The 54,246-nt window shown below is 43.9% G+C and overlaps 1 protein-coding gene across 2 annotated transcripts; it reads right to left on the bottom strand.

Moving 5' to 3' along the window:
- Window positions 1-11,095: 11,095 nt before the first annotated feature.
- CAPG (capping actin protein, gelsolin like) lies at window positions 11,096-35,753 on the bottom strand. 2 transcript variants are annotated; one of them, XM_040436255.1, is made up of 10 exons: window positions 35,511-35,753; window positions 35,237-35,266; window positions 29,380-29,549; window positions 28,646-28,800; window positions 22,499-22,663; window positions 15,103-15,252; window positions 13,642-13,737; window positions 13,436-13,565; window positions 12,590-12,676; window positions 11,096-12,094 (listed from the first exon to the last, which is right to left on the bottom strand). In XM_040436255.1, exons 2-9 carry the CDS (start codon window positions 35,257-35,259, stop codon window positions 12,627-12,629), a joined length of 939 nt encoding a protein of 312 aa, XP_040292189.1. In that variant the 5' UTR covers window positions 35,260-35,266; window positions 35,511-35,753; the 3' UTR covers window positions 11,096-12,094; window positions 12,590-12,626. The 2 variants fall into 2 exon arrangements, with proteins under 2 accessions (XP_040292189.1, XP_040292188.1); XM_040436254.1 differs by having other exon boundaries at window positions 12,590-12,678; window positions 13,439-13,565; window positions 35,511-35,752.
- Window positions 35,754-54,246: the final 18,493 nt, after the last annotated feature.

Below are 54,246 nucleotides of genomic sequence, written 5' to 3'. Positions count from 1 at the left end.
TGTCCGCATGATTTTTACGGATGCACTGATAGATGGATCGGATCCGCAAAACGCATCCGGACGTCTGAATGAAGCCTTACAGGGGCGTGATCAATGACTGTGGTTATCACCCCATATAGACTCCCTGATCACCCCCCTGTCATTGATCACCACCCCTGTCATTGATCACCACCCCTGTCATTGATCACCCCCCCTTGTCATTGATCACCCCTCTGTAAGGCTCCATTCAGACATTTTTTTGGCCCAAGTTAGCGGAATTATTTTTTTTTTTTCTTACAAAGTCTCATATTCCACTAACTTGTGTCAAAAAATAAAATCTCACATGAACTCACCATACCCCTCACGGAATCCAAATGCGTAAAATTTTTTAGACATTTATATTCCAGACTTCTTCTCATGCTTTAGGGCCCCTAGAATGCCAGGGCAGTATAAATACCCCACATGTGACCCCATTTCGGAAATAAGACACCCCCAGGTATTCCGTGAGGGGCATATTGAGTCCATGAAAGATTGAAATTTTTGTCCCAAGTTAGCGGAACGGGAGACTTTGTGAGAAAAAAATTAAAAATATCAATTTCCGCTAACTTGTGCCAAAAAAAAAAAATTCTATGAACTTGCCATGCCCCTCATTGAATACCTTGGGGTGTCTTCTTTCCAAAATGGGGTCACATGTGGGGTATTTATACTGCCCTGGCATTCTAGGGGCCCCAAAGCGTGAGAAGAAGTCTGGTATCCAAATGTCTAAAAATGCCCTCCTAAAAGGAATTTGGGCACCTTTGCGCATCTAGGCTGCAAAAAAGTGTCACACATCTGGTATCGCCGTACTCAGGAGAAGTTGGGGAATGTGTTTTGGGGTGTCATTTTACATTAACCCATGCTGGGTGAGAGAAATATCTTGGTCAAATGCCAACTTTGTATAAAAAAATGGGAAAAGTTGTCTTTTGTCAAGATATTTCTCTCACCCAGCAAGGGTATATGTAAAATGACACCCCAAAACACATTCCCCAACTTCTCCTGAATACGGCGATACCACATGTGTGACACTTTTTTGCAGCCTAGGTGGGCAAAGGGGCCCATATTCCAAAGAGCACCTTTAGGATTTCACAGGTCATTTACCTACTTACCACACATTAGGGCCCCTGGAAAATGCCAGGGCAGTATAACTACCCCACAAGTGACCCCATTTTGGAAAGAAGACACCCCAAGGTATTCCGTGAGGGGCATGGCGAGTTCCTAGAATTTTTTATTTTTTGTCACAAGTTAGTGGAAAATGCTGCTTTTTTTTTTTTTTTTTTTTTTTTTTTATTTTTTTTTTTCATACAAAGTCTCATATTCCACTAACTTGTGACAAAAAATAAAAACTTCCATAAACTCACTATGCCCATCAGCGAATACCTTGGGGTCTCTTCTTTCCAAAATGGGGTCACTTGTGGGGTAGTTATACTGCCCTGGCATTCTAGGGGCCCAAATGTGTGGTAAGGAGTTTGAAATCAAATTCTGTAAAAAATGACCTGTGAAATCCGAAAGGTGCTCTTTGGAATATGGGCCCCTTTGCCCACCTAGGCTGCAAAAAAGTGTCACACATCTGGTATCTCCGTACTCAGGAGAAGTTGGGGAATGTCTTTTGGGGTGTCATTTTACATATACCCATGCTGGGTGAGAGAAATATCTTGGCAAAAGACAACTTTTCCCATTTTTTTATACAAAGTTGGCATTTGACCAAGATATTTATCTCACCCACCATGGGTATATGTAAAAAGACACCCCAAAACACATTCCTCAACTTCTACTGAGTACGGAGATACCAGATGTGTGACACTTTTTTGCAGCCTAGGTGGGCAAAGGGGCCCATATTCCAAAGAGCACCTTTCGGATTTCACAGGTCATTTTTTAGAGAATTTGATTTCAAACTCCTTACCACACATTTGGGCCCCTAGAATGCCAGGGCAGTATAACTACCCCACAAGTGACCCCATTTTGGAAAGAAGAGACCCCAAGGTATTCGCTGATGGGCATAGTGAGTTCATGGAAGTTTTTATTTTTTGTCACAAGTTAGTGGAATATGAGACTTTGTATGAAAAAAATAAAAATAAAAAAAATCATCATTTTCCACTAACTTGTGACAAAAAATAGAAAATTCTAGGAACTTGCCATGCCCCTCACGGAATACCTTGGGGTGTCTTCTTTCCAAAATGGAGTCACTTGTGGGGTAGTTATACTGCCCTGGCATTCTAGGGGCCCAAATGTGTGGTAAGGAGTTTGAAATCAAATTCTGTAAAAAATGACCTGTGAAATCCGAAAGGTGCTCTTTGGAATATGGGCCCCTTTGCCCACCTAGGCTGCAAAAAAGTGTCACACATCTGGTATCTCCGTACTCAGGAGAAGTTGGGGAATGTGTTTTGGGGTGTCATTTTACATATACCCATGCTGGGTGAGAGAAATATCTTGGCAAAAGACAACTTTTCCCATTTTTTTATACAAAGTTGGCATTTGACCAAGATATTTCTCTCACCCAGCATGGGTATATATAAAATGACACCCCAAAACACATTCCCCACCTTCTCCTGAGTACGGAGATACCAGATGTGTGACACTTTTTTGCAGCCTAGGTGGGCAAAGGGGCCCATATTCCAAAGAGCACCTTTCGGATTTCACAGGTCATTTTTTACAGAATTTGATTTCAAACTCCTTACCACACATTTGGGCCCCTAGAATGCCAGGGCAGTATAACCACCCCACAAGTGACCCCATTTTGGAAAGAAGAGACCCCAAGGTATTTCGTGATGGGCATAGTGAGTTCATAGAAGTTTTTATTTTTTGTCACAAGTTAGTGGAATATGAGACTTTGTAAGAAAAGAAAAAAAAAAGAAAAAATCATCATTTTCCACTAACTTGTGACAAAAAATAAAAAGTTCTATGAACTCACTATGCCCATCAGCGAATACCTTAGGGTGTGTACTTTCCGAAATGGGGTCATTTGTGGGGTGTTTGTACTGTCAGGCCATTGTAGAACCTCAGGAAACATGACAGGTGCTCAGAAAGTCAGATCTGCTTCAAAAAGCGGAAATTCACATTTTTGTACCATAGTTTGTAAACGCTATAACTTTTACCCAAACCATTTTTTTTTTTTACCCAAACATTTTTTTTTTATCAAAGACATGTAGAACAATAAATTTAGAGCAAAATTTATATATGGATCTCGTTTTTTTTGCAAAATTTTACAACTGAAAGTGAAAAATGTCATTTTTTTGCAAAAAAATTGTTAAATTTCGATTAATAACAAAAAAAGTAAAAATGTCAGCAGCAATGAAATACCACCAAATGAAAGCTCTATTAGTGAGAAGAAAAGGAGGTAAAATTCATTTGGGTGGTAAGTTGCATGACCGAGCAATAAACGGTGAAAGTAGTGTAGGTCAGAAGTGTAAAAAGTGGCCTGGTCTTTCAGGGTGTTTAAGCACTGGGGGCTGAGGTGGTTAATTAAAGCCATACTAAGGCTAGGGCTACACGGCGACATGTCGTACAACTACATGGCAACGTGTCACACAACATTTTTTGTAATGATAGTCAATGGTGTTGCACTGCAACAATCGCACAAAAATGCAACTTGGATGGATTATTTTTGAGACTGTCACAATCGCAGCATGTTGCACTGCGACACCATTGGCTATCATTATAAAAAATGTTGCGCGACTGTTGTGACAAGAAGTTGCACTAAAAATGTCATTATGTACCCCTAGTGTAACAGCAGAGAATTGGAAGTGGCTCTGAACTAAAGATGTGGTTAATTGACAACCTCTATGAAGAAGCCTTTTGGACAAAATGGTGAATATTTCTTCTAAAAGTACGGCCACACGTGGTGTATACTCTGCAGATCTTCACATGGAAAAATCTAAGGGGGTCATTTATGACCAGATATACGCCACTTTTGTGGTATATATCTGGCGCAAATTCTGTTGCACGCCATGGTGGGACAGAATCTGCGACTTCTACCACGCTCATGCCAGGTGTAAAAAAAAAAAGTAGGCGAGACGGCAGGCCCGTCTCATTCATAATTTTCTATGCCTGGTTTAGGTATACAAAATGGTCTACTGTAAATGTAAGACAGCAAGGAAGCTGTCTTACATTTAGAATCAGCGCTGGATGCGCGCGAAGTTATGTAGAGGCCAGCGCCTTTACATAACTTCGTCAGATCTGCCGCCAGCTATAAGGCTTATTAAGACTGGCGTCTAAAACGCTGGTCTTAAAAAAATGTGCCCTCCTAGTGTCTACAGTAGCAGCAAAGTGGATGAGCTTTTTAGACCAGTGTTCCATAACGCCAGTCCTCAGGGCCCACCTACCTGTCATGTTTTCAGGATTTCCGTAGTATTGAGCAGGTGATATAATTAGTGTCAGTGCATCAGGACTTACCACGGGTGTTCATTCTGTGGGATATTCTCAAATCGTGAGTGGTAGGTGGGCCCTGAGGACTGGAGTTCGGGAACACTGTTCTAGACGCTGTGGAATTTTTCTGCAGAAACCTCTGTAAAAAAAAAAACTTGATATCCACAGCATGTCAATTGTGGTTGTGGATTTTTCCGTGGTTTTCACCCTTTGTAATGCAGAGGGTAAAATTCAGTGTTCTCCAACCCCTAGATCTTCACAGATCTACACCTCCTAGTAAGCTGGGATTTATAGTTTTTGCATCGGGTTGGAGACCACTGGTTTAATGTTTCCTAATATGCTCATAGATCTGCCAGCGAGTCAGCTTTCACTCTAGAATTTGCAGACATTGCTCTTGGGCAACCTGCACATGTTGCAGAATACAAGGAGGTAAACTGTAGCATAAGGCCTCTTTCACACTACAGTATGTCGATTTCAGTGTTTTGCGTTCCGTTTTTCACGGATCCGTTTTTTTGTTTCCTTTCCGTTACATTTTTCCGTATGGCATATACAGTATACAGTAATTACATAGAAAAAATTGGGCTGGGCATAACATTTTCAATAGATGGTTCAGAAAAAACGGAACGGATACGGAAGACATACGGATGCATTTCCGTATGTGTTCCGTTTTTTTTTGCGGACCCATTGACTTGAATGGAGACACGGAACGTGATTTGCGGCCAAATATAGGACATGTTCTATCTTTGAACGGAAAAATGGAAATACGAAAACGGAATGCACACATTCCGTTTTTTTTTGCGGAACCATTGAAATGAATGGTTCCGTATACGGAACGCAAAAAATGGCCCGCAAAACGGAAAAAAAAACGGTAGTGTGTGTAGAATGTGCTCTGTTTTACGGGTGCCTTAAATTACTGAAGAACAACTGTATCTTAAGTCAGTATTGGATTTATTTACAAATAGGGATATACCTACATTCTAAATATAATTAAGGGAATGGGGGAGGGGGTTGGAGGGGGTCAGCATCCTTGAGCTAGCTACACCATTCTCTCTCTCTCAGTCACACATGCCATGGGCTTTTCTCTGTACTCAGAACACTCCTCTCCAGCAGGTCTCAGCGAATCACATTCTTCATTGTAGAGTTCAGGAAGACTTGTCTTGTCCCAGAGGTCACCATTGTTCCTATTTGTAAGCTAGGTTATTGCAGGTAATTACACAGGAAGAAAGTTATATCATATACCCCTGCCATATCCCAGCATGTATGTCCTTGCTGACACAGGTGTGGGCAGTAAATACCAGCAGGGGGTCGGGCTTTCCCCAGGATGCGACAGTCCTGGCAGATCTTCCTTTCATCAGTGTCCTGCCCCAAGAACCCTTTGATGGTCCTCATTTGCATATCAAGCAGACCAGGGCGGATTCAGTTCCAGATATCAAGGAACATCTTTGCATCAACGCTGTATCATAGATGTCAATTTTATCGGTTCCAACATTCCCTGGTCTTGTGCCTATTGGCACACACAATCAAAAAATAAACCACAGAAACTTGATATCTGCATTACTCCAGTCCTGCGAACTTTCCGGCATTGCGGCCTTTCTTCGGAAACAGTTTCTTCGTCAACATGGGCAGGCATAGACAGAACAGGAACCCATTCATTTAACAGTCACACACTATTCATTATGGATATTAATAAATAAATAACAAGTCACCAATATCCCTCATGATAATCACAGGAAAATCTACATATCCTACATTGATATCACATACAGTATATAACATTACACCATGCTAATTGACTCGATCCGTTAATCAGATTGTCATTTAACTACCAACTAGTCTTGCTTGTCAGCTGCCTTATATAACTGGAATATGGGCAAGCCCACTTTAGCAATATGTGACAGTCTGTGCATTGCAAAGGTCCAATCCAGCTGAATTCTACTTCTCACAAGATCTCATACAATAACAATTAAAAATCAAAAGATACATGATAGATGTATATATGTCTAATACAGGTGATTCTAATGTACGTTGTGCTCTATGTTGGTTATTACGCATAAAGTGAAACCTTGGACTTTTACCCATAATGCCGTACTCTGCATGATTTTAAACTAGACATGTGAAAATTCAGGGCTCATTCATGATAATCGAGTACACCATTTGAGTAAATTAATCACCAACCACATGCTACAAATGTCTGTCATACACATTAACAATTTCCAGAAGGCTGGAATAATTTTTCTTGTTGGTCATTCTGCCTTCTTACCCCTGTATAATAGGTGCTGCAAGAGACCTATTATCTGGCTATTCAAGAAGATTGAATAGACATGGCCATATCAGACTACGGACAATCAGTTTTTAGAACTTCAGTATGGCTTATATATTGATAGGAACTTCTGCTTCCTTCATTTTCCACTCACTGATTTAATGGTGCAAGTAAGAGGAAACAAGAAAACAAAAAGATCTCAGCAATATGTTGAATTTATGCAAAACAACCACATGTGTTCTTCTATTGTCCATGGCAGGCCTTCCCCCATGCAGACTTCTAGCTGATGTCTGTGCGCATTAAAATGGGGCACTGTCATCTTGATTAAAATAATGCCACACCTCGCAAAAAATACCAGTCACTCTTTTTTTGTTAAGCAGTGTCTAAGATCTATCAATAACTATGTACAAGATGAACGCTACGAATGTAGTCCAATTGCCACCACAATATTGGGCTGCTGCTATTCCTCCAGGGTCCCAAATTTGGATATGTAATTTCGCCTCATTATGGATCCTGGAAATAAAAATCAAGAGCAGTATCATTATTCTTAGCAGTCAATACCTTTCTACACCTACATGTAACCTCATTAATATGCCTAGGGGCGGTAATCTAACTCCATCCTAGCTGGGGGGCATTTGTAAACCACACAAAAACAAAATAAAAACAAACAAAAAAAACATGGCTTCTTAGTGTAACTATAATTCTTTCAAACACATTCCCCCATTTGGTACCATACTACACTGGTACCATACTAACTAGAACATGACCAATCTGGTGAACAACTTTGAAGTTTAGTGCCTACCCAAGAAGTAGGTCTGTATATAAAAAAAAAAAATACAACAACTTGTTAATTTAAAAATATTAACAAGGAAAACAAATGCAAAGGTAGAAAAGAAAAAAAAAAAATCACATAAAAACAAGAAAAAAAATATTCTGCTGGCCTTTAACACATCACTCACAGACAGACACATACTAACACCATCTCCCAACTCAACTTTTGTTCTGGTGTGTGAAAAAAGACATCTTCCTGTGAGGTCCATTGAAAGAGCAAATGCTATTTACACCTAAAACACAAAAAGTCATGGGGGGGTGGGGAGACAAAAAATACATTCACATCACAAAGGTACAGTATACATGACTGTTTTAACCAACAAATGCCTGACTGTTATTTAATTGTTTGCAAACAATTACTAATTATTGAGCTCATGATACCACGTGGTGACTATGAAGACCTTTTTAAATTGATCTAATTCTAGACTAAATGTAGCCAGTACCACTCCACCTAAACCCTGTGAACAAAACAAAAAAACATTAGTGTTTAGCCAGCTTGACTAAGCTGCCTTTAGTGGCTCCTGAAAAAGAAACACAAAGACAATTATTACACACAATTATTATTACAGTCAAATCCTTATTCTCTAAGCCTTGTCCTGTTATCTGTATGGCTAGAATATAAGTCCCATATTCTTCCTAAACTAAGCAGGCATTGCTCACAAAGTTTGCCATATTTTTATGAAAAATGGTAATGCTATTTGGGACCAACTGCATACCAGCCAAAATGGAAGATTAGCCCAGGGTGCAAACATTGGTATGCTCGTCCCCCATGGCTGTTGGCTATTCGGATGGTGGGGGCCATTGTTATCTGTAATCTCCTCCTTTTGCCCCTCAGCATTTCCTGACTCCCCAAGGCTGTTATCCATTACATCAGGCTCCTGTGGTATGCTTTCCTTGCCCTGGGTGGATATACTTTTATCATCCGGTATCAGGCTGAAAATATCGGGGGTTCTACAAAATCTCTGAATGTGCCCTGGTCTGTGACATTTGTAACACCTGATTAATTTCTTCCTTCTTGTACCTCTGTTCACTACTGATATATCTGCATCTGATCTATAACCATCACTGGATTCTTCACACCAGTCTCTAAGTATATTGATAAAGCTCTGGTATGAATTGGCATTTCTGAGGGCAATCCTATTAGGATAGTTCACATAACATATATTGGCCATTGAGTATATGAAGCCTGAATCATCAGCAGACATATCAGGACAGTTATACACACTTCTGTACAGTGAAAGATATTGGTTACAGAACAATATAGGGTCATCTCCTCTTCTAAATCTCATTCTTTGTAACGCATTTATCCCTCTATCATCACGACTCTTTAACACACGCTGCAGTTCTTTCATCCTTCCCTCTGCATCTAAGTTATCATTCTCATATGCAGATACCTGGGCTGCTAGAGGTGCTGGTACCCAAGCCCTTAGAAGAGAGCATGCATCTTTATCAGTCAAAGTGTATTTCTGTACAATAGCCTCAAATTTATTAGACAGGCACACGGGTGACTCCAGTGTATTAAACTCACCCAGAATCTGGCACAATGTAAGTTTTTCATTAATTGTGAGTACACTAGTGCCCTCCCCTAAATATCCAGGAGCATTTGCTAATGCCACCTCATTGGATGTATTCACATCAGTGACAATACAGATATTGGCTGATGGACACTTTTTCTTCCGTTCATTGAGGGATAATATCCATTGCTCCTTTCTAAGTAGCTGGGAGTTTGCATCTTCCAATTTCCTCTCCAAAGACATTACCAATTCCTCCATATGAGATAATTTTAGTTGCAATGAACCAACAAGCCTACTCTTCATATCAAAGTTTGCATTGCATTGTTCCAATTGTTCTTGCAACTCACAATTTCTTTCGGATAAATTGCACACAGTAGCCCTCAAGTCATCCATTTCAACACTGGAGGCAGTTGCAATGCTACTAAGATTATCTCCAATTTTCTCTATCTGCTCTCCAAGATGACTCCTTTCTGCTCTCCATTGCTCCCCCATTTGCTCAGAAATTTCTGTGATTCTGAGCAATACCGCAATTTCGTTAGCCAATTTCTGTTTGTTACCTTTCTTTGTAAGTGGTCTACTCTGCAGCTTGTCATTATGTTGCTGACACTGAGACAACAACGCATTAACTTGACTCTTAAGAGGTTCATCTGCACATGAATGATATTTGGCAGAGGCATATTTCTTAACATAACTATAGGCCAGTTCCATTTCACCAATGTACACTCAACCCAAGATACAACTATTAAAATAAAAGCTATTGTACTGCCAATACACACTCACAAGTGAAGACAAAGAACCAAACTTTTCAGTGTTCCCACAATGTCTTTACATACATGCACACACTTAGTCTGAACTCAAGTCAAGATTCCAAACAAGCACAAATTGTTCCTCTACAGGGAATCCACACTTTCCTCTGCTTTAACGTTCATTAACATACAGCATTCAATACTTTATCCACTATTACAACTCCACATACACTCAAGGACAACAAACAATTAGAACTTTTGCATATCCAATGAATAACTCACCACACTTTCAATCCTTCTACGAAGTCCAAGATCCAGCTGACTTCACCACGGAATCTGTGCAAAAGGTCTGGTCTGTTCTTTCAGCAATTCCGTCTTATAGGTTCTATGTGGATTTAGGAATTTCCACACTCTTTCTGGGGTGCCAAATGTAGAATGTGCTCTGTTTTACGGGTGCCTTAAATTACTGAAGAACAACTGTATCTTAAGTCAGTATTGGATTTATTTACAAATAGGGATATACCTACATTCTAAATATAATTAAGGGAATGGGGGAGGGGGTTGGAGGGGGTCAGCATCCTTGAGCTAGCTACACCATTCTCTCTCTCTCAGTCACACATGCCATGGGCTTTTCTCTGTACTCAGAACACTCCTCTCCAGCAGGTCTCAGCGAATCACATTCTTCATTGTAGAGTTCAGGAAGACTTGTCTTGTCCCAGAGGTCACCATTGTTCCTATTTGTAAGCTAGGTTATTGCAGGTAATTACACAGGAAGAAAGTTATATCATATACCCCTGCCATATCCCAGCATGTATGTCCTTGCTGACACAGGTGTGGGCAGTAAATACCAGCAGGGGGTCGGGCTTTCCCCAGGATGCGACAGTCCTGGCAGATCTTCCTTTCATCAGTGTCCTGCCCCAAGAACCCTTTGATGGTCCTCATTTGCATATCAAGCAGACCAGGGCGGATTCAGTTCCAGATATCAAGGAACATCTTTGCATCAACGCTGTATCATAGATGTCAATTTTATCGGTTCCAACAGTGTGAAAGAGGCCTAATACAGTGCAAGCAATGTGTACATGAGATTTGTCAGGTCTCCTTCACTTTGCTTGTACTGTGTTGCACTACAGTTTAACCGCGTGTATTTGTCAACCCGCATCTGTGTGCAGGTACCTTTTAAAGGTGCACGCCAGGTGAAACTGATACTGTTTACCTAGTGTAGAGAATGAGGGAGCGGAGCATGACTAATTTCTTTGGAGTTCTTTGAATCTACAGGCCCTGTGTTTGACATAAGCTACAGTGTTCCTTGAATTTGGTCTTCCCATGTGTATTTGACCTTTAAATATTGGTCCGACAAAGATTTTCCAGTAAATGTGGTATAGTTTTTAATTTCTTGAAATAAAGGTTCTTTATAAAATGATTGTCTATTATGAGAATCTAATATGTAGCATCCTCTAATGAGGAAGTCACAGGCTGGGCAGTGAAGCATGCATGTAATTGCTGAGGAGGCCATGTGTGAAGTGTCAGATGCAGGTGCCAGCTTTCATGCACTGTGAACAAGGAATGTAACTACAGCTGGTAGGTGTGCCACACATTTGGGTTAAAGTGAATAACCATGAACTATACACGCAGATGGCAATCAATATTTAATGTATGGAATAAGTAGTCTCCTTTTCCAGGGCACTGAAGCCTCTGGGGCACATTTACTAAATTTGTTTTTGTTTTTTTCCAAAAAAAAAAAAACATAGCGTATTGGCAAATTCTCTCTTCAATTTGCACCTCATTTATTATCCCTTAAACAAAAAAAAACAAAAAAAAAGATTTATTAAAGTCTGACATCTAGTGGTCGTTTTCCTGTAAGACAGATTCATGTTCACTAAAACTAGTCTAATTAGGTGCAAGTGAGCTGAATTTTGGCGCATATCTCCATGAAAGTAGGCAAATTGTGTTGTACCAGAAAATTATGCCAGCCCTGGAGTGGTGTGTTTGTTTGTATGACTAAATCTGGCGCACCTATGTAAAGAGGATGGAAATTAGGCTCAAAGTTGGAAAACCTCAGAATTTGTAATAGAACTCAAAATAGACACTAAATCAGTTGGTAAATGAGACTTAAAAAAATAAGACAGTTGGATACAGGCTTTTTACTCGTGGAAACCATTAGTAAATGTGCCCCACTGTGTTTTTCCATCACCACTAATACATTGATAACAAGTTATGTACCAAGGCTACTGCAGGGCCAAAGTACATTATACTGTCCGAGTAGGAATTGGCATGGACACTTCCAGGTGACATGGAGATCACACCCAGTGGCTGAAGAATTGCTTGAACAATGGTGACTCGTTGCCTTCAGACACTACTTGGACCTGTGGATAGAAGGTTGAGGTTTTGAAGGGGATAGGAGAAGAAATCTACACAACATTGTTTTACATATAAGTAGTCCCATTATGTTTCCTATGCAGGAAAGTGGAGTCCTGCAAGTTCTTACGAGCCCATAACAAAAGGGATAGGACCAGCCAGAGCTGTCCCCATAGTAGCAGTAACATGTTCTGCCTTTTTGGTATGTACATAGCTGCTACACGTTTCCATTCTTATATTACAATTACAACGGAGGATGGGAGCACAAATAATTAATGGTGTGGGTGCTACATTACAAGCTATCCACAGCCTTTCCAAATGTATTGCTTGTTTCATATAATTATCCCAGTAATGCTGCACTAATAGATCCACCATACTTTCATGTGCATACAAGGCCCATGCTACAGTTTGTGCTTGGACCAAACGATGATATGAAGCCATAACCAAACCGTTGTAACACAGAAGCTGACTGGACCTTAGTGGAGGTGGATAAGAGGACTCACCTGAGTTCTTGGGGAATATTTCATCAGTGACAGGAACTCATTGGCTATCTCGAGTGATTGCTCCCGCTCTTCTTTGTTTGCTTTTTTACCTGCAAAAATCATACTGCGGTTAGTGTTTGTCAGGTTCCTTTGATCCCCAGTTTTGTTTGACACCCACATTTACAGATCACTGTGATTAGTGTATTGGCTGTATGAGGATGTCCGGCCATCGGGCATAATCATCTCTGTAGAGGCTGGAAATACGTAAAAGGTCAGTAGAGATGAGCGAATGGATTCTAAAGAATCAGAATTTAATGAGATTTGATTTGGGAGAATTTTTAGAGAGAGAACCATAATGCCATCCACAACTTTACACAGCAATTGAAGCATTTTCAATTATGGTCTAGTCAATTCGGGTCCAAATTGTAAATTTGCTCATCTCTAGATGTCAGAGCTGAGAGTTGTCAAAAAAAAGTAAAAGTCGGAAAAGGTGTGGCTGCTGCGATGACGTGTGTACACTGCAAGTGACTACTGCAGCCAATAACCGACCTTGGTGGTATACAGCACAAAACCATTAAGGCCTGTGATTGGCTGCGGGGTCATGTCCAGTGTAGAGGCACTGCGGTTATGAAATCAAATCCCGGTGCAGGGAATCGGAGCTGCAGCGCTAGAACTGAGGGGGCTAGGCACAGTGAGTATACTTTTTTATAATTATTATAGCTTTCTTGCCTTTTTAGATTTTTTTTCAAACTATGATGCCCCCTTTCAGAATCACTGACTAAACTGCACAGCTAGACGTACTTTCAGTAGAGCAACTTCTCTACTTTGAGTATTCATGGTTGGTTGTTGCTTCTAATAAGTCATGAATACCTTTCCAAACGTAGAGTTTTCCAGCAGTGTCCAGGATGAAGCAGTCGTCAGATATTAGCTGCTCTTTACGGACGGTGGCTCCATCTGCCACTCGAGACACCTGCATCTTGCCACTGGCATTTGAGACCTGTATCATTTGACAATGGGTGTAAGAAATGGTGCTGCCATCTTATGGTACGTGTATTATGATCAGCAATATGTACCTGATAAAGCACAGCTCCTCTTGTATGTATTTCATCTGCTTCCTTGTCATCCTCTGCACATCCTTCCTTTAGAGATTCAGGTCTTTTTCCCAAAATCTAGAAATTTTATATAACATCTCCTTGAAAAGAGCCATACAGATAATTCTTTTCCTGCACTAAATCGGCTATATATTTTACCACCCTTGGTCATGAGGGAGCTTAGTTAAATTTTTGGGAGGAAATATCCTCTGAACTAGTTAATCTTTAAGGCCACCTTCACACTAGTTATTTGGTCAGTGTTTGATCAGTGAGGACACACAGATAAGATATAATGGAAAGATGAGCTCCTGTTCTGCTTTTGCCCCACTCCAGGTTTTTACTCACACTGATTGAAATCACTGATCAAACACTAAGGCCTCATGCACACGGCCGTGCCGTTTTTTGCAGTCCGCAAACCGCGGATCCGCAGAAAAACGGAAGCTGCCCATGTTGCTTTCCACAATGTACGGAACGGGCGCCGGCAATATAAATGCCAATTCTTGTCCGCAAAGCGCTTATGTTATATATTTTTAGCGGGACCGCGGAACGGAGCCACGGATACGGACCCAAACAACGGTCGTGTGCATGAGGCCTAACTATGTGAATGCGGCCTTTCAAAATTAAGTGCATACGGTGTCCATTGCAGATTTTCTACTGCTGTCTATGTGAAGACTGAAATCACATAGGAAGGTGGTGTTTTTAAATAATGTACACGAGTAGAGGACTCATGGCAGTAGGAATGCTGTTGGGCTACTCCTCTTTCTGCTGCTGTGACTGTAGGAGCGGCTCTGCTCTTCATGTTTCAGGAGGTTCCCATCTCACTAGCGTTAAAGTTTTCCGGTATTGAGTTCCGTCACAGGGGCTCAATACCAGAAAAAAAGCTTCAGTTTTATCCTAATGCATTCTGAATGGAAAGCATTCCGTTCAGGATGCATCAGTTCAGTCCATATTACGGTATTTGGCCGGAGAAAATACGGCAGCATGCTGCTGTATTTTCTCCGGCCAAAATTCCGGAACACTGGCATTCATTTCCATTGAAATGTATTTATGCCGGATCCGGTGCCAAGTTTTCCGGAAAACTGGATCCAGTTTCCCGATCTGCGCATGTGCAGACCTTTTAAATCTGTGAAAAAAATAAATACCGGGTCCGTTTTTCCGGATGACACCGGAGAGACAGATCTGGTATTTCAATGCATTTGTCAGACGGATCCGGATCTGGAAACAAATGCTATCCGTTTGCATACGGATTGCCGGATCAGGCAGGCCGTTCCGGCGACGGAACTGTCTGCCAGAATCCTCTAACGCAAGTACCCCAAGTAATGAAGCTCATTCACATCAACTGAATTTGCCTCATCAAAACTAAACTTTCAGTTTGTTGGAACTTCCACTTGTGAAAAAACCATCTGGCTTCTGCCATTGTTGTCACGCAGCAGCAGGTGATACCTGAATCATTTCTTCCGGCTCTTCCCCCTCTTGTATAATTTCAACCTTTGCAGCTCCACGGCGTTCAATATCTCTTATCTGATTGGCCAGATCCCGTGCACGGTTTCTCTCCAGCATGTTTGACTGAGACCCGGACCAGACATAAATAAACTGGAATGGACAGTGAAGAAATGACAGTCTCAGTATTGGTAGGTCAATAATTAATGAGAAGAGCACTAACTTAGCTGATTGATATAGGCAACATGCAGAGGCACTCTGTTATTGGCTCTCCATTCTTGCTATGGGGGACCCAGCCAATATACTTTATATGGACAAGATTGTTTTCTCCAGATTTTAGCTGATTATTTGTAACCTCAGAACTGGGGACCTCCACGATCACCTGTAAATATATTGTCCTATGGCATTTGTATGTGACTCATGTACTGTCATTGTACATTGTTTTTAAAATTTCAAGTCGTTATAAAACCAACTTCACTTCAAGGTAGCCTATGGAGATTATGGTTATGACAAGTATACTGCGTGTCTTTGAGCAGTGGCATACATAGAGAAATAAGGGCCCCATAGCAAGGATCAAACGAGAACCCCCCACACAGAACAGAAGGGTTTCCACCTAAACCCCTTTCAATGACCCTTGGGCCATTTCTTCCACTGCCTTATTTGCTAAAAGTTGTTCCTTTAGAGCAGGGTCCTCAGAACCCACCTGACGGTCAGGTTTTCAGGATTTCCTTAGTATTGAGCAGGTGATATAATTAGTGTCCATGGATCAGGACTTGCCACAGGTATTCATTCTGTGGGATATTCTCAAATCATGACCTCTAGGTGGGTCCCGAGGAGCGGCGTTGAGAAACGCTGCTTTAGAGGGTAGAGTCCTGACCAAGTTCTCACCCCCAGTAGAAGAGGGTATGATCCCAACTGGGCCCCCTCTTGCCCTGGGCCCCATAGCAGTCGCATGGTCTGCCACTATGGTAGTTATGCCCCTGTCTTTGAGCTTAATTTCTTGGTTAAAGTTGGCTGAATTGTATTACTGTGAACCAAATTTCCTAAACTGTCATAGGTTTCTGTAAATTAAATGCAATTATTCAATATTTGGAGCATGCTCATGACAACCTAAAATGTTTTTGCATCTCTACACCTGTATGACCAGGAGAAGGCTATTAAACAGTAGAATTGTCAGACAACCCGCTGTTGGAAATGAGGGAATGCTGCAAATCCGAGTTCTGGAGCAATGCTCACTACAATCTAGAATGTTTTTGCTTCTGTGTACCTGTATGATCTGCGTAAACTGTCATAGAACAGTAACAGATTCCTTATAAATTTCTAGTTTTTCTAAAAGTTTTTATAAACTTTTCCCAAGTTTATAATCTTTCACACTACACGTAGAACCTCTATTTTCTTTTTCCTGGATATGATTTTAACAAAATATAAAGCCAGTCCTACAGAGTTTTTTCTTCTTTCAGCTCCCATATCCCTTCTCACACAACCAGAATTTCGAGTGTGCCAGAAACCAAAGAGCTTATAGCAATACTCTAGACAATTACTTGTCAAATCCTCTGTCAGATAGAGTCCAAGTACAGTACAGACCAAAAGTTTGGACACACCTTCTCATTCAAAAAGTTTTCTTTATTTTCATGACTATGAAGGCATCAAAACTATGAATTAACACATGTGGAATTATATACATAACAAACAAGTGTGAAACAACTGAAAATATGTCATATTCTAGGTTCTTCAAAGTAGCCACCTTTTGCTTTGATTACTGCTTTGCACACTCTTGGCATTCTCTTGATGAGCTTCAAGAGGTAGTCCCCTGAAAATGTTTTCACTTCACAGGTGTGCCCTGTCAGGTTTAATAAGTGGGATTTCTTGCCTTATAAATGGGGTTTGGACCATCAGTTGAGTTGAGGAGAAGTCAGGTGGATACACAGCTGATAGTCCTACTGAATAGACTGTTAGAATTTGTATTATGGCAAGAAAAAAGCAGCTAAGTAAAGAAAAACGAGTGGCCATCATTACTTTAGGAAATGAAGGTCAGTCAGTCAGCCGAAAAATTGGGAAAACTTTGAAAGTAAGGGCTATTTGACCATGAAGGAGAGTGATGGGGTGCTGCACAGGCACCGGACTGAACCCAATCGAGATGGTTTGGGGTGAGCTGGACCGCAGAGTGAAGGCAAAAGGGCCAACAAGTGCTAAGCATCTCTGGGAACTCCTTCAAGACTGTTGGGAGACCATTTCAGGGGACTACCTCTTGAAGCTCATCAAGAGAATGCCAAGAGTGTGGAAAGCAGTAATCAAAGCAAAAGGTGGCTACTTTGAAGAACCTAGAATATGACATATTTTCAGTTGTTTCACACTTGTTTGTTATGTATATAATTCCACATGTGTTAATTCATAGTTTTGATGCCTTCATAGTCATGAAAATAAAGAAAACTCTTTGAATGAGAAGGTGTGTCCAAACTTTTGGTCTGTACTGTAGTTATGATTAAAGAGAATTGCTTACTTTCATCTCTTAATCTATTTTCTTTTATGATTATAGTGCAGTCAGCTAACAAGAAAAGCTATTCCGGAAAGGACTTGCCAAATTCTGTATGACAATGTTGGGAGCATGCATTAGTCACTGTGCGGGGAGAAGTCTGATGTAAAGGTACCTTTAAAACAAGACTATTATTGTGCAAATTATGGTTAAACCGAGCGAAACTGCATGGTTATCGAGTGTAAAAGCAATGAACGATAGAGCGACAATCAGTAGATTTCTCGTTGGTTTGATGGTTTGTGTGGGCACAAAAATCATCATTGGACGTTAACAATTTCATACGTGTAAACAGGAATCGCTCACTGCACGCCACTCAGATTTTACTTTGTATAAATGCAACAGTCGGCTTTACAAACTATGGAATGTGCGATCGAAATTGCGATTTTGTGAACGATAATTGGCGAGTCTAAAGGGTTATTGTTGAAACCAACAAGAAACAACTCGTTTGTCGCTCAATTGTACCGGTCGTCACATCGTGTAAAGGTACCTTGAGGTTTCATCTCGATGCTCTTATCTGCAGATATCCTTCAATAAGTTGCCTTTTCCTTTAATATGAATTTTTGAGAGGCTGATCAGATATATTTATTTGTACCATCCATGTATATACTAGTGAATCTCAAATTAGAATACCATCAAAAAGTTAATTTATTTTAGTCATTCAATACAAAAAGTGACTCATATTCTATAGATTCATTACACACAGAGGGATTTATGTCAAGCGTTTATCTTTTAGTGTTGATGATTATGGTTTGCAGCTAATGAAAACTCAAGTCAGTTGTTGGCCTACTGAAAAGTATGTCCAATATATGCACTCAATACTTGGTCAGGGCTCCTTTTGCATGAATTACTGCATCAATGCGGCGTGGCATGGTGACGATACGCCTGTGCCACTGCGGAGGTGTTATGGAAGCCCATTTTTTTTTTATAGTGGCCTTCAGATTGTCTACATTGTTGGGTCTGGTGTGTCTTCATCTTCCTCTTGACAATACCCCATAGATTCTCTAAGGGGTTTAGGTCAGGCAAGTTTGCTGGCCAATCAAGCACAGTGATACGTTGGTTATTAAACCAGGCATTGGTACTTTTGGCAGTGTGAACAGGTGCCAAGTCCTGCTGGAAAATGAAATCATGCTTCCCTCTGCTGACAAGCTTTACAGAGAGGCTCAAGTGCTCTAAAAAATTCCTGGTAGACGGCTTCGCTGACTTTGGACTTGATATAACAGTGAGCCAACACCAGCAGATGACATTGCTCCCCAAACCATCACTGACTGTGGAAACTTCACACTGGACCTCAAGCAACTAGGATTGTGTGCCTCTCCACTCTTCCTCCAGACTCTGGGACGTTGATTTCCAAATGAAATGCAAAATTTACTTTCATCTGAAAACAGGGCTTTGGACCACTGAGAAACAGTCCAGTCCTTTTTCTCCTTAGCCCATGTTGTCTTTGGCTCATGAGTGGCTTGACACAAGGAATGTGACAGTTTTAGCCCATGTCCTGGATACATCTGTGTGTGGTGGCTCTTGAAGCTGTAGTCCACTTCTTGTGAATTTCCCCTAAATTCTTGAATGGCCTTTTCTTGACAATCCTTTCAAGCCTGTGGTTATCCCTGTTGCTTGTGCACCTTTTTCTACCACTTTCTCTATTCTCCCACTTTCTCTTTTTCTTCCACTCAACTTTCCATTAATATGCTTGGATACAGCACTCTGTGAACAGCCAGCTTCTTTAGCAATAACCTTTTATGGCTTCCCCATGATTGTGTAATCTACTAAACCAGACTGAGGGACCAGTTAAAGACCTAAAAGGGTTGTCCCAGAAAAATGAGTCTACAGCTTTCAAACCAACATCTGGATCTAAATATTTTTGTAATTAACATTTTTGTATCGCCAATGGGTTATTCAATAAAGTGTATCTGTATAGAGCCACCTGCTCTCTGTTCTTATTCTTATTTCTTTGTCCTGCTCACTGAAAAGACCGCACATGTTCAGTTTCATCCTTCAACTGCCTCCTGAGTTGTGATGGGGAGTGAACTGCAGTAGAAAAGACTCTCCCCTTGAGCTTTTAGTTTGATATAAATCTAGCAGAGCAATGAATGGAGAGATCTCTGGATCCATGTAAAGTACAGGGCTGGTTCTAGCTTTGTTAGAAAGAGATTGTCATGTATGATATATATGATGAATGATTTTCATTTTATTTTATTTTTTGCAAAAATCATGGGATAACCCCTTTTAAGGTGGATTTAGAAGTACAGATAATATGGCAGGTTATCGGTAATGAACGTTCCTGCGAACACTCGTTCCCGAGGATTTGCCAGTGTAAAGGTGCAGCAGATCACCCAATGAACAAGCGAAATCCTTGTTCTTCAGGTGGAACCGTCATTCATGCAGGCACCTAAATGATCATTTCTGGGCAGCAGATTGAACTGTCTAAACAGCGACCTGCCCCAAAACAATGCAGCTCTTCCTTCCCAATAATCTGCTGCTCATTGGTACATGTAAATCCACCTTAAGGAAACCTTTGCAGGTGTGGCACCATGAGTGTACAATATGGAACTTTTTCACAATACTCTAATTTTCTGAGATACTGACTTTTGGGTTTTATATTAGCTGTAAACCATAATCATCAATATTAAAAGAAATGAAAGCTTGAAATAGATAACTGTGTGTATTATGAATCTACAGAATGAGCTTTACTTTTTGAATTGAATTACTGAAATATAAACTTTTTGATTATATTCTAATTTTTTGAGATGCACTAGTATATTGTGTTTATATGTACTCTTGTTTTGTAGGTCAGCTGTATGACAGGCCACAGTACACTGTGATACCACTTAGTGAGTGTGATACTTTGAATGTGCAGGAGTGAGACTCTTCTAGGGTAGATATGGTGGACTGGCTAGGCCTCAGTATGGACAGTGAGCTACAAAATGGTCATTAGCGGTCTAAGGGCTGACAGATTGAAACCGTGTGGGACATGGCCCGGCCTATTCCATGTAGGCCACATACTGTACAGTGACAGCTGACATTTATGGTCAGCTCAAGTGTTAGCTTTCGGGACAGTAGGAATAGTCAGCCCAGTATGGGAGGCAGAGTTGGAGTTGGGGGTGAGTGGTACTGCTCTCAAACCAGGGGGAGGCTGTTGTCAGGTACTGTTTGAAATCTAAGAAGATCAGTGGACCAGCTTCAGTGAAGAGTTGTTGCCCTGCATGCCTGAGATCTGGTCTGGTGGTGCAGACCTGGATTACATAAAACTGTGGGACTTTAGCAGTGGTGTATTGTGAGCCCTTTGAGGAAGTGCAGTTGCTAGCATGACAGCTGTTTTAATGTCTCTGTGCATGGGAGTGAGTTATAGACCTGAAGTATAGTCTTAATTGATGGCCTACTGAACATGATTGTGTGGAGGTCAGAAGCCTTGAGATGCAAGGGATGGAGATTGACTGGATAGAACCTTTGAAACGCAGGAAACTAGGATTTGATGGAAAGAGACAGTGATGCCTGACATGCAGCATGGCGGAGAGCTTGGTATGAAACTCTGAAAGAACAAAGTATGGACTAACAAAGGCCTGTCAGCAGAAGTTCTTCAACTCTGGGAATATCTATTATTCTTTTTGCAACATAACCAACAAAAAATATACTTGTGTTAGTAAAGGTCACCTGTATTTTAATTGATCTGCCTTTGTCTTCTTTCGTAAAAAGACATCACTGTCAGAAATGTGTTTCTTATAATCTCATTACTCATGGAAAACAAAGAATTTTTAGAATATTTGGCTCATATTTCTGCAGTACTTTGCACAAGTACAGTACTAACACAATGAAAAGAAATATAAAATCTTCTACTTGTAGAAGTAGTCAGGCATAAAAGTTTTGAAAGGACGGGTTGTTGTTGTGAGTTTATAGCTACTTAGGCCATATAGGGGCACTAATGGAACCGCCATGTGGCCAAAAACGGCGGCCACTGTGGTTTTTAAATTAATTGTTAAATGGCTGTAAGATTTTTACAGAAAACAATTTTTATACACAAAACAAGGTTCTGACAAAATCGTGCAGTCATTTAACAACTGATTTAGAAGCCACAGTAACTGCATGGTCAGAGGCAACAACAAGTGGAAAAATTCTAAAGTAAAGAATTTATCCAATGTGTGTGTGTGTGTGTGTGTGTGTGTGTGTGTGTGTGTATATATATATATATTCCATACCACATACAAATGCCATATTAATATATGTCAGTCCATTGTACAAAAAATGCTACCCTTTTGGTCTATGGTGGGTAAATGGAGCTCTATTTATGTACTGGGAGTGTATAATCACTGAACTATAACCCAGCTTTCCTAGTCTTAGATGCAGTCTCAGAATGTATCATCACAGAGCTGTATCCCAGCTTTCCCATGGCTCAGGTCAGTGCAGTCACTAAGGCTATTTTCACACTTGCGGCAGTGTGATCCAGCGGGCAGTTCCGTTGTCGTGCGGACAGACGGATCAGTCTTGTATCTTTTTTCAATTTTTTACCGGTCTGTTCAACCATCAACTAAATTCTGTCTAATATGTATGGTCACCTTAAGGCAGAGAAGATAATAAATGGCTTGCATAAAATGGTCTATACATCTGATTAAAATCTTCCAGAATGTTTATATGGATCTTAAGTCCATTTCACACTTAGCACTGACTCAACAGCATAGCAGAGCACTTCCTAGATTACACGTATAGACATGTAGAACTGATTACAAAATAAAATGAGTGATCTGATCTGTAATGGGCAACACCTCTATGTTTCTTCTGCCCTACCTAAGTGAGCTCATGTGAAGTCTGATCCCATCTGCTACCACAATCCTCCACACTTCTGGTTACACCATGATCACGACATGCTGTTATTACCTTTCCAATGTCCAGGATAAAGCAGTCTCCAGTATTGAAACTTTCCCAAGTCAAGTCGGTCTCTGTAGCCCGTATTTGTTTCCGTCCCCTCACATGGTAGAGATGGTTGGCAGGGGCAGCAGAGTCCTTTTGTGCTTGTTGAAAACCAGAAGAAACTCCTCCATCCTATAACATACAGGATTGGATGGACAAAGTCAAAATGTTTAAAATTCTTAGTATCCTATAATCCTAACAGGCAGTGACTGCAACTGGAGTCCACTGCAATCTTCTTTTATTTATAATTATGTTTTTATTAAAGTATTATTGAAAGTATAATACAATAGTATCATTATACTGAGCATTTTTAATTATATTTTTTCAAATAATGCAAATACCCATACATTAAGGAAGAAGAGAAAAGATACGAACAACAAGTTACTGGTAGCAATGTCATCAGAACAGTAACAATGGGTCTAAACGATAGACCAACAACTATCTGGCACATGAAAATATTACATCATATCTCTTGACCAGTATATAAATGGCATCGCCATGTTTTATCCACAAGGCAACGAGAAACACATACTAGTGAAATAAAAGACTGGACACAAAAGGGATAGACACATGGGGGGGGGGAGAAAAAACTTCTAAAGAAGTGTATCAGCATAATCATCCCAGGGTTGCCATATTCGGTTAAATTTTTTAATCTGATCAGTTATGGTAGCTGTAAGATATTCCATTCTTCTGATCTCTAATATACTGGCCAGTAGGTCTAAGTGAGTAGGTGAGTCTGTCCTCTTCCAGAAACTAGCTATCAGACTTCTAGCTACCGTTAATATATGTAAAATCAATGTCAAAACGTGTTTTTTCAGAGGTGTAGGAGGCAAATTCAATAAGTAGAATAAGGGATCTAAGGGGAACCTAATGTCCAATAGCTGGAATAAGAGATTCTGAGTCGATTTCCAAAATGGGACCAGTAGTACACATTCCCAAAAAATATGTATATGGGAGCCCACCCCTATTCCACATCTCCAACACCTATCCGAAATATTGAAGTCAAAGTGTCTCAGTAATTGTGGAGTATGATACCAAAACATTAGTATCTTATACGAATTCTCCTTGTGGGTAGTGCAAGTAGAGGATATTGCAGCTCTTCTCCAAATCAGCCCCCATTCTTCTATGGAAATAGAACGATCTAAAATCGACTCCCACCTGGACATATATGAATGTTTATTGGTTGTGCAAGGAGAGGATGAAGACAGTATTACATAGATCTCAGAAATGAGTCCTCTAGTTGAATTCCAAAGTTTGCATAGTTTTTCAAATGCCGTCGGTGTGGAGACCTGTGATGAGCCAAATAGGCTAGTAAGCAAATGTCGTAGCTGCAGGTATTGATAGTTGGCAGAATCTGGCAACTGAAATGAGGACCTGAGTGTATCAAATGGCAGCATTTGCAGGTTTCTATAGTCTACCACATCGGCGAATCTGAACAACTTATTAGAGAACCATGGTTTGAAAAAAGATGCATGCATACCCGTCGGAAATAAGGGGTTAAACAAAAAAGAGGTCATGGAGGAGTTGTCAGAGGCCAAGTGAAACCGTGTTTTGCACCTGTGCCACAACTCTCATGTAAAAGACATTGGCCCCAACAACTGTGGTAGTAACGTAGGTGGGATAGGTGACCACAAAAGTGAGTTGGGATGTATAGGCACCATCCACAACTTTTCTATTTCCCTCCACCTAGAATATGCATATAAAGCTGACCATGCCGGCAACCGCCTAAGATGAGCAGCCCAATAATGAGTGATATCTGGTGCCGCCAGCCCTCCTTGTGTCTTAAGAGCTGTAAGAGTACTACAAGCTATTCTATGTCTTTTCCCATTCCATATACATTTTTATATTGCGGACTGAAGTGCTCTCAATTCCTTTCCAGGTACTGGAACTGGAACGGTTTCAAATAAATATAGTATCTTGGGCAAAATAGACATTTTGATGGTGGCTATACGACCTAAAAGGGAAATAGGTAAAGACATCCACTTAGTTAAGAGGGCCGGGAAATTTTGAGTGTATAAAGTAGAGTAAGAGGGAGTCAGCTGCACTCCCAAATAACGTAAAACCTTATAATTCTACCTGATTGACCATAACTCCATGTATATCAGGTTGGGATCTAATGGCAGCTGCCAGAGGTTCAATGCACAACACGAAAAGAAGAGTTGAAAGTGGGCATCCCTGACGTGTACTATTATAGATAGAAAACTGCTGAGATTGAATATGTGGCATTTTAATGGTAGCCGTTGGCTGGGTATACAGAGCGTGCAGAGCCGTAATAAAGGGTCCCGAGATACCATAAGCTCCTAATGCAGCGAACAAAAAAGGCCAGCTCAGGCGATCAAATGTCTTCTCAGCGTCAAGGCTTAAAGGGAACCTGTCACCGGGATTTTGGGTATAGAGCTGAGGACATGGGTTGCTAGATGGCCACCAGCACATCCGCAATACCCAGTCCCCATAGCTCTGTGTGCTTTTATAGTGTAAAAAAAACTATTTGATACGTATGCAAATTAACATAAAAGAGTGATATCTTACTTGTGTCACCAGAGAAGAGTCATATTTTCAAGCTCTGACTCATCTCAGGTTAATTTGCATTTGTATCAAATCGTTTTTTTTACACAATAAAAGCACACAGAGCTATGGGGACTGGGTATTGCGGATGTGCTAGCGGCCATCTAGCAACCCATGTCCTCAGCTCTATACACAAAATCCTGGTGACAGGTTCACCAGGATTTTCTTTAACAAAAGAGCCTGGTGATTATGTTTATTGATAACATCTATAAGGTCTATAGTTCTCCTCGTGTTGCCCCGACCCTGACGACCCATCACAAAACCCACCTGATCTTTATGCACTAGTTGTGGTAACCAATACGCTAGCCCAGCGGTCAGCAACCTTCGGCACTCCAGATGTGTTGAAACTACAACTCCCAGCATGCTCCATTCACTTCTATGGGAGTTCTCAAAATAGCTAAGCAAGTGTGCATGCTGGGAGTCATAGTTTCACCACAGCTGGAGTGCCGAAGGTTGCTGATCCCTGCGCTAGCCTATTGGCCAGGATCTTGGTGAAGATTTTCAAATCTGAGTTGAGAAGGGCTATAGGCCTATAATTCAAACAGTCTAATGGGTCTTTACCCGGTTTTAGGATAAGGGTAATATATGAATGCAAAATAGAAGTAGGAATTGGCAAACCCTGTAGAAAAGAGTTAAAGGGGTATTCTCAACACGCTGTTTCATACTTACCTGCTCCCGACGCACTGTCCACTTCCTGGTTTCGGCAGGGGGCGGGCTCCATCTTGATTGAAGTCTTCTCCCGGCCGGGCCGCGCGCTGGACTGAATGTGCGCGCCGCCGCGCATGCGCCCTGGTGACTTCTTCCTGGCAAGTATACTATACTCGGGGTGCGCTTTCTGGACTTTGCGCGGCCGGCCGGGAGAAAAGAAGAAGTCGTCTGCGCAAGCGCGGCCACCGCGATTCCGGAGAACAGCGGTGGCCGTAACCAGGGGAGACGGAAGTAAGTATATGTTTATTTTCTTCTAATATATTTAGAAAAATGATCACTGTTAAATCATTAACAGTGATCATTAAGATGGGAATACCCCTTTAAAAAGTGACAGCATATGTGGAAAAAGGATAGAGGAGAAGGTCTTATAATAGAGGTAGGGCAGGCCATCTGGACCAGGGGATTTGCTGTTGGGTAATTGGCTTACTACCTCTTGAATTTCTTCTATCGTTATCTGAGCATTGAGTGACGACAGGGCTTCATTTGTTACCTTTGGGAGATTGCATTTATTCAAAAATAAGGTAAGGGGGCTATTTCTTCCCACCTGGTCAAATGACACTTGTTGTGGAAGGGAATATAAACAGGCATAGAAATCTTGGAAGATCCTCGATATTTCTCCAGGGTCATAAACCTTAGTCCCATCAAGACGTCTTAGGACTGTAGGGGATCCCAAAATGTTAGAATCTCAGAGTTGTCTTGCTAACATAGTGTGAGGTTTATTGCCCCAAGCATAAAAACGTCTCAAGTATAATAAGAGTTTTTCTGTTTTTGCAAAGGCTATGTCATGTAATCTAGCTCGAAGGAGCACTATACGGCGTAGCAAGTGATAAGAATGTTGCTTCTCTAACTGTGACTCTAGCTCTTTCAACTGAGTTTTAATAGTTTCTTGGAGTAAAGCACGATCTTTCTTCAGCCTCGAACCCAAAGCAATACAGCTACCCCTAAACACTGCCTTATGTGCTTCCCATAACACAGAAACAGAGGAGACAGAAGGCTGATTAATAGAAAAGTATTCAGAAAGAGTAGTTTGAAGTTCTTGTCTGAGTATTGGCCTAGTAACCTCCAGTGACACACCCTAGTGCCCACGGCAGTCTTAAAGGCCTTGCTCTAGATTTTTAGATTGCTAATCTATCCAGGGTTACAACTAGCCTTTCTGCTGTCTGAGGCGAAAACTGAAACGGCACCCCCCCATGCCAATTTCTTAACCTAACCCCTTTGTCACAATGAAAGTGCTCATTGCACATGGCCCATCCGCTGCCCCCCTCTTGCCCCTACCTGGTTCTGCCTGAGGCGATTGCCTCACCTCGCCTCATTGGTGGTGCACCCCTGAGTCTATCCACAGGATAGGTAATCAATATCAGATCGATGGGGGTCCGACACTCGGCAATGCTGTTAATCAGTTCTTGGAAGAAACCAAGGTGTTCATGTGAGCACCTCCGCCTCTTCCTAGGCCAGTAACGTCACATTCCTCGGTCACAGGACCTAGGTGCGGCTCAGTCCCATTCAAGTGAATGAGGCTGAACTGCAATACCAAGCACAGCTGCTATCCAATGGATGGCGCTGTGGTTGGTAAGCTGCAAGGACCATGGTGCTCTTCAAACAATTGATCTGCGGGGCTGCCAGGAGTTGGACCCCTGCCGAACTGCTATCGATGACCTATCCTGAGTATAGGTCATCAATGTCAAATACCCAGAAAACCCCTTTAAAAACTACTTCCTTCTGTTAGATTGCAGGTAAGTAAATCAATTCATAAATTTCACTGTTAAGAATAAGAAAGACATGAGGGCAACTGTAGAATGATCTATTGGTAACCAAAGGGCCCTTATACTGTTCTTGCACAGGAACCCTCTGCTGTCTGTGTTGTCCACGGCTATCTGGTCCCAGTGATGCTAGAATAAATGAATTTTATACAGTCGTCATTGAATTATCATACAAAACCAAGTAAGGGTGGGTTCACACTAGCTTTAGGGATTCAGTTATGGCTTTCCGTTATAACGGGAGATTAACGGAATTCCCAGACAGAATGCAAAACAGAAGCCTTTAAAAGGCATTCCGCTTGCTTTCAGTCCTAATAGAAGTCTATGGGAAAGCATAATGGATCCGTCTGGGTCCCATTATGCAAAAATGAAAACAAAGTCCTGTCGACAGGACTTTGTTTTCCGTCTTGCATAATGGGACCCAGACGGATCAGTTTTGATTCCCATAGACCTCTATTAGGACGGAAAGCAAACAGAATGCCTTTTAAAGGCTTCCGTTTAGCATTCCATCATAATACAAGTCTATGGGCAGAAGAGCGGATCCGTCCTTCCGCCTTATGGATCCTGTAATTTTCTGTTATGGCTTTCCGTTATAACATGGTTATAACGGAATCTCTAACGCTAGTGTGAACCCACCCTAAGGGCTTGCTCACATCTGTTTGAGCCTCCAACATACTGTAGTTTGTCAAAAAGAGTGGACAAAAAATGCAAGACACTTTTGTCCCATAAAAAGCAGAGTCCCAAACAGACCCCATTATAATCAACAGGGTTTGTTTGGCTTCATTCAGTTCAGTTATGTACTGAATCCAGCACTTCTATTATTTTAATTGTTCTTTTCTTCTAAAAGAGCAGAACAAATGAAAATTTCTAATGCTGGTGTGAACCCAGTCTAATTTTATTTTTCTAGGAAAGTTGGATGACAACCAGTACTGAACACTTTACTAGCTTCCACAGGGTCTATAAGATTCGGTTTACCATCTACAATACACAATTTCATACATTTTACAGCTGGAACAGAATTGTAACACATCCCATGAAAGACAGCTTTTAATCGAATATCATCTGTCCAGGATAGATCACTTACCAAATATGTGACTCCCTTTGGGAAAAAGGACATGAACTCTGCACTCTCATGACCTTGTGTTTCACGGTTCTGAGTAGGTTTTTCACCCATGTGCATGTGGAGCTGAGAACTGTAGATGGCTCCTGCAGCCCTCTCGTCCACTGAGGTTCCATTTCCTGCAAGAGAAGAAAATTAAATGATGAACCAGTTGGGATGCATCTGGCTACTCTCCTTCCACTTCAATGAGGCCGTCTTTTTCATTGGTAAGAAAATCGACTAGAAATGTATAATATATGGGTTTTTACTCTAAGAGGAAAGCCACAACAGGGTGACTGTATGGACTATATCCACAAGTTGCCTACATCACAATATTTTGAGGCATTTACTTTTTTTTTTTTTTTTTTTAAAGATCTGAAGTGGGCAGTGATAGGTTTCTGTGCAGACCTAGACATTGGTCTTCTGGGTCATAATAACCCCCAACCTCTTCACTTCCATTTAGAACTGAGAGGATTATATGAGTATATACTCCTATACAACGGACTTTTCCCACATTGTCTTTGGATTTGCAGCGCTAGAGAGGACGAGTATTTTCTACAGAGACTTCATTTTATTTTATTTTTAGAACTGAGAGGATGCTGAAACATTTGGTTCCCTGCCACATGACTCTACCAATAATAATTTTGACATTTTCATAATATACACAATGAACAGACGCAAGAAAAAACACATAGACCAATCTGCTCTCTAATCCTCACCATTCCAGACGAAGATTTGGTTGCCTTCAGGTGAGTTAAAGACTAAGAGGTAGGTGTCTCCAGAGTGAAACACGCCATGACTCTCACTTGGCACAGGAATCAACTTCATCTTTTCAATGCGGAAAATGTGAAGCCCCGGTTCAGAAACCGATGAGGGAAATCTCAAATCCCTATGATTGAGAAAAAAATGTAGACAGGATGGTGAAAATATGAGGAATATGGTACATCAGCCAAAAGATATGGTGACCTTACCGTCTAGTTTTAATACTCAACAATTAATTATAGAAAGTGAATGACATTGAATATTCTGAAACTGGTTGTCTGGCTTAGAAACCCATATTCATATACCCTATTAGGGATTCTGAGTTCATACGGGGGTCCACTGTTTAGAACCCTCATCTCCTAGTCAGAGTTGGAAAAGTCTCTCATTCTGGAGGACTTGTCTTCTCTTGAATTATACAACTCCTACAGCAAAAGTATGTATACCCACGAATCACTCAAAATAAAAAAAATAATCATAAAAGATTTAATTACTTTATTTCATTATCACATGATTTGCTTGATTACAGTGGCCATCTTTAATTTGGGAATCCCATTCCCTTATGGGCATGTGCTTGGGAGTTGCGGTCGCCATCTTGGGTGAGACATTTCCCTTATGTTGGCGCACATGTTCCGGATAGTCCCACCTCATTGTGTTGCGAGCGCTTTCCCTTTATGTAACGTTGTGCCCCCCCTCCCCTTTCTTTTTTGCTTACCCAATGTTGATTTGGCCTTTTGGTGGTGGTTTCATTTCTGGACATGGTCCAACTCCATACTCGAAGTAGCATCTTTTCTATATCAGTCCCACACAGGTGAACTGTTTTAATTATACAGAATAGGGTATAACTATGCAATCATTACAATGCCCCTCATTCCCCTGGAAAAGCCTGATGGCGAAACGCATTGAGGGACACTGGTAGGGTAGATATATCTATTGACTTGCACATGGTCTTATTTTTTTTAGTCTTATGGTTGGACAAGTGTTCACAGTAGCTATGCCCAGATATGTGCTCACTTCACAGTATCTATGCCATATATGTGCCCGCTTCACAGTAGTTATGCCCAAATATGTGCCCCCCTTCACAGTAGCTATGCCAGATATGTGCCTCTAACAGTAGTTATGTCTAGATAGTGCCCCCTTTACAGTAGTTATGTCCAGATATGTGCCCCCTCCACAGCACTTATGCCCAGATATGCGCCCCTTCACAGCAGTTATGCCCATATCTGTGCCTCGTTCACAATAGTTATGTCCAGATATGTGCCCCCTTCACAGTAGTTATGTCTAGCTATGTGCCCCTCACAGTAGTTATGTCCAGATATGTGCCCTCTTCACAGTAGTTATGCCCAAATATGTGCCCCCTTCACAGTAGCTATGCCCAGATATGTGCCTCTAACAGTAGTTATGTCCAGATATGTGCCCCCTTCACAGTAGCAATATTTGGATTTTATGCTGCCCTAAGCACTTTAGTGCCGTCTTCCTCCCCCCCACTGAAGTCCATATTTTTTAGATAGCGGACAGTAAAATGCTCCCTAGGCCTTCAGCTATCCCTCAGGACTTCCTCATACGCTTGCACAAATAAAGGGCTGACCTGTTACATGTGCGCTTGGCAGCTGAAGGCATCTGTGTTGGTCCCATGTTCATATGTGTCTGCATTACTGAGAATAATGATGTTTTATTATATGCAAATGGAGCATTACCATTACTCCTAGAGGCTCTGCTCTCTCTGTAACGGCCGTGCCCTCTGCACTTTGACATGGCCAGTTGTGATTACATTTTCACTGAAACAGGAGCCTCTAGGTGTAATGGCAACGCCCGCGTTGCTCCTAGAGGCAAATTTGCATAAATTAAAACATCATTATTCTGAGAAGTGGGCACCTATGAACATGGAACCAACACAGATGTCTTCAGCTGCCAAGCGCACATGTAACAGGTCAGCCAGTTTAATAGGTACAAACTGCTGACAGATGCCCTTTAAAGCAGTTGTCAGGATTCAGAGCTGAACCCGGACATATCCCCTTCTCCGCCCACTCAGCCCCTCTGACATTTCATACTCCGATGCTCTCCCTTGGCCTGCGCTGTAAAGCGTAGGGCAAGGGCTGTTTTGCTTACAGCCCTAGCAGTGTTCCCGGTGACGTCACTGGCACTGATGGGTGGCTTTACAGGCTAGGGCAAAGAAAAAAACACAATGCAACAGCACTCTGCAAATACAAATAACATACAATAAAGCCATATTTATAGAAAAAATTCTGGTACTAATACTACGCTTATTTTGCAACTTTGAGATTCTTGGCAAATACATTTTGTACAAAATTATTTGGGCCCGTCTGCCAAACGTCAAGGCGATCTCTATAAGACGGTAACCTAACACTAAATACTGCCTGTTATGTGCCTTAATGGCCACCATAAAATTCACTGAGAATTTTATGGTGGACATGTGCACACGCCAATCACCCAAGGCTTACGTTCAGAACATGTCGCACACAGACCGCTTATATATTGGGCAAATATCACTCATAAACAACATGACAAAACAAAGTCAATTGTTAGGAGCCTCCATCACTGATTCCATCAAGATAGAGAGAATGTTGCGCTATTTTTTCTGGTAAAATGACAGACACCATGTGTACCACATATTAGTTAATGTGACTGATTCAGCACTGGCGTTATTTAAATTTTTCTGTTCTCAAAGCGGAACAGAAACATGGAAATGCCAGTGCAGATGTGAACAGAGCCCAAACTATCAATCCATGAATGGCATGTAGGATTGAGGGAGTGGAGGCGGGAGCTAATGATGATATGAATGCACAATTCAATTAAGGGCCATCCCAATAGCGTAACCACGGTCATGATGTAAAATATAGTCCAGTGATAGTCCCAATATGGAGAAAGAGGCGCGCTCCATCAGATAAATGAAGATGCAGCCCAAAGGTCTCTTAGGGTGAGCGAGAGGATGGATAGCAAGAATATAGACTGAATACTCCCGCTGTTAAGCCTGAGCAGATAGCATTACAATATCCGAAGGTAACTTCAATACCACGTCCCCTGTGTGGTGAGGTCAGCTGTAGGTGAACAGTAACTATGAAAAACAGAGGGGGTGCAGTCATGGGCCCAGATAGCGAGTGCGGAGGAGAAGGTACAGCGAGGAATTGACAGTATGACAGTACACATCTAACACAATTCCAGATTCTAAAAGGGCCCTTATTCACCTAATAAAGATTCGCAAATCTCATGAATAAGGCTTGATGCACACTGTGTCTGAATTTTGGTCTGCAAACCATGGGTCCACAAAATATGTCCCTTCTGTGTGCACACCACATTTTTCTCCCTCCCATCATGAGAAATGACCAGAAATGCAGACCACAATAGCACATGTTCTATAATACAGAGTGCATGGCCCAATAGAAATGAATGGGTCAATGGGTCAGTGTGCTGTCTATCTATCTATCTATCTATCTATCTCTGTGTCAAAACCCATGCATGTTCTAATGATCATTTTCAACAAATCCACAGTGTAACACTGGACATGTTAACCTTTTTGACTGCATTGTCTGTTGTATAACATGATATTTTAGTGTGCACTATCCCACTACTGTGACATCACTGTGTGCACTATCTCACTACTGTGACATCACTGTGTGCACTATCCCACTACTGTGACATCACTGTGTGCACTATCCCACTACTGTGACATCACTGTGTGCACTATCCCACTACGGTGACATCACTGTTTGCACTACCCCACTACGGTGACATCACTGTTTGCACTACCCCACTACTGTGACATCACTGTGTGCACTATCTCACTACTGTGACATCACTGTGTGCACTATCCCACTACTGTGACATCACTGTGTGCACTATCCCACTACGGTGACATCACTGTGTGCACTACCCCACTACTGTGACATCACTGTGTGCACTACCCCCCTACTGTGACATCACTGTGTGCACTACCCCACTACTGTGACATCACTGTGTGCACTATCTCACTACTGTGACATCACTGTGTGCACTACCCCACTACTGTGACATCACTGTGTGCACTACCCCACTACTGTGACATCACTGTGTGCACTACCCCACTACTGTGACATCACTGTGTGCACTATCTCACTACTGTGACATCACTGTGTGCACTATCCCACTACTGTGACATCACTGTGTGCACTATCCCACTACGGTGACATCACTGTGTGCACTACCCCGCTACTGTGACATCACTGTTTGCACTACCCCGCTACTGTGACATCACTGTGTACACTATCCCACTACTGTGACATCACTGTGTGCACTACCCCGCTACTGTGACATCACTGTGTGCACTACCCCACTACTGTGACATCACTGTGTACTCTATCCCGCTACTGTGACATCACTGTGTGCACTACCCCGCTACTGTGACATCACTGTGTGCACTACCCCACTACTGTGACATCACTGTGTGCACTACCCCACTACTGTGACATCACTGTGTGCACTACCCCACTACTGTGACATCACTGTGTGCACTACCCCACTACTGTGACATCACTGTGTGCACTACCCCACTACTGTGACATCACTGTGTGCACTACCCCACTACTGTGACATCACTGTGTGCACTATTCCTGTACTGTGACATCACTGTGTGCATTATCCCTTCACTGTGACATCAATGTGTGCACTATCCCTGTACTGTGACATCACTGAGTAAATTATCTTGTTATTGTGACATCACTGTGAGCATTCTCCCTGTAAAATGACGTAACTGTTACAGTACATTCCTATACTGTAATGTTACTGTGCGGATTATGCCTGTGCTGTGACATCAATTGTGTGCATTATCCCTATACTGTGACATCACTGTGTGCATCATTCTGCTATTATGACAGCATTGTAGGAATCATCTCTGTGCATTAGAGAGACCAAAATAATCAGAAGCTATTTATATCCTGAGCGTTCTGCAGAAGGTGATCATGGTGGAATGGGCCCCATGGTTATTTGTTACGCCCCTGTCTAGAGTAGTCCCTGTTCACTAGAACCTACTCTCTTGCACATTTCAACATTTCAGTCCCTCATATTCTACGTTTTAATTTCTCTGTACATCATCATCAGCCAATTCATCAACTGACATATTGCAATATAGAACACTGACCCTATGGAATGACTTCCTAGACAGAGTCATCTCTGATAATATATCTAATATATATGTTCTAATACAGATCTTGTAAAGCTTTGGTGTTAGGTTCAGGAGCACGTGAAATCATTAGATGAAGGGCCCAAGCAGAATGAATGTGATTTGAGATGGAAAGGAGGTGGTTTGTGGGTAAGAGACAGGATGAAGTTACAAATTGAAAAAAGGAAACAACATACAGGCTGGGTGGGTAACGGAAAAATCAAGAGGAGGAAACGAGAATGAATCAGGAGATTGAGAAACAGATGCAGTTGGACAAAAAAAAAAAAAAAGAAATCATAAATGTAATTGTGACATATTACAATCTCAATATTTTAACTCTCTGTAGACAAGAGAGATTCAGATATGGACAACGCACCTTAAAACTGACCATATACCAGACGGGAACCAGAGCCCAGCACTGTGTAGACCTTATAAATGAGGTGACCACTGCTGATTGAAGGCCATTTCTAAAGATATGAATGAGGAGAACCTGAAGTGTGGCTGACAAAGCCTGTAAATGAACTCGGCATGACTTCTCTACAGCCTTCTGTGGTAAGTATGCCCTGGTAGCCCATCACACCTTCCTGAGGAGTGCTGTGTATCTGAGGCCGTGCAGGGATCAGGTGTCTCACACACACATCATTTGCAGACCAGGTACTTACTTTGCACTGGGACCTCCGTACATCTTGACTCTGTCAAAAGAGATGGACACTTTAGTGAGCAGGTATAAAAACTTTTTTCCAAAATAATATATTTTGTTTCCTCGACTAAAGGGGCAGAGTTGTTTGTTTGCCACCAGTGCCCATGGGCAAGGTTTGTGTACACAGAGTGCACTCTGCCCGGACAACAGGGGGTGTAAATGAACAGTGCTACCCCTCTAGCTGTGGTCCACAGGAGGATCCCCCCATACAAGGTTTATATCCCCCTAGTTCTTACCTTCTCTTCGCTTCTTTTCCTTGCTCTTGACAACGGAGCTACCACTCACCACACCCTGTTCAGTCTTGAGGGCTTGATTTTTCGACAAGTTTGTGTTTTTTGTTTTTTTTTGAGGGAGGGTATAGTATGACTCAATATCATGAGGGAGAGCCTCAGGCAACACGCAAGCCAGCTGCAGCGTACAACAGAGCGGGGGGGGGGGGTTTTACCTTCCTGGCTGACAGGTAACAGAATACATCCACACACCCCCACTCCAGGGAAGGAGGAACGCACAATGCAGTCTGCTGGGTATCTGCAAACATAAGACAGACAGCGACACCAACACATGGGGATAGTTAAAGGATATGCTAAGGAATGTGTCTGCAATATGTGCTGTAACAGAGCAACAGGGTCATCTAGTGCTGCTATAGCATGATTGATAGATAGATCTCGGATATTATGGCCTCATGCAAACGACCATGTTTGTTTTGCGGTCCGTGTGCCATCCACATTTTTTTGTGGGCCCGCTGAATGGGAACATAGTTTGCATTTTGCAGACATATTAGGTCTCTTTGCTGAATAGACATATGGATACTTTGGAAAGCACATGGATGAACTGTGTGCTTTCTGCATCCGTATGTCTGTTCCACCAAGGGATGGAAGATGTCCTATACTTGTATACAGAATGTGGACCACCAACCCATTAAAATCAATGGACCCACAAAGCCGATGCAACATGGACGACCTCCATATTTTGCAGAGCCGCAACCTGCGGACCACAAAATAGATACGGTCATGTGCATGAGGCCTAATTTACGTTTGGTTCTCCAGCGCGCCAAGAATGAACATGTCCATTCTTGGTGCAGAGTCTGCGTGGACACAATGGAAGAATGAGGCGGGAGTCTGCTCGAAGTTTAGTTCCATTCAATAGGGTTATATCAGAGAGACGCAAAGAGATAAATATATTCTATAAAGGCACTAAGGGGGGAATTTACTAACGGGTTTTCTGAGAATTTTTAACGGATGACCTATCCAATGGATAGGTCATCGGTATCTGATTGGTGGGGGTGCGCCACCCAGGACCCCCACCAATTAGCTGTTTGAGAAGGCACGGGGGCTCATGTGAGCGCCAAGGCTTTCTTGTAACTTAGCTTTAGGCCAGTTCATCGGTCATCTGTCAGATGGACTAGGCGCAGATCAGTCCCATTCAGACCTTCATGGATCAGATACTGAAGACCTATCGAGAGCATAGGTCATCAGTTAAAAAATCTAGAAAAACCCCTTTTAGCCCTGCAATTCTGGCTTCTAAAAGTTGCTTTGTGACTTTCTCAGCTTACTTTCGCAAAACTTTTGCGACTTTTGACTTCGCATTTTACACTACTCCAGTTTTAAAAACTGGGTGGGAAAGTGAGGTGGTCAGAAATGTTCATGACCTTAACTCCAGACTGATCAACTGAGACTTTTTTTTTTAAAGTTGCAAACTCACTCCAGTAGGAGGGTGGTGTAAAAAGAAACATTTCTAGACAAAAGTGTTAAGGCCTTATTCACATCTCCATCAAGAAGAACCGGCTGTCGACAGACAAATAACCATTGCATGCAACAGTTTTTGTCTGGTTGAAACCTGGCTGGAAAGTGGCCAGATTACCAGTGATGGTCAGTTCGCAGTGTTCGTCAGCGAACATATGCGGGCTGCTATCTTTAGTAAAGTAGACTCACCCGTCCGGCAATGCACAGCTAAGCCCTTACCTGTGCCTGTTCCGGGAGCCGGTCTGAAGTCAAATGCAGTCACCGGGACCAGGCAGTTCCGAGAATAGGAACAGCCTTCATCGGGCTCTTCTCGGAACTGCCTGCTCCCGGTGACTGCATTTGATTTCAGACCAGCTCCCGGCACAGGCACAGGTAAGGGCTTACCTGTGCATCGCCGGACAGGTGAGTCTACCTTACTAAAGATGGCAGCCCGCATGTGTTCGCTGGATCCTGTGAGATCCAGCAGGCTGCTCTGAGCTCTGCCCAAAACAGCCTGCCGGATCTCCTAACGGAATTGTGGACTCAGCCTTACGCCTCATGCAAACAAACTTATTTTCTTTCCGTGTCCGTTCTGTTTTTTGCTCTGTATGCATTCCGTTTCCGTTCTGCAAAAGAATAGAACATGCCCTATTATTGTCCGCATTACGGACAAGGATAGTACTGTTATATTAGGGGCCAGCTGTTCTGTTCCGCAAAATACGTCATGTCATCCGTATTTTTTGCGTATGTGTTTTTTGAAGACCGCAAAATACATACGGTCGTGTGCATGAGACCTCAGTTTAGAGATGCCCCAGACAAACATATGCGAGGTTTCATAAATTTGGTGGTAAACACAAAAACACTTCAAATATTACCCTCATGAAAAATGCTGCTCTTTGTATACAGGTCTTTATTAAGTGAATAACTGGATCACAATACAGTAGGTAGGTAGCTTGAAAAAGACTTTTGAGTCGAAACATTGCTTTTGTTCGGTGTTAATAAATACACGATTGGATTAAAGACTGGAGTGCTACGTTTTTTCCAAACTTTTTTTTTTGTAATTGAGGGGTCCCTTGGGACGGGGCTTGACACCGCGAGCACCTCTGCCATATGATGGACTAATATACGTCAGTAAGTGGTGCTGTACTTTTTCTATGCTTTTTATTGGATCACAATGCAGACACCACAAGAGCATTGCACAGTGGTGAACAAACACGGTGAAGAAGACAAAAGGCTCAGATTCATAGACGGACAGGTGGGAAAATATTAACATAAAGGGCAAGGTTATACAATGCTAAACAAACATGACCTACCTCAAATATAGTAGCCAAAGCAGAAACCATGCTTGCCACTTTTCCAGAGAGGGAGGTGGGAAGTAGAAAGGCTATGGCCTCCCGCTGCCTAGCAAATTTACTATTATTTACACCAGAAACTGACATAAATTACCATATAGCTCAAATCCTTTCACTTTCTGGAGCACAGAGGACCAGAAATGCACCAAATTAGGAGCATCTCAGTCCAGTGCAGAACTAGATCAAGATTGGCATTTGAAACACTGGTCTTGATAAGTTCCCTCCATTGTCTGTTAGAATGAGCTGAAAAGAGATATACTGTATATGCAAATAAAGTTAGTACAGTCTTGTGTATGCAGCTCCTATGCTTAACTACAAAGTCTGCGCTCATGCATTCCCCTTCCCTCTAAGCACTGTAGAGGCATCTATTGTCTGTGCAGGCCACACACCAGGTTGTACAGTCAGGTCCATAAATATTAAGACATGGACACAATTGTAACATTTTTGGCTCTATACACCACCACAATGGATTTGAAATGAAATGAACACGATGTGCTTTAAAGGGATTCTGTCATGACATTTGAGGCCTATAACCTAAACATATGGCCAGGTCCCTACTAATAACCTGAATGTGAAACTGTCCTTATTAAATGTGCCTGTGGCTCTATTAGCACATAAAACAGGTTTTTATAACCTGTAATTCACCTACCTAAGGTGCCCAAGGGGACATCGCTTCATACAGGCTGCCCGGCTGCAGCCATCTCCGTCTGGTGCCCAGCGCCGCCTTCCCACTAGAAATCGCCTTCCTCCCTTTCTATAGAGCCGCCTTCCTCACCTCAGCACCGCCTCTAAAATCGTCCGCTCCCTCAGCCAGATCCCGCGCGTGCGCACTAGGTATACCCTGATGCACGGGATCTGGCTGAGGGAGCGGACGATTTCGGAGGCAGTGCTGAGGTGAGGAAGGCGGCTCTATAGAAAGGGAGGGCGGCGCTGGGCACCCTGTATGAAGCGACGTCCCCTTGGACACCTTAGGTAGGTGAATGACAGGTTATAAAAACCTGTTTTATGTGCTAATAGAGCCACAGGCACATTTAATAAGGATAGTTTCACATTCAGGTTATTAGTAGGGACCTGTCCATATGTTTAGGTTATAGGCCTCAAATCTCATGACAGAATCCCTTTAACTGCAGACTGTCAGCTTTAATTTGAGGGGATTTACATCCAAATCAGGTGAAGGGTGTAGGAATTACAACAGTTTGCATATGTGCCTCCCACTTGCTAAGGGACCAAAAGTAATGGGACAATTGGCAGATAAAAGGTCCAGAGTTCATTTCAAGTGCGCTATTTGCATTTGGAATCTGTTGCTGTCAACTCTCAAGTTGAGATCCAAAGAGCTGTCACTATCAGTGAAGCAAGCCATCATTAGGCTGAAAAAACAAAATAAACCCATCGGAGAGATAGCAAAAACATTAGGCGTGGCCAAAACAACTGTTTGGAACATTCTTAAAAAGAAGGAACGCATCGTGAGCTCAGCAACACCAAAAGACCCGGAAGACCACGGACAACAACTATGGTGGATGACTGAAGAATTCTTTCCCTGGTGAAGAAAACACCCTTCACAACAGTTGGCCAGATCAAGAACACTCTCCAGGACCTTCTTATTCCTAAACTTTTCCCTCCACAGTAGGACTGCTGCCACTATGGGGAAAAGTTCCAGCAGCGCCAAATCCCTCACCCAGCCTCTACTCACCCAAGCGTCAGGCCACACCCCAGCACACCATTGCCCCGAACAATAAGCCCCATAGCCACATCCCCCCACCGCATCAGAAAAAAGGTCAAAGTCAAATGCCTCCACAACATCCCCCATAAACATATCCCGGCCATTGTACTGACTCAGAAACGATGCCCACACCCGTAAATCCTCCCTCAACTCCCTCCCTAACCTTATGTAATGATGCGGCGCCGTTACCCTCGCAGCCGCCAATCGCCTGCTAAAAATCCTCCCCATGGGCATTATACGGCAAGCAAAATTGAGCTTACCCAGGAGCGACTGAAGTTTTGCTAATCGCTGCGCCCTTCCCACCTCCCTTTCCAAATCCTCCAGCTTGTCCCGGGGCAGTCTACATTCCATGCGCTCCGAATCGATCACTATGCCCAGGAAGCTCAATTCCGTCGCGGGACCCACCGTTTTTTCCACCGCCAGGGGAACACCAAACGCAGCGAACAGCACCTCCAGTGAATGCAGCAATAAAGAACACACCTTTGAACCCGCGGGGCCAATACACAGAAAATCGTCTAAATAGTGAATGATAGATTCACATCCAGCCGAGTCCTTAACCGCCCACTGTGCTACGCACACGATAGCAAACAGCCCATCAGTAAACAACGATCAACGAAGAACCCCCCATCCCAAAAACACCCCAACAAATGCAGGCTATCCGGATGAACCGGCAGCAACCTGAACGCAGCCTCGATGTCTGTCTTCGCCATCAATGCCCCCCTCCCGAACTGTTTAACCCACTGCACTGCCGCGTCAAACAAGGTATAGACCACCGAACATAACGCTGGATCAATACCGTCGTTGACCGACGATCCCTTTGGGAAGGATAAATGATGAATGAGGTGAAATTTATTCGCCTCCTTCTTCGGAACCACCCCCAGAGGCGACAGGCGCAAATTCTCTATCGGGGGCTTCGAAAAAGGCCCATCCATCCTACCCAATCTCACCTCCTTCTCCAGCTTCTCAGCGACTACGCCTGGGTGTTCCCTAGCAGACCGCAAATTTTTTCTAATCAACACCGACCCGACGGAACAAAAGGGATACGAAACCCCCACAGGAAACCCTCCCGCAACAGTTCCGCGGCCTTTGCGTCCAGGTATCTAGCGAGGAACGGTTCCATCCTTTCCAGACGAACCGGCGTCACCCCCTTTGCTAGCACCCTCGCCTCCCCTCTGCCTAATCCCCCTGAATCACTGTGTGGCTCCATGGGACCCCCCACAGCTAGAGCACTCGTGCTTGAACTTGCACTTAGCACCGAACTTGCACCCCCCTTCATTAAATAGGAAACACAGTCCCTTAGCTGACGCTGCTGAAAAGGCCGACTGCCCTCCGACTCCCGACTCACCCCGAAACGACTGAGCTCCCGATTCCCCCCGAAAGGACTGGGCCGACCTAACCGGCGCCGTCACCTTCAACCACAAAGCTATATCTTTGTGATCCCATCTAATACTCGGGCGCACCGCCTTACGCTGCCTAAATTGTTCATCGTAACGCAGCCACGTCTGCCCCCCATACACACGATACGCTTCCCCAATGGAGTCCAGATAGCAAAACAGCGCAGAGCAGCACTCTGGCGCCTTCTCCTCTACCACACTGGCAAATATCGCAAACGCCTGTAACCAATTAGGGAACGTGCGCGGTATTAACCGGTACCGACGCTTCTCCTCTTCCTCCTTTTTACCCTCATCCTTCCTAGCCTTATCCAGGTTAAACTTCTCCAAGGGGAGCAGGGAAAAAATCTCCACATACTCCCCTCGCCAAATTTTTTCCCTAACTTCCTGCTTCAAATGGGCCCCCAACGGCGCCTCAAAGCAAACGTATACCTCCCCCCTTGCCTTATCGTCCAGCCGCACCCTATCCTCCTGTTCCGAACTACCCGCCTGCGTCTGCACTGATGCCGTGGCACTTTGCGGACCAAACACGGGCTGTCCTGTTTCCCCCATCCCACCAGAACTTCCCCCCAGGCTGGTAACGGGGACGACCCTCCCGCACCCCAACCAGCCAGCAACCCCGCCAAACCCCCCAGCAACTGCCCTAACCCCCTACCCAACTCCCCTTGGGGTCCCCCTGCCACCCCCCCCCCCCCCCAGAAGAACTAGCAAGTAACTGCACTAAAGGTCCCCAGATCGCCTCACCTGGCTGCCTGGGAGCTGTGACCCCATCAGCCGAAGTTCCTGACTCCAGACGTTCCTCCCTCTGCGACGATGCCGTTGAAAAGCGATCCCCCGACGGTCCCCTGGCCCGGCCGGGACCAGAGACGTGACATCCATGGTCTTCACTCGACGCCCCAGAGAAGGCGGAGCCTGGAGGGTCTTGCTGCAACCTCGCCGAGGGCCTGCTGCTCTGGGCCGCAGCCGCCCCGGGGTCTCCCGACACATGCTCACGCCGAGGGGCATCATCCACAATCATCTCCTGGGTAAGGCCCGCCGTACCTGGTCCTGAACACTGGAGGGCGCTGGTACATTGCTGGACAGACCTTCCAAGGCTTGCTCGAGGGCTCCGCCTGCTGGCCGGATTCCTCCCACACCTGGGCCCACAAGCAGAAGCTGTACCTGCGGCCTGCAAGCGTGAAGGGTCCTTTGCAGGGCTCCGTCTGCGGCGCTGAGCCCGAGGGGAGGACAATTGTGGACTAAGGCGCTCCAGCGGCCAGACCCGCCGAGGCCGTGACAATGAAGGCTGAGGCGAAACGGGTGCCTCAGTCGCCCCTCTCAGCAGCTGCTGGACCTGCTCCTGAAGTCAGCCCGGTCCTCTACTCGCCACCGCCGTCCTCAACTCTACGATCATGGCGTCCACCTCCATCGCGGTGCGCGTGACAGGTCAGTTTCACCTGCACCCCAAAATGGCCTCCACTCTCCTCCAGCCCTGGCTACTTAACCCCTCCAGTTCCACCCCCCAAACTTAAACTGGCCAATCCCTATCCCCCCGGGGCTCGATAAACCAAACCCCCCGTCATGGTAGCCTCCCCCCAGGCTACGCCCCCAGTCCGGCTATTTCTTCCTACTGTCTGTATTCGGCCTCTGTGTGCATCCTGCTGTCTGTATTCGGCCTCTGTACGCATCCTGCTGTCTGTATTCGGCCTCTGTACGCACCCTGCTGTCTGTATTCGACCTCTGTATTCATCCAGTGAGGCCGGACTAAAGCGGAGCTGAAGGGAGGCCAGCATGACGCTGGTTTGGTTGGCGAGGAGTCAGGCGGTGGAAGGGTTAATTAGGCTTGCAGCCGGGAGGTGGAGGGGTTGCCAGGGTAACTAAAGGGGTGTGGTGTGGGGTTATATAAAGTGTGGGTGATGAGGGGTTCGGGGTGCCATTTTGTTTGGGCGGTTAGCCAACTGCACGTACCTGTCTCCTCACCATGTCGGTAGACGAAATGCTGGCCCAGATCAGGATGGAGGCGGAGGCCCGGGGACCCGACTGGTTGAGGGAACAGTTAGGAGGCCTGCTTCAGGGACCCCCAGTGGCGGCGGTGACTCCTGAGGACGGGGCTAGACGGCCGCGGCGGGCCCGACCGCCGGCGCGCTTAAGCCCGGATGAAACCCCACGGGTCAGACGCCGATTGCGGAGCCCCTCCGGGGACCCTTCACGGCGGGGAGCGGCGCAGCAGGCTTCAGTCAGGCGCTCCGGCCGTGGGAGGAATCCAGTGCAGCGGCGGGCCCATGAGCAGAGCGGGGATGTAACCCCCCTCCCCCCGCTCTCTGCAGCAGTGTCGGCCGGATCGGGACCAGGGTCTGTGGATTCTCCCAGTTGTTCCGGTTCTGGGAGGTCCGCTCAGCGTGGGAGAGGGTCCGCTGTTGTACGGGCTGTGCAGGAGGCTCCCCAGGATTTGCACAGGCCCCATGCTTCCAGTGAGTTCGGTGATGGCCACGCCCCCCATTTGACTGTTGCCATGCCAGGCAGAAGCTGGAGGGATGATGAAAGAGATGGAGCAGTTCGGTCTGAAGACAGATGCAGCGCGGCAAGTACATCTGCTGAACGTCCTGTTGGCGAACTGGAGCGTCTGGATGCCGGATTAGCGGCGGCGGGATTCACAGCACCCGCGCGTCCTGGTGAGATATCATGGGGTCCTCTTTTGTCTTTACTGGGCTGTCCGGGGGGCGTCGGGGGTGCAGGACGGCCAGAGGAGGTGGGTAGGAGCTTGGGTAGGATTTTGGGTGGATTAGCGGGGTGGTTGTCGGGTGTCGGGGCGGGTGGAGCATCGCCGCTGCCGGCTTGGGGTGTGGGGCCCGGGGCCGGGGGGACGGATACGGGGGCGAGTTCTGTGTCAGTGGGGTCTGCGTCAGTGCAAACTCAGGCTGGGGGAGAGGAGGATAGGCCGAAAGTGGATGACGGTGCACGGGGAGAGGTTTACGTGGGTTTTGAGGGTCCGCTAGGGCGCACTTAAAACAGGAGGTTAGGGAACGGATCTGGAGGGGGGAGTATGTGGAAATATTTTCCCTGCTCCCGTTAGAGAGGTTTCAGATAGATAAGGTAAGGAAGGAGGAGGGTAAAAAAGAGGAGGATGAGAAGCGGCGTTACCGCTTGATTCCGCAAACGTTTGCTAACTGGTTGCAGGAGTTCGCAATTTTGGCTAGCGTCATTGGTGAAAAAGCGCCGGAATGTTGTTCGGCTCTTTTTTGTTATATGGACGCGATAGGGGAAGCATACCGGGTGTATGGGGGTACGGGTTGGCTCCGATATGACGAGCAATTCCGTCAGAGGAAGGCGGTCCGGCCTAACATACGGTGGGACCACAAGGATATCGGGCTGTGGTTAAGGGTTACAGCCCCGGTACGGTCTGGGCAGCCCTTTCGGGGGGAGTCGGGGGGGTCAGGACAAGGGAATTTCGCGGCGGCTTCAGCAAGAGGGTTGTGTTTCTTGTTTAATGACGGAAGCTGTAAATTTGGTGCAAAGTGTAAGTTCAAACACGAATGTACCAATTGTGGGGGATCTCATGGAGCGAATCGATGCTTCAGGGGAGGTCGGCAGAGAGGTGGGGACAATGTTGGAAAAGGGTCGGACGCCGGTACAGGTGGAAAGGATGGCACGCTTTCTAAGTAGGTACCCGCGTAGGGAGGCGGCGATGTTGCTGGTTGATGGTTTTCGGGTGGGTTTTGTTATTCCGTCAGTTGCGGCGCAGGGGTATGGGGTTCCTAAGAATTTGAGGTCAGCTTTAGCGCATCGGGAGGTAGTTTCTGAGAAATTGGCCAAGGAAGTGATGCTGGGTAGAATGGCGGGGCCGTTTCCCGTTCCGCCTTTGGCGAACCTGAGGGTGTCACCGTTAGGGGTGGTTCCCAAGAAAGAGCCAAATAAGTTTCGGCTCATTCATCACCTTTCCTTTCCAAAGGGGGCGTCGGTCAATGATGGGATAGATCCTGAATTATGTTCGGTGATTTATACGTCATTTGATGCGGCTGTGGATTGGGTACGGAAGTTGGGCCCGGGGACGTTGCTAGCAAAAATCGATATTGAGGCGGCGTTCCGGTTGTTACCGGTGCATCCGGAGAGTATGCACCTGTTGGGCTGTTGTTGGGAGGGGAGTTACTTTGTGGATAGGTGTTTGCCGATGGGGTGCTCCTTGTCGTGCGCCTATTTTGAGACATTTAGTTCGTTTCTTGAATGGGTGATAGTTGAGGTGTCTGGTTGCTCTTCAATTATTCATTATTTAGACGATTTTTTGTGTTTAGGCCCGGCAGGTTCGGGGGTGTGTTCGTTGCTGTTGCACACGGTGCAGGCAGTTTTTGGTGAGTTCGGGGTCCCGTTGGCGGAGGGGAAGACAGAGGGGCCGTCTACTGAGTTGTGTTTTTTGGGGATTATAATTGACACGGTAAGAATGGAATGCAGGTTGCCTGAGGATAAGTTGGCGAATTTGAGATTGGAAATCGGTAGGGCTAAACGGGTGGCAAAAATTAATTTGAGGGAATTACAGTCTTTGTTGGGTAAACTTAACTTTGCATGTAGGATTATGCCGATGGGGAGGATTTTTTGCAGGTGTTTGGCTCTCGCGACGGCAGGGGTTAAGTCTCCCCATCATTTTATTCGGCTGGGTAGGGTGTTACGGGGGGATCTGGAGGTGTGGGCACAGTTTTTGGAGTTGTATAATGGGAAGACGTTGGTGATGGGGGGGGTTGTGAGTAATGTTGATTTTGAGCTGTTTTCGGATGCGGCTGGGGGGGTTGGTTTTGGGGCGTACTGTCAGGGCCAATGGTGTGCGGGAAAGTGGCCGGACTCTTGGGTTACTAAGGGTTGGGTCAGGAATTTGGCGTTGCTTGAACTGTTTCCAATTGTGGTGGCGGTGGTGCTGTGGGGGGAAAAATTTGCGAACAAAAAAGTGCGGTTCCATTGTGACAATATGGGAGTGGTGCAAGCAATTAATAGTCTTTCTGCGTCATCTCCGCCGGTTGTGAAGCTGTTGCAGTTCTTAGTGCTTAAATGTTTGTCCATCAATGCTTGGATTGTGGCGGTTCATGTTCCGGGAGTTTCTAACTGTATTGCGGATGCCCTTTCTCGTTTTCAGTGGGAGCGTTTTCATCAGCTGGTTCCGGATGCGGAGGCCGAGGGGTTGGATTGTCCAGCATGTCTGTGGGAAATCTTGGAGGAACGGTAATGGGGCTGGTTCGGGCTTCCTTGTGTCCTGGCACCTGGGCTGCGTATGGTAAGGCATGGGAGGATTGGGAGAGGTGGTGCGTGCAGTTAGGTTTGCAGGAGGAGGACTGGGAGATGGCGTTATTGTTATTTTTGGGTCACATTAGGGAGGAAGGTTGGTCGGTGGAACGGTTGAATAGGTGTGTGGCAGGGTTGGCCTTTGGGTTTCGGTTGAGGGGTTATACGGATTTTACAAAAACATTTTTGGTGAGACAGCTATTGAAGGGGTGGAGGAGGGAAAAACGGGTGGAGGATGCTAGAAGACCAGTGTCTTTTCAGTTGTTGATTGATATGGGGGCTCAGTTGGAGGCAGTTTGCAGGTCTAGATGGGAGGTTTGCTTATTTAAAGCGGCCTTTTCTTTAGCTTTTTTTGGGGCATTTCGGTTGGGGGAATTGGTAAGCAGTAGTGTATCGAAGGCAGGGGGTTTGCGGTTGGAGGATGTCGATTTGTATGTGGATCGTGTGGAAATACGGATACGGAAGTCAAAAACGGATTGTGAGGGCAGGGGAAGGCGGTTGTCTCTGTTTGAGGTTCCGGGATGTCCGCTTTGTCCGATTAGGTGTTTGCGGCAGTACGCTGGGGGGAGGGGCATAGGTATTGAGCCTTTCCTGAGGCACGAAGACGGGTCATTTCTGTCTCGGTTTCAATTCTTGGCAATTTTTAAGCGGTGCTTGAAATTGTTGGGGATGGATGCGGTAGGCTATACAGGGCACTCTTTCAGGATCGGCGCTGCGACAGAGGCGGCAAGATGGGGATTGAGTGAGGAGGTGATAAAGAAGATAGGGCGCTGGGAGTCTATCCGGTTTCGCTCGTATGTGAGGATAGGGAGATTGTGATTGGTGTGGGAGGTGTTTCTGTTGTTAATGCGGCTGTTTTTTGTTGTTGTTTCATTCCAGGTTCACAGGCTGCCTTGGTGTGGATACTCGGACACTCGTTCGTGTTTTGGGGGGCAATAAGAGCGGATGTCCGACAGAACGGGCGGCAATTGGGTTTTGCACACGAGGTAGCGGTGTTGCGGTGGCTCGGGATGAGAGGTATGTTTTGGGGTGGGGTTTTGAGGGAGGTGCATAGGTTTGTGCGCCTGGATCGCCCCCCAGACGTTTTGGTGTTACACGTTGGGGGGAATGATCTGGGTTCGCGCCGTTCAGGGAATTGATTAGAGATATTAAATTTGACCTACTGAGATTATGGGCTTTGTTTCCGGGCATGATTACGGTTTGGTCCGATATTGTGCCTAGGCGGACGTGGAGGGGTGCACGGTCTGTGGATAGGTTAAACAAGGCCCGCATTAAGGTAAACAGGGTGGTCGGCAGGTTTATGGCTAGGAACGGGGCGGTTGCGGTGCGGCATTCTGAGCTAGAGGATGGTGTGGCCGAATTTTGGAGGGCTGATGGTGTGCACCTTAATGCGGTGGGAATTGATTTATGGGCGTTAGGAATCCAGAGTGGTATTGAGGTGGCTCTGAGGATGTGGAGGAGCGCGCATTCTTAAGGTGGTCAAGTTGCGCGCTGTTGGCGGTGGGAGGTCCTAGAAGTTGGTGGATATGGTGTTAGTGGAGAATGGGAGGGCCCCCACGGGTGGGGCTGGACTCTCATCGGTTATCAGGAATCAAGGATTAGGCGCCCATCACCTGGTGCCTCCGAGCTGGCGTTCATCGGCTGGGGGCAAGATGGAGTTGCCATTTGGTTTGGTAATTTATCTTATGTGGGCTTCTAGGACTTCCCTCGTCATTTACTTGGTATATTGGAGTTAATGTTAAATTATTCATGTGCTGTTATGTTATGTAATAAAACGGCTGCTGTGGCCGAATTTAATCCAATTCTTGAGTCTGGCTCTTATTTGGTAAACGGGGGGTTTGAAGAGGGGTAAGGATAGGAAGACCCGAGCAGTCTAACCAATACCCTAGTCATGCTGTCTGTATTCGGCCTCTGTACGCATCCAGCTGTCTGTATTCGGCCTCTGTATGCACCCTGCTGTCTGAATTCGGCTCTGCTGCTCGTCTGAATAAAGTTTTGTCAGCTGAAAGAGAAGACTCTGAGTCAGATCTCCGCGATCTCCAATGATGATGACTGTCTTGCTGTACGTGTTTTGCATGTGTTGTCTTGTGTATGCCTGTCATATCTGCTGCCATCAGGGTGCCTTCAGACACGGCAGATTCTGTGGCAGAAAATTCTGCGACTGAAAATCCGTTCCATTCACCTTTATGGGGCTTGAAGAAATCCATGTGCTTGCTGTCCTGTTCAAATGAGTGGAACTGATTTTCAGTCGTTGAACTTTTTGCCACAAAATCTGCTTTAAGTTTCCAGAGACTTAAAGGGCTTGTCTCACCTCATTATGTGGAAAACACCAAAAAGTAATTTACTAATTAGCTTTATTTTTCAGTAATGGCTCCAGTCCTTGGTGTTTTGAATTTGGCTTCACTTTATACCATGTGCAGTGACCAGGAACTGGATACACTGACACCACTTATGCAGTGGGTCAGGATACGGGTGGTTAATAGTCTATATTTTGTTCGTGACGCCAATTGCAGCGTGCGCAAGGTATTGTCACAGGGCCCTTCAAAGGTGTTATAACGCACGTCCCAGTTTAGGAATGCCAGAGTGGTGTAATGTCCTATAATGTCTCTGTATGGTGGTGATAATGGTGTCAACAGTGTCTCCAACCTGGGTACAGCTGGACTCCTGGCTCACTTGCAATAAATTGAGTGTAGTAATAGTCGGAGTAATAGAGGAATTTTGCAGCAGAAATGATGTCCAGACCTTTAGATGAAGTTCAAACTGTTCTTTACTGAAGATAACTCGTATCCAAACAGTATGCAGCTTTGGTCCTTGGTCCCAGCAGGTTTTGGCAATCATTGGCAGGAATAGAGGCTTCTGCTTTGAACTGTACCTTCTGCTGTATGGCGACAGACAGGCTGAGGAGGAATGGCTTCTCCTAGGTCTCTGGACTTGACTCACAGATATATTCTCAGGGGATGCTTTTTTCCTGGAATTCTGGAGGTTGTTTGCAACTTTCTGCTTTGTGTCATTCAGCTGAGCTGCAGGACTCAGACTGGGAATTTGATCAAATCTCAGCACGAGACTTGGTCCTTGCTGTCTTCCCTATGCAGGGGAAACTAGAACTGGTTCTAACAGTTTTTTTCCTCCTTTGCTGCAGGATGTGGGAACCTCCCACTTCTCCTCAGCAGGGGGGCAGAACAGAACAGGATTGTTCCACTCTGAATGGCCATAACAATAAGACTAACTCTAACAATGATGCAATGTAGCAGGTGGCTGGTGAACATGGAAAATTACAAGGAGAAATTACATTTAACATGGTTTTACATGCACATACAGTTGCAAGAAAAAGTATGTGAACCCTTTGGAATGATATGGATTTCTGCACAAATTGGTCATAAAATGTGATCTGATCTTCATCTAAGTCACAACAATAGACAATCACAGTCTGCTTAACCCCTTAAGGACTTATGACGTATGGCATGTTTCCTGAGTCCTTAAGGACCCATGACGTACCGGTACATAATAACTTTAAAACTAGCTTGTGGCGCGGCAGGGGTTAATAGGAACAGGATGTCCGCTGAAATCATTCAGCGGGCATCCTGTCACAACGCCGGGGGGGATGTTCATATGACCCCCCCGTATCGGCGATCGCCGCAAACCGCAGGTCAATTCAGACCTGCGGTTTGCGGCTTTTCTCTGGTGCGGCGGCGGCGGGTGCAGGTGCCATCGGGTCCCCATGCGGCTGTAGGGGGGACCCGATGGCATGGAAGGCATCGCCGCTGCCTTCCTGTGATGTGCCTGTAACATCCAGCCCCCTGGATCTCACAGGACGGAAGCTGTATGAGTAATACACACTGTATTACTCATACAGCCAATGCATTCCAATACAGAAGTATTGGAATGCATTGAAAAGGGGATTAGACCCTCCAAAAGTTTATTACAAAAAATAAAGTGAAAAAAAAGTTGAAAAAATAAAGTTTTCCCCCCCAAAAATTCTAAGTTTCAAGTAAAAATAAACAAAAATGTCATTTTCCCCAAATAAAGTTAAACAAAATTGGTAAAAAATAGGGGGGGGGGAGTATACATATTAGGTATCGCCATGTCCGTATCGACCGGCTCTATAAACATATCACATGACCTAACCCCTCAGATGAACACCGTAAAAAAAAAAAAAAAAAACTGTGCTAAATAAACCATTTTTTGTCACCTTACATCACAAAAAGTACAACAGCAAGCGATCAAAAATGCGTTTGCCCACCAAAATAGTACCAATCTAATCGTCACCTCATCCCGCAAAAAATGAGTTATTGGCAAATGGAGATGAGTTTTTTATATTTTTTGGACGATTGTCTCAGGTAGGGGCTCATTTTTTGCGGGATGAGGTCCCCCTACCTGACAATCGCCCAAAAAATAAAAAAAACTATGGCTCAGAATATGGAGACACTAAAACATCATTTTTTTTGTTTTAAAAAAGCTGTTATTGTGTAAAACTTAAATAAATAAAAAAAAGTATACATATTAGGTCTCGCTGCGTCCGTATCGACTGGCTCTATAAAAATATCACATGACCTAACCCCTGAGATGAACACCGTAAAAAATAAAAAATAAAAACTGTGCTAAATAAACCATTTTGTGTCACCTTACATCACAAAAAGTGTAATAGCAAGCGATCAAAAAGTCATATGCACCCCAAAATAGTGCCAATCAAACCGTCATCTCATCCCGCAAAAAATGATAAACCTATCTAAGATAATCGCCCAAAAACTTAAAAAACTATGGCTCTCAGAATATGGAGACACTAAAACATGATATTTTTTTTTGTTTCAAAAATGATATTATTGTGTAAAGCTTACATAAATAAATAAAAAGTATACATATTAGGTATCGCCAAATCCGTATCGACCGGCTCTATAAAAATATCACATAACCTAACCCCTCAGATGAACACCGTAAAAAATAAAAAATAAAAACTGTGCTAAATAAACCATTTTTTGTCACCTTACATCACAAAAAGTGTAATAGCAAGCGATCAAAAAAGTCACACGCACCCCAAAATAGTGCCAATAAAACCGTCATCTCATCCCGCAAAATTACACCCTACCCAAGGTAATCGCCCAAAAACTGAAAAAATTATAGCTCTCAGACTATGGAAATACTAAAACATGATTTTTTTTGCTTCAAAAATGAAATCATTGTGTAAAACTTACATAAATAAAAAAAGTATACATATTAGGTATCGCAGCGTCCGTGACAACTTGGTCTATAAAAATATCACATGATCTAACCTGTCAGTTGAATGTTGTAAATAACAAAAAATAAAAACGGTGCCAAAACAGCTATTTCTTGTTACCTTGCCTCACAAAAAGTGTAATATAGAGCAACCAAAAATCATATGTACCCTAAACTAGTACCAAAAATATTGCCACCCTATCCCGTAGTTTCTAAAATGGGGTCACTTTTCTGGAGTTTCTACTCTAGGGGTGCATCAGGGGGGCTTCAAATGGGACATGGTGTCCAAAAAAACAGTCCAGCAAAACCTGCCTTCCAAAAACCGTATGGCATTCCTTTCCTTCTGCGCCCTGCCGTGTGCCCGTACAGCGGTTTACGACCACATATGGGGTGTTTCTGTAAACTACAGAATCAGGGCCATAAATATTGAGTTTTGTTTGGCTGTTAACCCTTGCTTTGCAACTGGAAAAAAATTATTAAAATGGAAAATCTGCCAAAAAAGTGAAATTTTGAAATTGTATCTCTATTTTCCATTAATTCTTGTGGAACACCTAAAGGGTTAACGACGTTTGTAAAATCTGTTTTGAATACCTTGAGGGGTGTAGTTTCTTAGATGGGGTCACTTTTATGGAGTTTCTACTCTAGGGGTGCATCAGGGGGCTTCAAATGGGACATGGTGTCAAAAAAAACAGTCCAGCAAAACCTGCCTTCCAAAAACCGTATGGCATTCCTTTCCTTCTGCGCCCTGCTGTGTGCCTGTACAGCGGTTAAGACCACATATGGGGTGTTTCTGTAAACTTCAGAATCAGAGCCATAAATATTGAGTTTTGTTTGGCTGTTAACCCTTGCTTTGTTACTGGAAAAAAATTATTAAAATGGAAAATCTGCCAAAAAAGTGAAATTTTTAAATTGTATCTCTATTTTCCATTAATTCTTGTGGAACACCTAAAGGGTTAACAAAGTTTGTAAAATCAGTTTTGAATACCTTGAGGAGTGTAGTTTATAGAATGGGCTCATTTTTTGGTGGTTTCTATTATGTAAGCCTCGCAAAAAGTGACTTCAGACCTGAACTGGTCCCTAAAAATTGGGTTTTTGAAAATTTCTGAAAAATTTCAAGATTTGCTTCTAAACTTCTAAGCCTTGTAACATCCCCAAAAAATAAAATATCATTCCCAAAATGATCCAAACATGAAGTAGACATGGGGAATGTAAAGTAATAACTATTTTTGGAGGTATTACTATGTATTATAGAAGTAGAGAAATTGAAACTTGGAAATTTGCAATTTTTTACAAATTTTTGGTAAATTTGGTATTTTTTTTATAAATAAAAATGATTTTTTTTTACTTCATTTTACCAGTGTCATGAAGTACAATATGTGACGAAAAAACTGTCTCAGAATGGCCTGAATAAGTCAAAGCGTTTTAAAGTTATCCTTTTGAGGAAGCTGTGCGAAACGCGCGTCAGGGGTGCGCTCACTCAGGTCTCCAGGTTGGTTCCCCCCACATTGTATTTTTATTTATGCATGTTGTTTATGCTGGCTGCTTGTTTGGGTGTTGGGTGCATGTTGTAATCCAGCTACATGGTGTGAATATCTCATCCACACACTGCATTCGTTCACTCTTATAACCTGCCAGCATGACAACATTTATATCATATAATAAGCTAACGCCACTATTTTGTCTGGATGGGAGATCATTCATCTCAGACATTTGCCATTAGGCTTAATCAGACTAATAGGTGACGTACGCTTTGGGGATAGACTTACTATCTGGTACCTTAGTGAGGCGCTGGTCCACAGTGCCACTACATTACTGCTATTTGTTCATCAATTTTATTCATTACTGTCTATGTTGTTGTCCTTTATGTGACTATTTAATAAATATATTATTCATGCATATGTGTTTTGTTGTCTTTCGGTTACATTTCTTCCAAACAACTCAACTTTGGTTTCATCTGTCCACAGAATATTTTGCCAGTACTGCTGTGGAACATCCAGGTGCTCTTGTGCAAACTGTAAACGTGCAGCAATGTTTTTTGTGGACAGCAGTGGCTTCCTCTGTGGTATCCTCCCATGAAATCCATTCTTGTTTAATGTTTTACGTATCGTAGATTCGCTAACAGGGATGTTAACATATGCCAGAGACTTTTGTAAGTCTTTAGCTGACACTCTAGGATTCTTCTTCACCTCATTGAGCAGTCTGCGCTGTGCTCTTGCAGTCATCTTTACAGGACGGCCACTCCTGAGGAGAGTAGCAGCAGTGCTGAACCTTCGCCATTTATAGACAGTTTGTCTTACCGTGGACTGATGAACAGCAAGGCTTTTGGAGATACT

This window comes from Bufo bufo, chromosome 6, assembly GCF_905171765.1.
Source record: "Bufo bufo chromosome 6, aBufBuf1.1, whole genome shotgun sequence".
Classification (NCBI taxonomy): domain Eukaryota; kingdom Metazoa; phylum Chordata; class Amphibia; order Anura; family Bufonidae; genus Bufo; species Bufo bufo.
The sequence above is the reverse complement of the archived record's forward strand: the minus strand, read 5'-3'. Positions and strand labels throughout refer to the sequence as shown.

What these genes read in the sequence shown, in the direction of transcription:
- CAPG (XM_040436254.1), bottom strand. Translation starts at nt 35,259, where the DNA reads ATGTACGGAGGTCCCAGTGCAAA. An exon ending in TACGGAGGTCCCAGTGCAAA is followed by an intron (nt 29,550 to 35,236) that starts GTAAGTACCTGG and finishes TCTCAATCATAG; the next exon opens with GGATTTGAGATTTCCCTCAT. An exon ending in CCAAATCTTCGTCTGGAATG is followed by an intron (nt 28,801 to 29,379) that starts GTGAGGATTAGA and finishes CTTCTCTTGCAG; the next exon opens with GAAATGGAACCTCAGTGGAC.